The sequence below is a fragment of the Pseudophryne corroboree genome, chromosome 2, assembly GCF_028390025.1.
Source record: "Pseudophryne corroboree isolate aPseCor3 chromosome 2, aPseCor3.hap2, whole genome shotgun sequence".
Classification (NCBI taxonomy): domain Eukaryota; kingdom Metazoa; phylum Chordata; class Amphibia; order Anura; family Myobatrachidae; genus Pseudophryne; species Pseudophryne corroboree.
In genome coordinates, this window is record NC_086445.1 from 238,018,184 (window position 1) to 238,090,272 (window position 72,089).

The window sequence follows — 72,089 nt, forward strand, 5'->3', positions numbered from 1 at the left end:
TGAAAGTGCATGCGTTTCAATACCATTTCTTATATTTCGTAAATGTTCTGCAAATCTTGTCTTCAGGTTCCTACTGGTTCTACCAATATAAAATAGACCACAACTGCACCCCAGAAAATAGATCACATTTCTTGAGGTGCAGGTTATAAATTCACTGATCTTACTATTTCGTCCATTTATTTCTATCTCCGTGCATTTGGTTACCCCTTTTACTTCCTTGCACATACAACAAATCCCACACCTGAAAAAACCTTTCGATAGAGTACGAACATTAGCTCTCGGAGGTGACAAAGCACTCCTGACTAATTTGTCCTTAATATTTTTGGCTTTTCGATATACAAAGTGTGGTTTGTCCGGCAAAAGTTTTTCTAATATTGGGTCACCCTTTAAAATAGTCCAGTGATTCCTGAATATTTTTTCTATTTGTTTGTACTGGGAATTATATCCCGTAATAAATGCCAGGGAATGGTTCTTATCCTCACTTTCCAACATTTGTGTCCTCATAGATGGGATCAATAAATCGTTTCTATCTAAACTCTCACATCTATTGACAGCTTTCTTGATATTTTTATCCTTATAGCCACTCTCCTTGAATTTTTTAATCATGCTATCGGCTTGTTCTTTATAAACTTCATTGTCTGTACAGTTTCTTTTCAATCTCTGTAACTGACTAGTCGGGATAGATTCTAGCCAGTTGGCATGGTGACAGTTAGTAGTATGGATATATGTTCCCGAATCCGTCAATTTTGTGTAGTTTCGGGTTTTTAGTTGTCCATTCTCTACATAAATACTTATATCCAAAAAGTTGACACTAATATTGCTAATCTCAAATGTTAATGAAATATTATAGTCATTTTCATTTAGATGAGCACAAAAAGTGGACAAGGTGTCTCTGTCCCCCCTCCAAAAGAAAATTATGTCGTCTATATACCTTGACCAGGATACCAGGTTCGCCCCAAACTGATGGCCCTGCCACACATGTTGGGTCTCCCACATCCCCATAAACATGTTGGCATAGCTCGGGGCGAACCTGGTACCCATGGCCGTGCCTACCCTCTGTAGGTAGAAACTGTCCTTAAAGTGAAAGTAGTTATTGCGCAAAATGTAGTCAACACCTTTTACCAGAAAGTCACATAATTCCGATTCATAATCACTATCTGCTAGGTGTGTGACCACGGCCTCTATTCCTAAGTCATGATTTATGATTGTATATAGCGAACTCACGTCCGCTGTAACAATGTAGCAGTTCTCATCCCATTGTATATTTCTAATCACATTCAATGCATCCCTTGTGTCCTTCAGGTGGGAGCGATTTTTCAGCACTAAGGGTTGTAAGTATGAATCTATGTACTCTGACATATTTGCAGTCACTGAATTAATTCCAGATACTATGGGTCTCCCGGGAGGGTTCTGCGCGTCCTTGTGGACCTTTGGAAGGATGTAAATGACAGGTATACTTGGTTCTGTTGGTATTAAGAATTGGCCCTCTGTTATATTAATTGTACCATTATCCACATAGGTTTTGACCAGTGTTGTAAGGCCGGCCAAAATTCTTTTAGTGGGGTCTCCTCTTAATTTCTTATAAGTGTGCCCGTCATTAAGTTGTCTTAACACCTCATTCTCATATTTGTCAATATCCATTATTACAACCCCCCCACCCTTATCTGTGGGTTTTATTATAATGTCCTTGTTAGCTTTCAGTTCTTTTAGGGCCTCATTCTCCTTTCGTGTTAAATTATACAGAATTTTTGATGGTGTGAGGGCTTCAATGTCCTTATTCACTAATGAGAGGAAGGTCTCCACATAGTTTCCCCTCATATAGGTGGGATTAAAAATAGACTTCGGTCTAAATACTCTTTTAGGTGGATTGACTTCCGTCATTTCCTCCTCTGACTGTTGTTTACCAGCAAAGAACCTCTTTAGGGATAATTTTCTTGCATATTTTTGGAGGTCTACATAAACCTCAAATTTATTGAGCTTTGCTACCGGGGCAAATTTTAAACCCTTTTCAAGTAGTGAGATTTCTGGTTCCCTTAGTAAGTGTTTGCTCAAATTGAAAATTTTTACTTTATTTCCTGTTTTAGAGGATTCTTCCTTTTGGGGTGTCCCATTAGTAACCTCAATATCCTTTCTCTTTCTTCTCCTCCTTTTTTCATTCCTTATTTTTGTCCTCTTTCCTTTCTTTCCCCCCCTTTTACCTCTCTGTTTCCTTCTTCCTATGTGTATCGACGTGTCTTCATCCCATCTCCTAAAAAAGTATCATTGTTTTGGAACCGACTATACCTATTTTGTTGATATGGGGAATTATTTGGATTTTTCCATTCCCTGCTCCAGTGAGGCAAAGCTTCTTCCCTCCTCCAGTTTTCCTTGAAAACCTTAATTCCAGATGGCCTAAACAAGGATTTTGAGGTCAAATGGTTCCTGACTTAGAACAAATAGATATGCATTGAAGGATTTATTCTGTGTGTTCATAAAGCATTTTCTAATTTGAACTGAAAACAGTAACATTTATTTAGAAGAAATAACAGTAATCTTTTCTTTCCAGGATACAATATGGCAATGTTTACACTTCCGCCCTTCCTTAGTAGATAAGATCTGTGCAGTTGAATTTATTATGGATACTCTAAGATATGGCCGCCGACGAACTTCCGCCCATATTGCATCACGTGATCGGATGTATTATGGGACACAGTGCGGGCAACACAGACGCGGTTGGCGATGACCACACTTCCGCCCACAAGTGCACCATGTGACCGGAAGATTTATCGGACTAAATGAAAACCGCATCATTGCAGATAAACATGTGACCGGATGATCACATGACCGGAAGTGACGACTTGGTGGACGGAACTTTGTTTTCTCCTCTCTATTATGTGGAACTATTTGAGGGAGAAATACGGGGACTATTCCTGGTTGCACTATGTACTTCCGGTCCACGTTAATTTAAGTTTTTAACAGTTTTAACTGTCTTCTAATCATCTATTTCTAGGCGCATTTGAGAAGATAATATTGGATGGCATTATAGAATTATTTACAGATGGAAGATTAGGATTTAAGAATGTATTATATGTAAAATGAGTGTTAATTGTAAGTGAGAGTGGCTCCTCCCAGCAATTAGGAATACCAATTTATAGGGGTATAAAGAGCTGGAAGAGGAGGTCACAACACCATGCCTTGACAAAGATCAACGATTTTGATCGAAACGCGTTGGCTGACGGTGAGGATTCGTGGCGGACATACCAGACGAGGAGAGGACGGGGTGCTGACCATTGGAGCTGGTTTTCCCGGGATCGCTGAAACATCTACACAGCTTACTTTTTAAGCGCCTCAAAATTTCCCAAATCTGGTAGGAAGCCACCCTCACAAATGATTGGATGTAGAAGTGGATATATGCTATATCCGTATATGTCTGAATGATATTCCGCGATTGGAACAACTTTTAGCATTAAAGAAATTGTTTTTATATATGTGTGAATGACACTCATTGGAAATTAAGATCAATGAATCTATCATTTTTAATTGAGATATTTGTATAATGGTAATACACTAGATTGTGTTTTATATATCTTTTTTACATGGTTTTGACACTGGACTGTTGGATGTTCACTGCTCAGTACTATTCATATTGAAAAACTATTGAGAAGGAAGTAAGACGTGAGAAAAATCTCCTGCCTTGATAAGATAAGTAGAGGTTTACTCCTTCTTTATATAGGAAACTGAACTAGAATAGCGCAGGAGATAAGATATCCAAAACATTTTTTAAATAACATTAGAGCTTTATTGGGGTGAAGGTAACACCCCTCTTTGGATATCTATTCCCCCGCCACTTGTGAGCGCATTTTCATGCAGGTGTAACCTTCCTATTATTTGTGTTTTGTTTTTACCTATAACATCTGTAGATTTTGCTGCCGATATTATGTTCTCAGTAAGAGAGAATAGACATAATCTATACACTAAGATATTTGAGGAGGATGAGGATATTGTCTCCATGGAGGATGATGACCTAGAAAGCAGTATGAAAAAAATGGAGAAATTGTTGTTGAAAGAAGGGAAACTATGGTGGGAGATCACCTCCCTAGAAAAATACATATCAAATAAATTGATCCCTAAAGGTTTAAAAATAACTAAAATCTCTAGTTTTTCTGACTCCACTGAGGAGTTTAAGAAAAAATGGGACCAGATAATCGAAGGTTGCTCATTTCGCCTTATGGAATTGATAATACAGGAGAGAAAAGGGGACCTAAGGGCGGTAGAAGAAGAGATTGGATTATTAAAAACACTTATCGCACCTTTCTCAAAACAGCCTGAGTATAAGGAATTAGAAAGAAATATTACATATAGATTACAGAAGAGTGAGAAAGAGCTGATGACAAAAAAATCGAAGAAATTTAATAGGGATAAAAAGGGAGAGGAGGATGTTCATAAGGAACCTATTCCATCAGTTCCCCCTGTAAGAGAAAGAAGTGAATATAGGGGAGAACAGAGAAACCACCGTAATCATTTTGAAGATAGAAAGAGACCCTACAACAGACAAGACATACCACAAAGAAGAAGGCAGAGTAGAGGAAGAGTCCCTCCTATGAACACACACAATGACACCCTATGGGATCAACGGTATAGTTATCCCAATAGAAGGGAACACAGTAGATATAGACCAAAAAACTGGAGGAGGGAAGAAGCTTTGCCTCACTGGAGCAGGGAATGGAAAAATCCAAATAATTCCCCATATCAACAAAATAGGTATAGTCGGTTCCAAAACAGTGATACTTTTTTAGGAGATGGGATGAAGACACGTCGATACACATAGGAAGAAGGAAACAGAGAGGTAAATGGGGGGGAAAGAAAGGAAAGAGGACAAAAATAAGGAATGAAGAAAGGAGGAGAAGAAAGAGAAAGGATATTGAGGTTACTAATGGGACACCCCAAAAGGAAGAATCCTCTAAAACAGGAAATAAAGTAAAAATTTTCAATTTGAGCAAACACTTACTAAGGGAACCAGAAATCTCACTACTTGAAAAGGGTTTAAAATTTGCCCTGGTAGCAAAGCTCAATAAATTTGAGGTTTATGTAGACCTCCAAAAATATGCAAGAAAATTATCCCTAAAGAGGTTCTTTGCTGGTAAACAACAGTCAGAGGAGGAAATGACGGAAGTCAATCCACCTAAAAGAGTATTTAGACCGAAGTCTATTTTTAATCCCACCTATATGAGGGGAAACTATGTGGAGACCTTCCTCTCATTAGTGAATAAGGACATTGAAGCCCTCACACCATCAAAAATTCGGTATAATTTAACACGAAAGGAGAATGAGGCTCTAAAAGAACTGAAAGCTAACAAGGACATTATAATAAAACCCACAGATAAGGGTGGGGGGGTTGTAATAATGGATATCGACAAATATGAGAATGAGGTGTTAAGACAACTTAATGACGGGCACACTTATAAGAAATTAAGAGGAGACCCCACTAAAAGAATTTTGGCCGGCCTTACAACACTGGTCAAAACCTATGTGGATAATGGTACAATTAATATAACAGAGGGCCAATTCTTAATACCAACAGAACCAAGTATACCTGTCATTTACATCCTTCCAAAGGTCCACAAGGACGCGCAGAACCCTCCCGGGAGACCCATAGTATCTGGAATTAATTCAGTGACTACAAATATGTCAGAGTACATAGATTCATACTTACAACCCTTAGTGCTGAAAAATCGCTCCCACCTGAAGGACACAAGGGATGCATTGAATGTGATTAGAAATATACAATGGGATGAGAACTGCTACATTGTTACAGCGGACGTGAGTTCGCTATATACAATCATAAATCATGACTTAGGAATAGAGGCCGTGGTCACACACCTAGCAGATAGTGATTATGAATCGGAATTATGTGACTTTCTGGTAAAAGGTGTTGACTACATTTTGCGCAATAACTACTTTCACTTTAAGGACAGTTTCTACCTACAGAGCCATGGGTACCAGGTTCGCCCCGAGCTATGCCAACATGTTTATGGGGATGTGGGAGACCCAACATGTGTGGCAGGGCCATCAGTTTGGGGCGAACCTGGTATCCTGGTCAAGGTATATAGACGACATAATTTTCTTTTGGAGGGGGGACAGAGACACCTTGTCCACTTTTTGTGCTCATCTAAATGAAAATGACTATAATATTTCATTAACATTTGAGATTAGCAATATTAGTGTCAACTTTTTGGATATAAGTATTTATGTAGAGAATGGACAACTAAAAACCCGAAACTACACAAAATTGACGGATTCGGGAACATATATCCATACTACTAGCTGTCACCATGCCAACTGGCTAGAATCTATCCCGACTAGTCAGTTACAGAGATTGAAAAGAAACTGTACAGACAATGAAGTTTATAAAGAACAAGCCGATAGCATGATTAAAAAATTCAAGGAGAGTGGCTATAAGGATAAAAATATCGAGAAAGCTGTCAATAGATGTGAGAGTTTAGATAGAAACGATTTATTGATCCCATCTATGAGGACACAAATGTTGGAAAGTGAGGATAAGAACCATTCCCTGGCATTTATTACGGGATATAATTCCCAGTACAAACAAATAGAAAAAATATTCAGGAATCACTGGACTATTTTAAAGGGTGACCCAATATTAGAAAAACTTTTGCCGGACAAACCACACTTTGTATATCGAAAAGCCAAAAATATTAAGGACAAATTAGTCAGGAGTGCTTTGTCACCTCCGAGAGCTAATGTTCGTACTCTATCGAAAGGTTTTTTCAGGTGTGGGATTTGTTGTATGTGCAAGGAAGTAAAAGGGGTAACCAAATGCACGGAGATAGAAATAAATGGACGAAATAGTAAGATCAGTGAATTTATAACCTGCACCTCAAGAAATGTGATCTATTTTCTGGGGTGCAGTTGTGGTCTATTTTATATTGGTAGAACCAGTAGGAACCTGAAGACAAGATTTGCAGAACATTTACGAAATATAAGAAATGGTATTGAAACGCATGCACTTTCATCCCATTTCAAAAACATCCATAATAAAGACACTAAACAGTTAAAAACTTTTGGAGCATTGAAACAAGTGAAAGGAGGCTGGAGATGCAATAATACCGCTGCAACCCTAGCTAAAACAGAAATGCAGTATATATATTCCTTGAAAACCTTAATTCCAGATGGCCTAAACAAGGATTTTGAGGTCAAATGGTTCCTGACTTAGAACAAATAGATATGCATTGAAGGATTTATTCTGTGTGTTCATAAAGCATTTTCTAATTTGAACTGAAAACAGTAACATTTATTTAGAAGAAATAACAGTAATCTTTTCTTTCCAGGATACAATATGGCAATGTTTACACTTCCGCCCTTCCTTAGTAGATAAGATCTGTGCAGTTGAATTTATTATGGATACTCTAAGATATGGCCGCCGACGAACTTCCGCCCATATTGCATCACGTGATCGGATGTATTATGGGACGCAGTGCGGGCAACACAGACGCGGTTGGCGATGACCACACTTCCGCCCACAAGTGCACCATGTGACCGGAAGATTTATCGGACTAAATGAAAACCGCATCATTGCAGATAAACATGTGACCGGATGATCACATGACCGGAAGTGACGACTTGGTGGACGGAACTTTGTTTTCTCCTCTCTATTATGTGGAACTATTTGAGGGAGAAATACGGGGACTATTCCTGGTTGCACTATGTACTTCCGGTCCACGTTAATTTAAGTTTTTAACAGTTTTAACTGTCTTCTAATCATCTATTTCTAGGCGCATTTGAGAAGATAATATTGGATGGCATTATAGAATTATTTACAGATGGAAGATTAGGATTTAAGAATGTATTATATGTAAAATGAGTGTTAATTGTAAGTGAGAGTGGCTCCTCCCAGCAATTAGGAATACCAATTTATAGGGGTATAAAGAGCTGGAAGAGGAGGTCACAACACCATGCCTTGACAAAGATCAACGATTTTGATCGAAACGCGTTGGCTGACGGTGAGGATTCGTGGCGGACATACCAGACGAGGAGAGGACGGGGTGCTGACCATTGGAGCTGGTTTTCCCGGGATCGCTGAAACATCTACACAGCTTACTTTTTAAGCGCCTCAAAATTTCCCAAATCTGGTAGGAAGCCACCCTCACAAATGATTGGATGTAGAAGTGGATATATGCTATATCCGTATATGTCTGAATGATATTCCGCGATTGGAACAACTTTTAGCATTAAAGAAATTGTTTTTATATATGTGTGGATGACACTCATTGGAAATTAAGATCAATGAATCTATCATTTTTAATTGAGATATTTGTATAATGGTAATACACTAGATTGTGTTTTATATATCTTTTTTACATGGTTTTGACACTGGACTGTTGGATGTTCACTGCTCAGTACTATTCATATTGAAAAACTATTGAGAAGGAAGTAAGACGTGAGAAAAATCTCCTGCCTTGATAAGACAAGTAGAGGTTTACTCCTTCTTTATATAGGAAACTGAACTAGAATAGCGCAGGAGATAAGATATCCAAAAAATTTTTTAAATAACATTAGAGCTTTATTGGGGTGAAGGTAACACCCCTCTTTGGATATCTATTCCCCCGCCGCTTGTGAGCGCATTTTCATGCAGGTGTAACCTTCCTATTATTTGTGTTTTGTTTTTACCTATAACATCTGTAGATTTTGCTGCCGATATTATGTTCTCAGTAAGAGAGAATAGACATAATCTATACACTAAGATATTTGAGGAGGATGAGGATATTGTCTCCATGGAGGATGATGACCTAGAAAGCAGTATGAAAAAAATGGAGAAATTGTTGTTGAAAGAAGGGAAACTATGGTGGGAGATCACCTCCCTAGAAAAATACATATCAAATAAATTGATCCCTAAAGGTTTAAAAATAACTAAAATCTCTAGTTTTTCTGACTCCACTGAGGAGTTTAAGAAAAAATGGGACCAGATAATCGAAGGTTGCTCATTTCGCCTTATGGAATTGATAATACAGGAGAGAAAAGGGGACCTAAGGGCGGTAGAAGAAGAGATTGGATTATTAAAAACACTTATCGCACCTTTCTCAAAACAGCCTGAGTATAAGGAATTAGAAAGAAATATTACATATAGATTACAGAAGAGTGAGAAAGAGCTGATGACAAAAAAATCGAAGAAATTTAATAGGGATAAAAAGGGAGAGGAGGATGTTCATAAGGAACCTATTCCATCAGTTCCCCCTGTAAGAGAAAGAAGTGAATATAGGGGAGAACAGAGAAACCACCGTAATCATTTTGAAGATAGAAAGAGACCCTACAACAGACAAGACATACCACAAAGAAGAAGGCAGAGTAGAGGAAGAGTCCCTCCTATGAACACACACAATGACACCCTATGGGATCAACGGTATAGTTATCCCAATAGAAGGGAACACAGTAGATATAGACCAAAAAACTGGAGGAGGGAAGAAGCTTTGCCTCACTGGAGCAGGGAATGGAAAAATCCAAATAATTCCCCATATCAACAAAATAGGTATAGTCGGTTCCAAAACAATGATACTTTTTTAGGAGATGGGATGAAGACATGTCGATACACATAGGAAGAAGGAAACAGAGAGGTAAAAGGGGGGGAAAGAAAGGAAAGAGGACAAAAATAAGGAATGAAAAAAGGAGGAGAAGAAAGAGAAAGGATATTGAGGTTACTAATGGGACACCCCAAAAGGAAGAATCCTCTAAAACAGGAAATAAAGTAAAAATTTTCAATTTGAGCAAAAACTTACTAAGGGAACCAGAAATCTCACTACTTGAAAAGGGTTTAAAATTTGCCCCGGTAGCAAAGCTCAATAAATTTGAGGTTTATGTAGACCTCCAAAAATATGCAAGAAAATTATCCCTAAAGAGGTTCTTTGCTGGTAAACAACAGTCAGAGGAGGAAATGACGGAAGTCAATCCACCTAAAAGAGTATTTAGACCAAAGTCTATTTTTAATCCCACCTATATGAGGGGAAACTATGTGGAGACCTTCCTCTCATTAGTGAATAAGGACATTGAAGCCCTCACACCATCAAAAATTCGGTATAATTTAACACGAAAGGAGAATGAGGCCCTAAAAGAACTGAAAGCTAACAAGGACATTATAATAAAACCCACAGATAAGGGTGGGGGGGTTGTAATAATGGATATCGACAAATATGAGAATGAGGTGTTAAGACAACTTAATGACGGGCACACTTATAAGAAATTAAGAGGAGACCCCACTAAAAGAATTTTGGCCGGCCTTACAACACTGGTCAAAACCTATGTGGATAATGGTACAATTAATATAACAGAGGGCCAATTCTTAATACCAACAGAACCAAGTATACCTGTCATTTACATCCTTCCAAAGGTCCACAAGGACGCGCAGAACCCTCCCGGGAGACCCATAGTATCTGGAATTAATTCAGTGACTGCAAATATGTCAGAGTACATAGATTCATACTTACAACCCTTAGTGCTGAAAAATCGCTCCCACCTGAAGGACACAAGGGATGCATTGAATGTGATTAGAAATATACAATGGGATGAGAACTGCTACATTGTTACAGCGGACGTGAGTTCGCTATATACAATCATAAATCATGACTTAGGAATAGAGGCCGTGGTCACACACCTAGCAGATAGTGATTATGAATCGGAATTATGTGACTTTCTGGTAAAAGGTGTTGACTACATTTTGCGCAATAACTACTTTCACTTTAAGGACAGTTTCTACCTACAGAGGGTAGGCACGGCCATGGGTACCAGGTTCGCCCCGAGCTATGCCAACATGTTTATGGGGATGTGGGAGACCCAACATGTGTGGCAGGGCCATCAGTTTGGGGCGAACCTGGTATCCTGGTCAAGGTATATAGACGACATAATTTTCTTTTGGAGGGGGGACAGAGACACCTTGTCCACTTTTTGTGCTCATCTAAATGAAAATGACTATAATATTTCATTAACATTTGAGATTAGCAATATTAGTGTCAACTTTTTGGATATAAGTATTTATGTAGAGAATGGACAACTAAAAACCCGAAACTACACAAAATTGACGGATTCGGGAACATATATCCATACTACTAGCTGTCACCATGCCAACTGGCTAGAATCTATCCCGACTAGTCAGTTATAGAGATTGAAAAGAAACTGTACAGACAATGAAGTTTATAAAGAACAAGCCGATAGCATGATTAAAAAATTCAAGGAGAGTGGCTATAAGGATAAAAATATCGAGAAAGCTGTCAATAGATGTGAGAGTTTAGATAGAAACGATTTATTGATCCCATCTATGAGGACACAAATGTTGGAAAGTGAGGATAAGAACCATTCCCTGGCATTTATTACGGGATATAATTCCCAGTACAAACAAATAGAAAAAATATTCAGGAATCACTGGACTATTTTAAAGGGTGACCCAATATTAGAAAAACTTTTGCCGGACAAACCACACTTTGTATATCGAAAAGCCAAAAATATTAAGGACAAATTAGTCAGGAGTGCTTTGTCACCTCCGAGAGCTAATGTTCGTACTCTATCGAAAGGTTTTTTCAGGTGTGGGATTTGTTGTATGTGCAAGGAAGTAAAAGGGGTAACCAAATGCACGGAGATAGAAATAAATGGACGAAATAGTAAGATCAGTGAATTTATAACCTGCACCTCAAGAAATGTGATCTATTTTCTGGGGTGCAGTTGTGGTCTATTTTATATTGGTAGAACCAGTAGGAACCTGAAGACAAGATTTGCAGAACATTTACGAAATATAAGAAATGGTATTGAAACGCATGCACTTTCATCCCATTTCAAAAACATCCATAATAAAGACACTAAACAGTTAAAAACTTTTGGAGCATTGAAACAAGTGAAAGGAGGCTGGAGATGCAATAATACCGCTGCAACCCTAGCTAAAACAGAAATGCAGTATATATATTCCTTGAAAACCTTAATTCCAGATGGCCTAAACAAGGATTTTGAGGTCAAATGGTTCCTGACTTAGAACAAATAGATATGCATTGAAGGATTTATTCTGTGTGTTCATAAAGCATTTTCTAATTTGAACTGAAAACAGTAACATTTATTTAGAAGAAATAACAGTAATCTTTTCTTTCCAGGATACAATATGGCAATGTTTACACTTCCGCCCTTCCTTAGTAGATAAGATCTGTGCAGTTGAATTTATTATGGATACTCTAAGATATGGCCGCCGACGAACTTCCGCCCATATTGCATCACGTGATCGGATGTATTATGGGACGCAGTGCGGGCAACACAGACGCGGTTGGCGATGACCACACTTCCGCCCACAAGTGCACCATGTGACCGGAAGATTTATCGGACTAAATGAAAACCGCATCATTGCAGATAAACATGTGACCGGATGATCACATGACCGGAAGTGACGACTTGGTGGACGGAACTTTGTTTTCTCCTCTCTATTATGTGGAACTATTTGAGGGAGAAATACGGGGACTATTCCTGGTTGCACTATGTACTTCCGGTCCACGTTAATTTAAGTTTTTAACAGTTTTAACTGTCTTCTAATCATCTATTTCTAGGCGCATTTGAGAAGATAATATTGGATGGCATTATAGAATTATTTACAGATGGAAGATTAGGATTTAAGAATGTATTATATGTAAAATGAGTGTTAATTGTAAGTGAGAGTGGCTCCTCCCAGCAATTAGGAATACCAATTTATAGGGGTATAAAGAGCTGGAAGAGGAGGTCACAACACCATGCCTTGACAAAGATCAACGATTTTGATCGAAACGCGTTGGCTGACGGTGAGGATTCGTGGCGGACATACCAGACGAGGAGAGGACGGGGTGCTGACCATTGGAGCTGGTTTTCCCGGGATCGCTGAAACATCTACACAGCTTACTTTTTAAGCGCCTCAAAATTTCCCAAATCTGGTAGGAAGCCACCCTCACAAATGATTGGATGTAGAAGTGGATATATGCTATATCCGTATATGTCTGAATGATATTTCGCGATTGGAACAACTTTTAGCATTAAAGAAATTGTTTTTATATATGTGTGGATGACACTCATTGGAAATTAAGATCAATGAATCTATCATTTTTAATTGAGATATTTGTATAATGGTAATACACTAGATTGTGTTTTATATATCTTTTTTACATGGTTTTGACACTGGACTGTTGGATGTTCACTGCTCAGTACTATTCATATTGAAAAACTATTGAGAAGGAAGTAAGACGTGAGAAAAATCTCCTGCCTTGATAAGATAAGTAGAGGTTTACTCCTTCTTTATATAGGAAACTGAACTAGAATAGCGCAGGAGATAAGATATCCAAAAAAAATTTTAAATAACATTAGAACCATCATCTCCGCCATCACCTTGGTGAATACCCTCGGCGCCGTGGAGAGACCGAAAGGTAACGTCTGGAATTGGTAATAGCAATCCTGAACCGCGAATCTCAGATAAGCCTGGTGAGGAGGATAAATGGGAACATGCAGGTAAGCATCTTTTATGTCTACAGACACCATGTAGTCCCCCTCCTCCAGACTGGAAATCACTGCCCTCAGTGATTCCATTTTGAACTTGAATCGTTTCAAGTAGAGATTCAGATTTTTCAGGTTTAGGATCGGTCTGACCGAGCCGTCCGGCTTCGGAACTACAAAAAGGCTTGAATAAAACCCCTCCCCTTGTTGTGACAAAGGTACCAGGACTATGACCTGATCCTGACATAATTTTTGGATTGCCGCTGTTACTGCTTCCCTTTCTGGAAGAGAAGCTGGCATGGTCGATTTGAAAAATCGGCATGGGGGAACGTCTTGAAAGTCCAGCTTGTATCCCTGGGACACTATTTGCAACACCCAGGGATCCAGGCCAGACAGAATCCAACCTTGGCTGAACAGTTTGAGACGTGCCCCCACCCGAGCAGCCTCCCGCAAAGGAGCCCCAGCGTCACGCTGAAGATTTGGCAGAAGTAGGGGTAGACTTCTGCTCCTGGGAACCTGAAGCTGCTGTGGACTTCTTTCCCTTTCCCCTACCCGCAAAGAAGGGGGAACCTCTCGCTTTTTTGTATTTATTGGGCCGAAAGGACTGCATGTGCGGGTGATATGTCTTTTTTGCCGGTGCAGGCGCAAAGGGCAAAAATGTTGACTTACCTGCGGTAGCCGCCGAGACTAACACATCCAGTCCATCGCCAAATAAGGCCTCACCTTTATATGGGAGAGCCTCCATATTTCTTTTGGAATCTGCATCCGCGTTCCACTGGCGAATCCACAACGCCCGCTGAGCCGATACTGCCATGGTAGCGGCTTCTGAACTCAAGAGTCCAATATCTTTCATCGCTTCTAGCATGTATGCGGCAGTGTCTTTGATATTCCCTAACTTAAGGAGTATCTCATCTTTATCAATCGTGTCAATTTCTGATGACACGCTTTCTGACCATTTTTCAATAGCGCGACTCACCCACGCGCAACCAATTGTGGGCTTGAGCAGCGTACCATTGGCAACATAAATGGATTTCAATGTAGTTTCCATCTTTCGGTCTGCCGGCTCTTTTAGTGAAGCCGTGCCAGGTGCAGGGAGAATTACCTTCTTTGTCAACCTGGACAGTGCACTAACACAGGGGGTGACTCCCATTTTTTCCTGTCCTCCACCGGGAAAGGATAAGCTATCTGAATTCTCTTGGGAATACGAAAAAAAATTTTGGGATTCACCCACATCCCTTCAAAGAGTGTATTACGCTCGTGGGAAGGAGGGAAAGTGACCTTAGATTTATTTTCTTTATAGAAATAAGCCTTCTCCTGAGGTACAGGAGTGGCTTCCGTGACTTCCAGAACTTCCCTTATAGTCACAATCATATATTGTATATTTTTTGCCAATTTATGATCTATTTCTCTGGAGTCACTATCGTCGACACAAGAATCAGTGTCCGTGTCGGTATTAGTATTCACAATGGTGGTCATTCCGAGTTGTTCGCTCGCAAGCTGCTTTAGCAGCTTTGCACACGCTAAGCCGCCGCCTACTGGGAGTGAATCTTAGCATATCAAAATTGCGAACGAAAGATTAGCAGAATTGCGAATAGACACTTCTTAGCAGTTTCTGAGTAGCTTCAAACTTACTCGGCATCTGCGATCAGTTCAGTGCTTGTCGTTCCTGGTTTGACGTCACAAACACACCCAGCGTTCGCCCAGACACTCCCCCGTTTCTCCAGACACTCCCGCGTTTTTCCCGGAAACGGTAGCGTTTTTTCGCACACTCCCATAAAACGGCCTGTTTCCGCCCAGAAACACCCACTTCCTGTCAATCACACTCCGATCACCAGAACGAAGAAAAAACCTCGTAATGCCGTGAGTAAAATTCCTAACTGCATAGCAAATTTACTTGGCGCAGTCGCACTGCGGACATTGCGCATGCGCATTAGCGACTAATCGCTCCGTTGCGAGAAAAAAATACAGAGCGAACAACTCGGAATGACCCCCAATATTCGCAAATGGTCTCTTATGTGACCCAGAGGGGTCGCCTGCGGATGGAAGAACAGAGCCCTGAAAAATCACATCCTCCACAGATTTTCTCCAGCACTCAGCATGAGATTCAGACTTATCTAATCTCCTATTGATATGATGCATACTATCACGTATTTCTTTCACCCATGCAGGCTCTTGGTGTGCTGTCAGCGTCACAACATTACACTTCTGTGTCCCTAAAATGGTTTCCTCCGGGGAGGAACTCCCTGCCTCTGACATGTCTTACACACGTGTACAACACACACACAAACACACTGGGATTTATAGGGGACAGACCCACAGTAAAATCTGTCAGAGGGACACAGTTTAGGAGCAGCCAGTTCACAACCTGAGCGCCAGTATCTAATGCCTGTGAACACAGAATGCCCACTGACATGCAGCGCCTTTTACACAGTAAAACACACTTGTAAAGCACCAAATTCGCTTGTGCCCCCTCCTATTTTGCACCCTGATACTTGTAGTCAGAAGGGAAGGAGGACCAGCGATGTCTCTGCAGCCTGAGGAGAAAATGGCACTGAGCAGTGTGCTGGCTGCCTGAGGAAGAAGCTCCGCCCTTTTTACCTCAGAAACTTTTCATAATATTTATACTGGCAGGGGTAGGGCTATGCCTGGGCATCTTATGCCCCCTTTTTGCCAGTTTATAGAGGTGTTTTTGCCCCCCTCCCCGCGCCCTGCAGTGCCTGTGTGTGTGGGCAGCAATGGCGCGCTGCGCACCCGCCAGCCGCGCTGTACCTCAGCCGTCACTTTTCTTGATAGAAGATCTGTCTTTTTCTACTCACCTGTCTTCTGGCTCTGTGAGGGGGGTGACAGTGTGCTGTGGGAGTGAGCATCTAGACACGGCTAGCATTCAGTTCCCTTCAGGAGCTAATGGTGTCCTCTCAGCCAGAAGCAGAGCCATGAAACTCTTCAGGAAGTTGGTTCCTACTTCTGCCCCCTCAGTCCCACGAAGCAGGGAGACTGTTGCCAGCAGTTCTCCCTGAAAACAAAAAACCTAACATAAGTGGACCCCAGCATCCTCTAGGACGTATGAGAGAAATATATATATATATATATATATATATATATATATATATATATATCGTATATACTCGAGTATAAGTTGACCCGAATATAAGCCGAGGCACCTAATTTTACCACAAAAACCCGGGAAAACGTATTGACTCGAGTATAAGCCTAGGGTGGGAAATGCAGCTCTAGCCGTACACAGACCTCATAGTGCCAGGTATGCCCCACAGTGCCAGATATGCCCCACAGTGCCAGATGTGCCAGATATGCCCCACAGTGCCAGATATGCCCCACAGTGCCAGATGTGCCAGATATGCCCCAAAGTGCCAGATATGCCCCACAGTGCCAGATGTGCCCCACAGTGCCAGATATGCCCCACAGTGCCAGATGCGCCCCACAGTGCCAGATATGTCAGATATGCCCCACAGTGCCAGATGCGCCCCACAGTGCCAGATATGTCAGATATGCCCCACAGTGCTAGATACTTACCCTCCGTCGCTCCCGCGCTGTCTTCTGAAGGAGGGACACGGAGAGCGCAGCGCGCGGCTCTCCTGTGTCCCTCCTGCGTCTCCGGCGGCAGCGGCGTGTGTTAAAGGAAGTGCCGGTTCGTGCACTTCCTTTAACACACACACGCCGCTGCCGCCGGAGATGCAGGAGGGACACAGGAGAGCCGCGCGCTGTGCTCTCCGTGTCCCTCCTAACGCTGACTCGAGTATAAGCCGAGGTGGCTTTTTCAGCACAAAAAAAAGTGCTGAAAAAGTCGGCTTATACTCAAGTATATAGCCATGGTGTAAGGAGCTGTGACTATTTGCATTCAGTGATTGCTCCATTAATTCCATTAGGAATTAAAGGAGTGACTGCTAGCTACAAATAGTCGCAGCCCGGCATGTCATACAGCAAGCCGTGTTGCAGAATGCAGCACCACAGTAAAGATGAGCATGGTTACATCTATATTTATTAATTAAAAAAATATAATTTAAGGAACAGAAAATAAGATTTTAAACCTACCGGTAAATCTTTTTCTCCTAGTCCGTAGAGGATGCTGGGGACTCCGTAAGGTCCACGGGGTATAGACAGGCTCCGCAGGAGACATGGGCACTCTAAAGACTTTAGATGGGTGTGCACTGGCTCCTCCCTCTATGCCCCTCCTCCAGACCTCAGTTAGAGAACTGTGCCCAGAGGAGACGGACAGTACGAGGAAAGGATTTTTGTTAATCTAAGGGCAAGATACACACCAGCCCACACTATCCACACCGTATAACCTGGAATATACGAACCAGTTAACAGTATGAATAAAACAGCATCAGCCAGAGACTGATCAAACTGTAACACAACCCTTATGTAAGCAATAACTATATACAAGTCTTGCAGAATGTAGTCCGCACTGGGACGGGCGCCCAGCATCCTCTACGGACTAGGAGAAAAAGATTTACCGGTAGGTTTAAAATCTTATTTTCTCTTACGTCCTAGAGGATGCTGGGGACTCCGTAAGGACCATGGGGATTATACCAAAGCTCCAGACCGGGCGGGAGAGTGCGGATGACTCTGCAGCACCGATTGAGCAAACATGAGGTCCTCCTCAGCCAAACTTGTAAAATTTAGCAAAAGTGTTTGAACCCGACCAAGTCGCCGCTCGGCAAAGCTGTAATGCCGAGACGCCTCGGGCAGCCGCCTAAGAAGAGCCCACCTTCCTAGTGGAATGGGCCTTTACCGAATTTGGTAACGGCAATCCAGCCGTAGAATGAGCCTGCTGAATCGTGTTACAGATCCAGCGAGCAATAGTCTGTTTAGAAGCAGGAGCGCCAACCTTGTTGGCTGCATACAGGACAAACAGTGCCTCTGTTTTCCTAACCCGAGCCGTCCTGGCTACATAAATCTTTAAGGCCCTGACTACATCAAGGGACTTGGAATCCTCCAAGTCACCCGTAGCCACAGGCACCACAATAGGTTGGTTCATATGAAAAGATGACCTTAGGCAAAAATTGAGGGTGAGTCCTCAATTCTGCTCTATCCACATGGAAAATCAGATAGGGGCTCTTGTGAGACAAAGCCGCCAATTCGGACACCCGCCTTGCAGATGCCAAGGCCAACAACATGACCACCTTCCAAGTGAGAAATTTTAAGTCAACTGTTTGAAGAGGCTCAAACCAGTGAGATTTTAGGAACTGTAACACCACGTTAAGGTCTCATGGTGCCACTGGGGGCACAAAAGGAGGCTGGATATGCAGAACTCCCTTTACAAAAGTCTGGACTTCTGGGAGAGAAGCCCATTCCTTCTGAAAGAAAATTGATAGGGTCGAAATCTGTACCTTAGTGGAGCGTAACTTTAGGCCCATATCCACTCCTGTCTGTAGAAAGTGGAGAAAACGGCCCAGATGGAAATCTTCCGTAGGAGCATTCTTGGCTTCACACCAAGATACATACTTCCTCCAGAAACGGTGATAATGTTTTGCCGTCACCTCCTTCCTAGCCTTTATCAGAGTAGGGTTGACTTCCTCCGGAATACCTTTCCCCGCTAGGATTTTGTGTTCAACCGCCATGCCGTCAAACGTAACCGCGGTAAGTCTTGGAACACGCAGGGCCCCTGCTACAACAGGTCTTCCCTGAGAGGAAGAGGCTACGGATCTTCTGTGAGCATTTCCCGAAGATCTGAATACCAGGCCCTTCGAGGCCAATCTGGAACAATGAGTATTGTCTGCACTCTTTTTCGTCTTATGATCCTCAGTATTTTTGAGATGAGGGGAAGAGGAGGAAACACATAGACCGACTGAAACACCCATGGTGCCACCAGGGCGTCCACTGCTACTGCCTGAGGGTCCCTTGACCTGGCACAATACCTCCGAAGCTTCTTGTTGAGGCGTGACGCCATCATGTCTATTTGCGGAAGTCCCCAATGACTTGTTATCTCTGCAAAAACTTCCTGATGAAGTCCCCACTCTCCTGGATGGAGATCGTGTCTGCTGAGGAAGTCTGCTTCCCAGTTGTCCACTCCCGGAATGAAGATTGCTGACAGAGCGCTTATGTGATTTTCCGCCCAGCGAAGAATCCTGGTGGCTTCCTCCATTGCCACTCTGCTCCTTGTCCCGTCTTGGCGGTTTACATGAGCCACGGCTGTGACGTTGTCTGATTGAATCAGAACCGGTAGGTCGCGAAGAAGATTCTCCGCTTGTCGTAGGCCATTGTATATGGCCCTCAATTCCAGAACGTTGATATGTAGACAAGTCTCTGACCATGTTCTGGAGTTCCTGGGCTTTTTCCATTGGGAGAAAAACCCTCTTCTGTTCCGTGTCCAGAATCATGCCTAAGAAAGGTAGCCGAGTCATTGGAATCAACTGTGACTTTGGTAGATTTAGAATCCAGCCATGCTGCTGCAGCACTCTCAGGGAGAGCGACACGCTTTTCAGCAATTGATCTCTCGATCTCACTTTTATCAGGAGATCGTTCAAGTACGGGATAATTGTGACTCCCTGGCTGCGCAGGAGCACCATCATTTCCGCCATTACCTTGGTGAAAATCCTCGGGGCCGTGGAAAGCCCAAATGGCAACGTCTGAAACTGGTAATGACAATCCTGTACAGCGAATCTCAGGTACGCCTGATGAGGGGGATATATGGGGACATGAAGGTATGCATCCTTTATGTCTAGTGACACCATAAAATCCCCCCCTTCCAGGCTAGGGATAACTGCCCGGAGCGATTCCATCTAGAATTTGAACTTTTTTAAGTACAGGTTTAGGGATTTTAGATTCAGAATGGGTCTGACCGAGCCATCCGGTTTCGGGACCACAACCAGGGTTGAATAGTACCCCTTCCCCTGTTCGACTAGGGGAACCTTAATAATCACTTGCTGTTGACACAGTTTTTGAATTGCAGCTAAAACTATTTCCCTCTCTGGGTGAGAAGCTGGTAAAGCCGACTTGAAAAATCGGCGAGGAGGCACCTCTTCGAATTCCAGTTTGTAGCCTTGGGATACAATTTCCATCGCCCAAGGATCCACGTCTGACAGAACCCAGACCTGGCTGAAGAGTCGAAGACGTGCCCCCACCGGCGCGGACTCCCTCAGTGGAGCCCCAGCATCATGCGGTGGATTTAGTAGAAGCCGGGGAGGACTTCTGCTCCTGGGAACTAGCCGTAGCAGGCATTCTTTTCCCTCTACCCTTACCTCTGGTGAGGAAGGAAGAGCCCAGACCACTTCGGGACTTATGCGACCGAAAGGACTACATCTGATATTGTGGTGTTTTCTTTTGCTGTGGGGGAACATAAGGTAAAAAAGAAGATTTACCGGCGGTAGCTGTGGAAACCAGGTCCGCGAGACCCTCCCCAAATAAAACCTCACCTTTGTAAGGCAAAATTTCCATATGTCTCTTTGAGTCGGCATCACCCGTCCATTGGCGGGTCCACAGGGCTCGCCTAGCAGAAATTGCCATGGCGTTGGCTCTTGAACCTAACAGCCCAACGTCTCTCGCAGCGTCTCTCATATATAAGGCTGCGTCTTTAATGTGACCCAAGGTCAATAAAATGCTATCCCTATCTAGGGTATCAATGTCAGATGACAAGTTATCTGCGCATGCTGCTACTGCGCTACATACCCAAGCCGACGCTACTGCCGGTCTGAGCAAGGCACCCGTATGTGCAGAAATTGATTTTAAGGTAGTTTCCTGTCTGCGATCAGCAGGATCTTTGAGGGCTGCCGTGTCTGGAGACGGTAGCGCCACCTTTTTGGACAAGCGTGTCAAAACCTTGTCCACCCTGGGCGAGGATTCCCACCGTAACCTGTCATGTGCGGGGAAAGGATACGCCATAAGAATTCTCTTGGGAATCTGCAGTTTCCTGTCCGGAGTTTCCCAAGCCTTTTCAAATAAAGCGTTCAGCTCATGAGATGGGGGAAAGGTTACCTCAGGCTTCTTTTCCTTAAACATGCATACCCTCGTGTCAGGGACAGAGGGGTCATCTGTGATATGCAAAACATCTTTTATTGCAATAATCATATAATGAATATTTTTGGCCACCCTTGGGTGTAACCTCGCATCATCGTAGTCGACACTGGAGTCAGAATCCGTGTCGGTATCAGTGTCTGCTACTTGGGACAAGGGACGTTTCCGAGACCCTGAAGGGCCCTGTGATACAGCCAAAGCCATGGATTGACCCCCTGTTTTTTCCCTGGATTCTGCTTTGTCCATTCTCTTATGTAATAAAGACACATTTGCATTTAAAACATTCCACATATCCAACCAATCAGGTGTCGGCGTCACCGACGGAGACACCACAATCATCTGCTCTACCTCCTCCTTAGATGAGCCTTCCGCTTCAAACATGCCGAACAGACACGTACCGACACCCCCACACACTCAGGGATATATATCTATATGGAGATAGTCCCCCAATAAGGCCCTTTGGGGAGACAGAGAGAGAGTATGCCAGCACACCCCCAGCGCCATCGGACACTGGAATAAAATCCCAGTCAGTACAGCGCTTTTATATATATATATACTCACTGCGCCAAATAAATGTGCCCCCCCCTCTTTTTTTGCCCCCTGTACTGGTGTTCAGCAGGGGAGAGTCCGGGGAGCCAGCTTCTCTGCAGCGTGCTGTGGAGAAAATGGCGCTGGTTAGTGCTGTGGGATCAAGCTCCGCCCCCTCAACTGCGGGCTTCGGTCCCGCTCAAATCTTTATACTGGCGGGGGTTTCTGTAATATACTGCCTCCGCAGTATATATATATATATATATATATATATATAGATAAAAGGCAAGATGGCCCGGCACTCCCTTGTACCTTGTAGAAGTAACGGCTGCGGTGCCCTCCCTGTGACCGTGGTCACTGTATGCATAAGTAGGAAGAAGGCGGCACTCAGACAGGCTATCATCAGAAAAAATAGGTCATTTATTAAGACCAAACGGCCGACATGTTTCGGGGTGAAACCCCGTCCTCAGGGCCAAATACAGCAAAAGAACAGTGCACGTGAAAGTGACATACATATATACCAACACCCATCAAACCTAAGCATACTCACCTGTTCGTCGCCGCCGCCGCCAGCCTCCTCGCCACGCTGGCTTCCGCATCATGAAGTGACGTCGTACAGCGTCGCGAAGCGGTGACGCGACGGGGGAGCCAAACGAACAGGAGAGCAACCATGGCAACAGCCCAGCGCGTCCCGAAGGCGCCGCTGCAGCAAAACATCCTGTGAAAAAAACCAATAAGTAAAACACATACATTTAAAAAAACACATGTAAGATAATTTGGCCCTGAGGACGGGGTTTCACCCCGAAACATGTCGGCCGTTTGGTCTTAATAAATGACCTATTTTTTCTGATGATAGCCTGTCTGAGTGCCGCCTTCTTCCTACTTATGCATACAGTGACCACGGTCACAGGGAGGGCACCGCAGCCGTTACTTCTACAAGGTACAAGGGAGTGCCGGGCCATCTTGCCTTTTATCCATGTATGGACTACACACTCGGTACAGCCATATACCAGTGTAGTAGCCTTGCTTCCAAGGCACCCACCTACCGGTTTCAACAGACTACCCAGGACCTACACGATCCACAGCTCATATCTGTTTTTAACAGCTAATTTTGGAGTTTAACATTATACAAGTGGATATTATAACACTTTGGAGGATCATTGTGGCTCAGTGAACACCCTCTATAACGGCACTATGGCTGAACTGAACCCACATTTGGAGTCTGCTCTGGAATTGGTGTATAAGGATGCCAGCGACCGCCTCAGCTTCTCGGATATAGAGGCACAAGCAATCCTGGTTAAACGCAGCATGACTGATGAACCTGCCAAGGACACAAATGAGGATCTCTTTAAAGCCTGGCTAAAGCTCAAACAGAAAGAATGCGATTTTACCTACCATGGGATATCATTGTCCGACTATTACCGCAATAATCTCATTCCAAGAGGTTTCCGGGTACGCAACACACCTACAATAGGCAGATATAATGTACAGTTCTGCCGTAGGTGGGTTGCGATACTCAATAAATGCTCCATGGACTTAATCTTGCTGGTGGTGGAGGAGTCCACGAGGGAGCTGGGTCTTATTACCGAGCAACTAACTGCATTTGAAAAGCGATATAAAACAACACTCGGACAAGATATACAGAATGATTGGATAAATAAATTATCCACACAGATGGAGCAATATCGCCAGGACCTTCTGAAGTTCAAGAGTGACAAACTCATAAAAGTCAAGAGGGATTATGAACAAAGACTAGTCTACCCATGGCTGGGGAGTACTAGATCCAACCAGGAACAACAGGCTACCAACAGGCGGTTCCAGTCAAGACGTAGAAGGGAACAACAAATATACACGAGTACGTCAGCCAGCGATACTGATATATCAACACCGCTGGCATCTACTAGCACTGAGGGGGCGGCCCCTTTAGGGCAACCACCCACCGGCACTACGACACGATCCAACCAGATCCCAAGCCCCGCTCGCGGAAGAGGACGCGGCGGGCGCACCAAAACGAAAGGATCCTACGCGCCAAGACGGCAGCGTCCATGAAAGAGCTGGTATTTAATTTATCATCGGTCCCGTTGACGGACCCTGAACACCGCCTTCTAGCAAAGGGTTTATCATTTGTACCCACCTATCCCCTAGACAGCCTCGAATGGAAAATTGATGTGTATCGCCTTAACAGGACACTTAGACGCAAGGAATTCTTTAATGGTAAACCCTCCAACAGGGAGCTAAAAGACATCCCGAGCCAGCTACAACGTATAGCCCCTAAGTCTCAATTTGATCCACCTACTTTAAACCCTTCAATACGGACTTTCACCAGGATGTTGGAGCTAGAAGGATCCAAAACATCCGAGGATGCTATACATCATAATCTCACTAAGTCTGAACAAAGGACTCTTCAAGAGTTATCCCAAAGATCCGACATAGTAATCCGCAAGGCGGATAAAGGAGGAGCGGTAGTGGTTCAGGACTTGAATAAATATATGGACGAATGTAATCGTCAACTGAATGACATTACTACCTACAAACAATTATCCAAGGACCCTACACGCGAGTACAAGGAGGATCTTGACCGCTTACTAGTTGAGGCTTGTGAGGCAAAGGCCATACAAACTGCCACGCGGGACGCTCTCATAGTAGAATTCCCAAGGGCCCCTTTGTTTTATGTGGTACCCAAGGTTCATAAAACCTTGGTTGACCCCCCGGGGCGCCCTATAGTCTCTGCCCGGGGGTCCCTCTTCCACCCCATATCGGTTTACCTGGACTCTTTCCTTAATCCTTGTATTCAAGCGTTACCCTCCTATTTAAAGGATACGAATACATTACTCGTACAGCTGGAGCATTTAAACCCAGTACCTGAAGATCTGTTACTCTGTGGAGCGGATGTCACCAGCCTCTACACCTGCATCCCACATGATGCAGGTGTGGAGGCTGTACAACTTTTGTTGGGGAATAATGATAGATATACAGGCCCAGACCTTAGTTTTTTCTTGCAATTATTGAGTAGAGTCTTACATAGAAATTATTTCCTGTTTAATGGCATTTTTTACCTGCAAGTGGCTGGCTGTGCGATGGGGTCGGCAGTGGCCCCATCGTACGCCAATGCGTTCATGTACATAGTGGAGAAATCCATGTTCTATGTGGATCCTGTGGTGACCACTAAACTTTGGTACTACAGGCGCTACATAGACGATCTCCTGATCTTGTGGCAGGGGTCCCGTGAACAACTAGTGGCACTTTTTGAGCAAGTTAATTCTAGTAACCATCCTGTTAAGTTTACATTTGAGATTAACTTAGATCATATTAATTTCTTAGATGTAACCATTAAACATACGGGGGCTAAGCTATCTACTTCAATCTATGTTAAGCCGACCGATAGAAACAGCTTACTCAACTATCATAGCTTTCACCCCCCCCTTACTCCGTAGGGGCCTCCCATACTCCCAATTCTTAAGGGTCAGGCGGATTACCTCTGACCCGGGAGAGACGATAATCGCATTGAACAGCATGATGGAGAAATTCATCCAGCGAGGGTACCCTCTGGGACAATTGGAGTTAGCCAGGAACAAAGTTCTCAAATTAACTAGGGCACAGACACTGGCCCCCAAGGGCAAGACACGAGAAGACAAATGCTTACCCTGGGTAAGCAAGTATACCACAGCCTCCACTAGAGTTATTAAAAAGGCTAAACAGCTGTGGCCTATCATCCAAACAGATAAAGCTTTATCTGATCTAGCTGATACACGCCTTTTACCGAGTTTCACCCGCAGTAGTAATATTGGAGACAGGGTAATGAAGCTAGATATTTCTGATAATACCAAAAAACAGACTAAACACTTTTTGCGAGCCAAGAACGGCTGTTATAGGTGCCTGGGCTGTGCTACATGTAACACCTTAGTTTCAGGCATGACCTTCAATCATCCGCATTCAGGCAAGAAATTGAAGATACGACATAGGCTCACCTGCACCTCTACACATGTTGTTTATATCTTAACTTGTCCGTGTGGACTTGCCTATGTCGGCAAGACCATACGGCAATTCAGAGAAAGGATGGCACTACATCGAAGGCCAAGCATGGGGTAGCTAGCATACGTGCCACCTTGATTGATCATGTTCCTATCAATATCAGAGGTGGGGATAGAGGCAGACGTTTACTGCAAAAGGAGACACGTTGGATTTTCTCTCTGGGTACACTAGCACCCAGGGGGTTAAATGAAAACATGAGCCTCCAATGCTTTCTTTAAACAGGTCGCCCCATCTGGGCTGTTTCGAGTGATAATTTACCGCTCTGTATTTATATGCTTAAACAATGATACCCGAAGTGTCTAATGCCACTTGTTATTATCTTACATGTGTTTTTTTAAATGTATGTGTTTTACTTATTGGTTTTTTTCACAGGATGTTTTGCTGCAGCGGCGCCTTCGGGACGCGCTGGGCTGTTGCCATGGTTGCTCTCCTGTTCGTTTGGCTCCCCCGTCGCGTCACCGCTTCGCGACGCTGTACGACGTCACTTCATGATGCGGAAGCCAGCGTGGCGAGGAGGCTGGCGGCGGCGCCGACGAACAGGTGAGTATGCTTAGGTTTGATGGGTGTTGGTATATATGTATGTCACTTTCACGTGCACTGTTCTTTTGCTGTATTTGGCCCTGAGGACGGGGTTTCACCCCGAAACATGTCGGCCGTTTGGTCTTAATAAATGACCTATTTTTTCTGATGATAGCCTGTCTGAGTGCCACCTTCTTCCTACTTATATATATATATATATCTATGCCAGTGTCCCTAGAGGTTTATAATTGCTGCCCAGGGCGCCCCCCCCCCCCCCCCCCCCTACGCCCTGCACCCATACAGTGCCGCCAGTGTGTGTGTGAATGTGGGAGCAATGGCGCGTAGCGTTACCGCTGCGCGGTACCTCATTGAAGATCTGAAGTCTTCTGCCGCCTTTGAAGTCTTCTTTCTTCTCATACTCACCCAGCTTCTATCTTCCGGCTCTGTGAGGAGGACAACGGCGCGGCTCCGGGACGAACGGCGAGGGTGATACCTGCGTCCCGACCCTCTGGAGCTAATGGTGTCCAGTAGCCTAAGAAGCAGAGCCTATCATTTAAGTAGGTCTGCTTCTCTCCCCTCAGTCCCACGATGCAGGGAGCCTGTTGCCAGCAGTGCTCCCTGAAAATAAAAAACCTAACAAAAGTCTTTTTCAGAGAAACTCAGTAGAGCTCCCCTGCAGTGCATCCAGTCTCCTCTGGGCACAGGATCTAACTGAGGTCTGGAGGAGGGGCATAGAGGGAGGAGCCAGTGCACACCCATCTAAAGTCTTTAGAGTGCCCCTGTCTCCTGCGGAGTCCGTCTATACCCCATGGTCCTTACGGAGTCCCCAGCATCCTCTAGGACGTAAGAGAAATATACACAAAGACTAATGAGTTACAGTAAAGATAAGCTTATAAAGACTAATTATAGTGGGCCATACAAACAGGCATACTTACTGTATCATTTATTTTTTGTAGTTCAGAAGTGAATAACCTTGCATTTATCTGTGACAAAACTCATGTTACATAGTCATTCAGACCTTCAATTTGTTCAGTAAATAATAAATGAAAGCATTTCACACGGGAAAATATAAGATAGTGATTATATAGTTACTGAGATTTTACAAAAAATTCTTAATAAATAAAAGTAGTATATGTACACCTACACATAACAAAAGCCAGCATCAGGAAAATGTGTAATTATTATATGTAAGATTATAGGCTATATCTAGATTATATTATACCAGTTCTAATATTTACACAGCTAACTAGACTCTAAATTGAAAGCTTCAATTTTATTGTACACATATGTACAAATTCATATTACTTATGTATAGCATAATGCAATAACTCCCACGCTTCTGTAACCATCGATAGTTACAAAGATGGAGGCTGAGTTAGTGATGGCCATCGAAAATTCAAAATCATGTAAGGTGAATATCCGATGTAGAATATCGTTGCCATCGATGGGGGAGACCCAGATGGTTTCCCTCTATTGATGGGAAGTCATATAAAAAAAAAAATTCAATTTTTTCTCTTACGTCCTAGAGCAGTGATTTTCAACCTTTTTTTTTACTCGCGGCACACCAAACAATGGGGTTAATTCCAAGTTGATCGCAGCAGGAAATTTTTTAGCAGTTGGGCAAAACCATGTGTACTGCAGGGGGAGCAGATATAACATTTGCAGAGAGAGTTAGATTTGGGTGGGTTATTTTGTTTCTGTGCAGGGTAAATACTGGCTGCTTTATTTTTACACTGCAAATTAGATTGCAGATTGAACACACCACACCCAAATCTAACTCTCTCTGCACATGTTATATCTGCCACTCCCCTTCAACAAAATCTACACTGGCTCCCATTCCCCTACAGAATCCTCTTCAAACTCCTCACCCTCACATACAAGGCCATCTCTAATTCCACTGCTCCCTACATCTCCAACCTCCTCTCCCTTCATACTCCCTCCCGCCCACTACGGTCGGCTGATGACCGTCGCCTCTCCTCTGCCTTGGTCACTGCTTCCCATGCACGAGTTCAGGATTTTGCCCGTGCTGCACCCCTTCAGTGGAATGCGCTCCCCCGCTCCATTAGACTCTCCCCGACCTTGCAAAGCTTCAAACGGGCATTGAAAACCCACCTATTTATCAAAGCGTACCCCTCCAATGCATAACCTAGTCCTTAGGCTGCTCATCCATCCCCCTGCCCCATGCCTTGGACATCTCTGCTTTGCTCGCATACCACCATCAGGCTTCTACCTGCTTGCTTGCACCTCATGTCATCTGTCTGTTGCCCCTCCCCACTAGATTGTTAGCTCTTCAGAGCAGGGCCCTCTTTCCTCTTGTCTAAGCCCTCTTCTTGACACATTTCACTCAGCGACCATCTTTACCTGCTTTTTCTCCTGCTGGTAAAGGCTCATCTCTATCTATGGCTGCCAGCTCCAAGTAGTACAATGATTACTCCTTCGCTACTTACATCTAAGCTGTATTATGTTTTGAGAATTGTGTTGCTCTTTGTTACCTGCACTCCATTTTTGTTATTTATTTACTGTTATGCTAAGTTTTGTCTCCCGGTACTGTCCTTTGTATGGCGCTGCGAAACACTTGTGGCGCCCTATAAATAAAATGTAATAATAATAATAATAATCTGCCTCCCCTGCAGTGCACATGGTTTTGCCCAATTGCTAACAGAATTCCCGCTGCGATCAACTTGGAATTACCCCCAATATTTTAAAATTCCCAAGGCACACCATCAGTTCCCCACAGAAAAAAAAAACAAAAAAAAAACACACACATTGGCCCTCACAGTAAAAAAAATTCCACACATACATTGGCCTACACAGAAAAAACAATCACATTGCTCCCCACATAAATCATGTTGCTCCCTAGATAAATCCTATTGCTTCCCACATAAATTAATCACATTGCTCCCTACATAAATCCTATTGCTTCCCACATGAATTATTCACATTGTTCCCCCAAAAAATCCACAAATCCTTATTCTCCCCACATAAATTCTATTGAAATCCTATTGTTCCCCACAGGAGAAATAAAATAACAAATATTAGCCCATACCAGTCAGCTGACCTCCTCCCTGTTCCTCAGTGGTGGGTAGGGAGGCCAATCCCGGGCCGTTTTTTCAATCCCGGGATTCGGGATTGAAAAACGGTCAATCCCGGGATTCCCGGGATTGCAGTAGGGACCAGTGAAAGATGTAGGGAGCAGCGCTGGAGGGAGGGTGTAGGTAGCGGTGCGGGAGGTAGGGATGGGGTAGGCATAGGCGTGCGCAGACACTGACAGGCGGGTGCCGCTCCGGACTTCCCCCCCCCACCCTCCACGGCATTATAGTGTTCTCTCACCTCCCCTGTCCTGGATATAGACTGCTCACCTGGGCGGCCCTGGGAGTGTGGGGGGGGGGGAAAGTCCGGAGCGGCACCCACCTGTCAGTGTCTGCGCACACCTATGGGGGTAGGTAGCGGTGCGGGAGGGTGGGTGTAGGTAGTGGTGCGGGAGGGAGGGTGTAGGTAGCGGCGCAGGAGGGAGGGTGGGTGTAAGTAATAACATTTACTATTAGGCGGGCGGCCGCGGCAGCCATGGACACACTGAACACGGCGGCATTTCAAATGAAGCGCCGGCCGCCAGCCAACCAGAGCTGGTGGACCGCCAGCCAATCAGGGAAGCTGACGCAGCAGTCGCTCCTGATTGGCTGCCGCTGCTGCGGCAGCTTCCCTGATTGGCTGCCGGTCCGCCAGCTCTGATTGGCTGGCGGCCGGCGCTTCATTTGAAATGCCGCCGCGTTCAGCGTGTCCATGGCTGTCACGCCCGCCTGATAGTAAGTGTTATTACTTACACCCACCCGCCCTTCCGCGCCGCTTCCAACCCTCCCGCACATGCGCACTCTAATCCCTTGAATCCCGGGATTGGAGGCTCCAATCCCGGGATTCAAATCCCGGCATTTTTGGGCCCAAATCCCGGGATCCCGCCGATCCCGATCCCGGGATTGGCCTCCCTAGTGGTGGGGGTTGTTCATAGTGGAGTGCTGCGAATACTGAGCAGCGGGCAGTGGGCAGGTGTGGATGTGGGTGGGCAAGGAAAGCTGTGTATGCAGGCGGGAACTGGAAGATGTGTATGCAGGCGGGTGGGCTGGCTGGTGATATGCAGCGGCCGTGACCTATGATATCACACCGCCGTGTCTTCAAGGCATAGGTCACGGCCAGAGCACGACTGATCCTCTAAGAAGAGCCTGGGTCAACAGTTCACTCTGAAGGTGCAGGAAGCTGCTCTGGCTCCGTGTCACACCTTGCAACTGGTCGCGGTGTGTGCCACGGCACACAGGTTGAAAAAGCCTGTCCTAGAGGATGCTGGGGTCCACATTAGTAACATGGGGTATAGACGGGTCCACTAGGAGCCATGGGCACTTTAAGACTTTGATAGTGTAGGCTGGCTCCACCCTCTATGGCCCTCCTACCAGACTCTAGGGCCTTTTCTAGTTTTATTATTTTATTAAGATCTTATGCACAGGGAGGCCGCTGGCAACATCCTCCCTGCTTCGTGGGACTTAGGGGGGAGTAGTGTCCAACCCTCTGAGGATAATGGCCACTATCTCCGCTGACAGGACATTAAGCTGCTGAGGGTGATGATCGTTAGCCCCCGAGGCGACCGCTCACTCCCGCAGCATGCCGCCACCCCCTAACAGAGCCAGAAGATTGCGGTGGCGAGTGTGTCACCGGTGACCTGACAAGCGGGAAACCAGTGTAAATGGCGGCATTAGGGTGGGAGCACAGTTCTGACACATCTGGAAGGCTCAGCGGTACACATGGTGCGGCGCTGTGAGGGGCGCCCTGAGCCAGCGCAGGTACCCTTGAAAACTGGTCACACTTGCTATCAGGGAAGGTAGTTCTGCTGTTAGACACTTTACCTCAGGACAGTATAAGTCTACAAAGTGCGGGAAGACCCGTCATGTTTGGGGGCGGAGCTTCCCAGAGCGGACCCAGCAGCTCACCAGCGCCATTTCCCTCCCTGCAGATCATCACTGAGAGACGCTGACAGGGAATGCTGACCCTCCACACGACTCCAGCTATCCTGTGCGGTACCAGGGGGTTGTAGAAGGGGGGGGGGGGGAGAGTGTTCAGTCACAACTGTGTAATCTATTAAGGTTACACAGTCAGCGCCAGGCATAGATTCTGTTTCTGCCTTCTGGGGCGCTGTGTGGGTGCTGGCTCCATTACTCTGCGTCTCTCTGAAGGTACTTGGGGAAACTGTGTCTGACGTGTGTGTGTGTGTGTGTGTGTGTGTGTGTGTGTGTGTGTGTGTGTGTGTGTGTGTGTGTGTGTGTGTGTGTGTGTATAAATTCTCACATTACCATGTCCAGGGACTCTGTGTCTTGTGCAGCAGAATATGTATCTTCTCCAGAGGAATCTATTCCATGTACACAGGAATGTAATATTTTGTCTCAGCCTTCCAAATCTGAGCCCCAGTGGGTGGCTTCAATTAAGGTAATGATATCCCAGAATTCTACTAGGATTGCGCATTATGAGACTGAATCACAGATTTTAAAACAATCTGTGGAGGTTTTGTCTGGTTCTGTTCCCCCTACCTCAAAATCCCCTTGTATATACCCAAAGAAACGTGCTCAGATTATGCAAGTCGACACAGACACCGACTTTGACACGGCAGACGGTGATGCAGATATGCGGGGGGGGGGGGTTTCCCTGCAAGAGGGGAGCAACTCATGATCGAGGCTATTAGGGATGTGTTGCACATTAGTGACATACCACCTGAGCAGGTAGAGGAGGCTTACTTTACAGACAATAAGAAAGCCTCCTTGACCTTCCCTGCGTCTAAGTAATTAAACGCATTATTTGAAAAATACTGGGAAAATCCAGAGAAAAAATTCCAGATCCCAAAAAGGGTTCTTGTGGCTTTATCTGAAGGAATTCAAGTTCAAAATGGAATCTCTGAGAGCAGTGATCTCAGGTCTGGAGGAGGGAGAGTCTCTGGTATCCCTGGATATTAAGGATGTGTACCTCCACATTCCGATTTGGCTGCCCCACCAGGCTTATCTCAGATTTGCGCTGTTGGACTATCACTATCAGTTCCAGGCACTGCAATTCGGCCTCTCCATGGTACCGAGGGTGTTCACCAAGGTTATGGCAGAGATGATGGTTCTCCTCCGCAGGCAGAGAGTGAATATAATTCCATACCTGGACGATCTGTTGATAAAAGCGTCCTCCAGGGTAGGGAGGCCAATCTCGGGATCGGGATCGGCGGGATCCCGGGATTTGGGCCCAAAAATGCCGGGATTTGAATCCCGGGATTGGAGCCTCCAATCCCGGGATTCACGGGATTACAGTGCGCATGCGCAGTTTTGCCGGACAGCGCTGAGCACTATAGCTCAGCGCTGCCCGGCTGTCAGCTAAGGTAGTGATAGTACTTACTACTTGCGGGCACCAGCTAAGGACACACGTACTGACCGCGCTGGCGGCATTTCAAACGTAGCGCCGGCCGCCAGCCAATCAGAGCTGGCAGACACCGGCAGCCAATCAGGGAAGCGGCAGCAGCCGCGGCCCCTGATTGGCTGCCGGACTGCCAGTTCTGACTGGCTGGCGGCCGGCGCTACGTTTGAAATGCTGCCAGCGCGGTCATTAGTAGTACGTGTGTCCTTAGCTGGTGCCCGCAAGTAGTAAGTACTATCACTACCTACACCCACACTCTCTGCTCCTGACATCCTCCCTCTGCTCGCTACACCCACCCTCCCGCTGCTCCCATACTCGCACTCTCCCGCTGCTCCATACTCCCACTCTCCCGCTGCTCCCTACTCTCACTCTCCCGCTGCTCCCTACACCCACCCTCCCTTCCAGTTCCTTATATGCTCCCTACACCCACCCTCCTTTGCTCCCTACATCCACCCTGCCTTGCTGCCCTCCACATATACTTTCCCTGCTCCTTACACTGCTCCCTACACTGATCCCTACTGCAATCCCGGGATTGAGCATTTTTCAATCCCGAATCCCGGGATTGAAAAAATGCCCCGGGATTGGCCTCCCTACTCCAGGGAGAAATTGTTGCAAAGCATTGCTCTCACGACTCGACTGCTCAGGGATCACGGATGGATCCTGAATCTTCCAAAGTCACATTTGGAGCCAAGGAGATTGTCTTTCCTAGGGATGATCCTCGACACGCAGGTGCAGAGGGTATTTCTACCGGTGGAAAAAGCGTTGGTGATACAATCGATGGTCCGGATGTCTTGAAGCCTGCCCAGGCATCGGTCCATCAGTGCATTCACCTTCTGGGGAAGATGGATGCCTCCTACGAGGCGCTACAGAACGGAAGATTTCATGCACGGTCCTTCCAACTGGACCTCCTAGACAAGTGGTCAGGTTCTCACCTACACATGCACCAGAGGATACGTCTGTCGCCGAAAGCCAGGATCTCACTCCTATGGTGGCTACAACTGCCTCACCTTCTAGAGGGCCGCAGGTTCGGGGTTCAGAACTGGATCCTTCTAACCACGGATGCAAGTCTCAGAGATTGGGGCGCGGTCACCCAAGGGGAAACCTTCCAAGGAGGGTGGTCAAGTCTGGAATCCATTCTTCCAATAAACATCCTGGAACTAAGAGCCGTGTACAACGGTCTTCTACAGGCGGCACACCTTCTGCAAGATCAGACCATTCAGGTGCAATCGGACACTGTAACGACGGTGGCCTACGTAAACCGACAGGGTGGAATGAAGAGCAGAGCTGCGATGTCAGAGGTGTCAAGAATCCTCCTCTTGGCAGAAAGGCACGCTGTGGCGCTGTCAGCAATCTTCATTCTGGGAGTGGACAACTGGGAAGCGGACTTCCTCAGCAGGCACGATCTCCGTCCAGGAGAGTGGGGCCTCCATCCGGAGGTGTTCACGGAGGTGACAAGTCTTTGGGGTGTACCTCAAATAGACATGATGGCTTCTCGTCTCAACAAGAAGCTTCTGAGGTACTGTCCCAGGTCACGAGACCCACGAGCAGCGGCGATGGACGCCATGGTAACTCCGTGGGTGTTCAAGTCAGTGTACATGTTCCCTCCGCTTCCACTCATCCCAAGGATTCTAAAACTCATAAAGAGAACAAGAGTCCAGGCAATCCTCATTGCTCCAGACTGGCCAAGACGGGCTTGGTACGCGGATCTTCTGGAGTTACTGCTGGAAGATCCGAGGCCTCTTCCTCTTCAAGAGGACCTTCTGCAACAGGGTCCATTCGCTTATCAAGACTTACCACGGCAACATTTGATGGCATGGAGGTTGAACGCCAGATCTTAGCTCGGAAGGGCATTCTGAACAAGGTTATTCCTACCCTGATACAGGCTAGGAATGGAGTAACGTCTAAACATTACCATCGCATTTAGAAAAAGTATGTGTCTTGGTGTGAATCCAAGACGTTTCCTACAGTGGAGTTTCAACTTGGATGGTTTCTCCTCTTCCTCCAAGCAGGTGTGGATATGGGCCTGCGTTTGGGATCCCTGAATGTCCAGATTTCGGCCTTATCCATTTTCTTCCAGAAACACCTGGCTTCCCTCCCTGAGGTTCAGACTTTCTTGAAAGGGGTTCTGCACATACAGCCTCCCTTTGTGCCTCCTACGGCACCCTGGGATCTTAACGTGGTATTGCAGTTCCTGCAATCGGATTGGTTCGAGCCTCTACAGGAGGCTGAGGTCAAGTTTCTCACGTGGAAAACTGTCACGTTGTTGGCCTTGGCTTCTGCTAGACGTGTATTGGAATTGGGGGCTTTGTCTTGTAAAAGCCCCTACTTAATCTTCCATGCGGATAGAGCGGAACTCCAGACGCGTTAGCAGTTCCTTCCGAAGGTTGTGTCGGCTTTTCATGTCAACCAACCTATTATGGTGCCAGTGGCTACTGACACCTCAATTCCATCAAAGTCCTTGGATGTTGGGAGGGCTCTGAAGATCTATGTAGCGAGGACTGCCCATCACAGAAAATCAGATTCTCTGTTTGTCCTGTATGATCCCAAGAAACTTGGGTCTCCTGCTTCTAAGCAGACGATTTCTCGCTGGATCAGGTTCACTATCCAGCATGCGTATTCTACGGCAGGATTGCCGTGTCCAAGATCGGTTAAGGCCCACGCTACTCGTCAGGTGGGTTCTTCCTGGGCGGCTGCCCGGGTGTCTCGGCTTTACAACTTTGTCGAGCGGCTACTTGGTCGGGGTCGGACACATTTGCAAAGTTCTACAAGTTCGATACTTTTGCCCCTGAGGACCTAAAGTTTGGTCAATCAGTTCTGCAGGAGCCTCCGCGCTCTCCCTCCCGTTCTGGGAGCTTTGGCACATCCCCATGGTACTAATGTGGACCCCAGCATCTTCTAGGATATAAGAGAAAATAGGATTTTAATTACCTACCGGTAAATCTTTTTTCTTTGACGAGGTGCCGGGATACAGAGCATAGCTTGGCCCCCTTACAGCCTCAAAGCCCCGCCCTGTGTTCTGATTGGCCCATGGGCCAGTCATTGAAAAAAACAGGGATGACTATGGGTTGTGTAACTTCAACGGTCATCCACTGCATAGCTGGCAGCCAGTGATGGTTACTTGTCATATCACCAGATGGCAACCACACCAATGGCCATCCGTAGGCTGAGTGGACTTATACTGGTCACAGTAGCCCAAGGTGTCTACTTATCTTATATAATAAAAAGCTAATGCTACTCCTCACCTCTATGGGGGGAATTCAAGTGCTGACATTACCATTACGTTGGTCCATCATTTCGTAGGGCTGGTAACTAGTATTCTTAATTATTTCTAATTAAGGGCCCGTTATTCATTACAATATACATATTTTTATATTGAAGAGACAGGGCTACACAAACCACTTGAATAACAGACATGTACAATAATGTAAACACTAATACCTCTTTTCCACTGCCGCAATAATGCGGGTTATTGCTGGGTCAACCCAGGTCGCGGCTCAGGGGAAAAGTACATGAGGTTGAGTGTTTGAATCATGAGCGTGGCATGCTGAGTATTGTGTTTTAAATACAGGGGGATTTGTATTTTAAGTATAGGGGGATTTAACTAAAAGTGATTACTGACAACTTACAGATATGATATCACTTATAGCTCAAAAGTTAAATGTCTGAATGTGGTATAGGTTTGGTGTTCAAATCCCTAGTTTGGAGTGTTCTGTATTTAAATACAGGTGGAACAAGTCCGTGAAGGTCATTATTAACATGGTGTAAATAGACACTACATAATTATGGATAGTTCGCCAGTTAACTATCTGACAATGGCAAATGTGGTCTGGGGCTGTGCTGTGATGTGTGTATTCTAATACAGTGGCATGATGTACACTTGTATATTATATAATATTTGTATTGTAATAGTAAATACAAAAAGTGGGAGGATTATATATTGTTGATCCACAACTTAGAAGAAAAGTTCAAGATCCACCTCTGCAAGGCCAAAGATAGGACGCATGCTTACTCTCCAAGACTTCCGTCCTTTGGTTCTCTGTAGTCTGAGCTAAGCTTGCATACAAAGACGCAATCAATGGCCGCACATCGGTCACATACTGAGTTTCTGAGTTACGGCTTTCAGGTTGACCCTGAAGTAATTGTAACTGCGGGGGTCATTCCGAGTTGTTCGCTCGTTATTTTTTTTCCGCAACGGAGCGATTAGTCGCGAATGCGCATGCGCAATGTCCGCAGTGCGACTGCGCCAAGTAAATTTGCTATGCAGTTAGGTATTTTACTACGGCATTACGAGGTTTTTTCTTCGTTCTGGTGATCGTAATGTGATTGACAGGAAGTGGGTGTTTCTGGGCGGAAACTGGCCGTTTTATGGGAGTGTGTGAAAAAACGCTACCGTTTCTGGGAAAAACGCGGGAGTGGCTGGAGAAACGGAGGAGTGTCTGGGCGAACGCTGGGTGCGTTTGTGACGTCAAACCAGGAACGACAAGCACTGAACTGATCGCAGATGCCGAGTAAGTTTGAAGCTACTCAGAAACTGCTAAGAGGTGTGTAATCGCAATTTTGAGAATCTTTCGTTCGCAATTTTAAGAAGCTAAGATTCACTCCCAGCAGGCGGCGGCTTAGCGTGTGTAAAGCTGCTAAAAGCAGCTTGCGAGCGAACTACTCGGAATGAGGGCCTGCATACAGGATCACAGCCGCAAGCTGAGTCACCCCCCCACCCAGCAGACACGGCCACAGCACGCCTGCATTTGAGTCCCCGTTACCGCCCATAAACGCTCCCAGTCAATCACTTTGAGAATAAATCGTTACAGAGACCGGTGCGCATGTGTATATATTGCGCTAATCTATACGCATGCGCACTGGTCTCAAACCATTTATTCTCAAAGTGATTGACTGGGACCATTTATGGGCGGTAATGGGGAGTGGTGTGACAAAAAATCGCTCCACCGCGCACCTTGACATTGCTTTTGGCCCAAAGGACATAATTCTATAGACATGATCATAGCGTTACATATAGACATAACAGCAGTGCTGCTACACAGAATGCAGGCCTTGCAGGGGAGAGCGTATATTGGGATGGGAGAACGACGTATCTCAGTAACAGGCAAGTCAGCTGGTGCACGGCCTGTAACCGCACTTCCTGTCTCCATCATGTCTCTATCTCTGATAGTCTGAAAGACGGCGAAGGGCACGACCGAGCAGCAGGTCACGCCGCCACGTAGGCCACGCCCACCGATAGAGCGACACACCCCTAGCGCCGGGTCCCGCCCACCGCTGTCGGTGACGCTATTATATGACTCTATCACCCAATAGGGTTATAAAACACAGTAGAGTGGCAGCAGCTCTGTCAAATCGCACCCCGAGCCCTCCCCGTGACGTCAGGCGCCTATTGCAGCTTCCCCCTTTAGTATCCGCCCCCCGGAGATAGTGCTTCTGAGAGCTTCCTTCGCCGTGCTGCTCTCTCCTTGCACCGCCGCCATGTTAGGAGCTGTAGGTCGCTGCTCCGCCGGGGCTCTTAAGGCCTTCAAGCCGGCCGCCAGTTCCCTTCAGCTCGGACAGAGCCTGCTCAGGAGCTCCCCTGCGGCGCTGCATTCCCGTAAGTAGCCGAGCGTGCCGCAGCAGGTGGTGACCTAGCGGTGTCATTGGCTGGTGTGTAGGCCTCGGTGCGGCCCGGGGCTCTCTGCATGCCCTGATAGCCGCCGACAGGGTGTATAGACGGGGCAGAGCGCTCGCCCAGGGCGCAGTCACCCGCTCCGTGCCCTGGGTGGTCAGCCGTCTCCCTGACCTTGTGTCTGACACCCACATTCGCGTGCCGCCTGGTGTGTCGAAAGTCCCGGACTCGCCATGACCCGGCCGTCCTTACCACACCGTGTACCTATATAACGCTCCACCCCATATACTGGGTCAGCGGAGTCTCTCTTACCTCCCTTCTGGGACTTGTAGTTCCTCGGCAGTTTGCTTAGTGCGTCCCTGGCCACACACTGGCGGTGATCTCCGGCGCTCCGTGTATGCACAGGCCTATTGCTGCTGCATTGTTTCTTATCGTTGGTTTACTAGGCTGCCATGTAACTGGCTATAGCTCTTCTAATGAGTGGCCCTGAGAGCGCTAATCCTTAGTTTGTGTATACTGTGTGACCTCTACCCTGTGTGAGTGCATGTCATTACTTCTGTATCTACTAGGGAGAGACTATGCAGCACAAGCCTCAACAGCAGCCAAGCCTGGCACAGCCACAGGCCGTATCGTGGCAGTAATCGGTGCTGTGGTCGATGTCCAGTTTGATGAAGATCTGCCACCTATCTTAAATGCTCTGGAGGTCCAGGGCAGGGAGACCAGGCTGGTTCTGGAAGTCGCTCAGCACTTAGGTAAAGTGTACTTACTCTCATTTGTGTGTTTTTTTTTTTTTTCTTTTTTATTTCTCAAGCCCCCCTCCTAGTACCTGAAGTATTTTTGCAATTCAGTTTAAGACTGCTTATAGCTGCCTGATTAAAGCTGTGACCGTCTTAGTTCCTTCCTTGATGATCCTTCAAGACTTTCGTTCATCTGAGTCTCCTGAAGCAATTTGTGTCTCTGAGAAGGAAATGTGTTCAGCATAATTTATTCCTTACATTTCTTTTGGGGTCCAGGCTCTAACACAAAGATTTCCTTTTCACCATAGGGGAAAACACTGTCCGTACCATTGCTATGGATGGTACTGAAGGTTTGGTCAGAGGGCAGAAGGTTCTCGATGCTGGCACACCAATCAGGATTCCTGTTGGCCCCGAGACTCTTGGGAGGATCATGAATGTAATTGGAGAACCCATTGATGAAAGAGGCCCTATTACAACAAAACAGTGAGTGGGTTACTCTGGACATAAGGGGACACTTACTAAGCGGTGATAAGAGCGGAGAAGTGAGCCAGTGGACATGTTGCCCCATAAACCAATCAGCAGCTCTGTATAATTTTATAGTATGCAAATTATAGATGTTAGTTCAGTGCTAATTGGTTGCCGTGGGCACCTTCTCCACTGGATCACTTCTCTGCTCTTATCATTGCTTAGTAAATGTCCCACTAAATTTCCTAACTATGCATTTGTATGTAACTGGGTTGTATTTAAAATGCCACCGAACATGATCCTGGTTACCGAAATACTGATGGTGGAACTGAGGCATTATGCTGGCATCAAAATCCAGATGGTGCTCTGGATCCTGGTGTCTCGATACAGATACCAAGCATTCTTTTAGTGTCGGGGGGGGGGGGGTTTAGGGTTGGCCACCACCAGCAAAGTGTTGGGGTACTCTCTGTGGGGATTTTGATGGGCGGGATGCCGCTGTCTGTATTCTGACCTCTGGCATCCCGTCCATCGGTATATTATACTGAATCCATGTAATTTAGGAGTTAAAGTAATAAATACAGTGTAATAAACTTCCCTAGTTCCCTTGATGGCTGTGTATGATTTGTCTGTACTTGTAATTTATAGGTATGCTGCTATTCATGCTGAGGCTCCAGAGTTTGTCGAAATGAGTGTTGAGCAGGAGATTCTAGTTACTGGAATCAAGGTGGTGGATCTTCTGGCTCCATATGCTAAGGGAGGAAAAATTGGTAAGTTCTCAAATGTCAGTTACTGTAAAACTTTTTTTGCTTTTTAGGGTGGAATTAAATTTTCTCCCTGTGGCCAGCACTAGATGGTGCCCAGTGGAGCAATTCAATTGTTGCTCTGTTTGGGAGTGATGAGCTGTAGGAGAAATTTTCAACTTGCAGCCCCCCATGCTGGGGAGCTGAAATATGTGATGTTACCTGTTTTGGGCACCCAGCACCTTGGTTTACACGGCCTGTCTAGGCATGAAAAAAAACCACTATTGCTCCCCAATTTCCCATAACTTTACACGGGATATCTGGCACAATAACCAATTGATTTCAGCTCTTAAAGTCCTGTGAAACATTTTCACTTTTAAAACTGCTGATACAACCACCCAAAGTTGGGCAGATTTAACGAGTGATACTTGTTACTAATTTTAAGCGGTGCTCTAACCAATCCGCTTCTAACTCATTTTTCAAATGCATGACGAGCGGATTGGTTGGAGCACCATTTAAGATAAGTAACGAATGATCAGAATATTTCTCATTAGATCTGCCTTCTAATCTGTTAATTACTTTCTAATTTATAGATTAACAAAATAGCATACATAATTAATGAGGCTTCTTAGTTTCCTTTCATGATTTAAATTTGACTTTCGTTCTTCTGAGATATCTGAAGCAACTGTCTCTATCTGATGAGGAAACGGATAGAAAGCAAATACATTGACCTGTGTTTGGACTCTGCGATTGTTCATGACTTCTTGTTGCAGGTCTGTTTGGTGGTGCTGGTGTGGGCAAAACTGTACTTATCATGGAGCTGATCAACAATGTAGCTAAAGCCCATGGTGGATACTCTGTGTTTGCTGGAGTGGGAGAACGTACCCGTGAAGGAAATGACTTGTACCATGAAATGATTGAGTCTGGGGTCATCAACCTGAAAGACACAACCTCAAAGGTGGTCTAGCTAATTTTTTCTTATGTACTGAGCAGCTAACTTGTGGCTACATAATAAAACTGTGGAGGGTTAAAGTGTACAAAGTTCTAGCCCCCCCCCCCCCCCCCCCCCCCCTCCTATTTAGTATGAGCACTGATGCTGTACAGTAGTAACGTGTCTTTCTGGTTTTTATTTTAAATATGGCACTATGTTATGGAAGCGGTAAAAATAAGTAGCTATTAAACTTTGAAAACACTTTCTCAAAATGGACTCATGGGTTTAGTTCACTTGAACCCTCCAAATACTTTTACTTCCGAGTCTCTGCAAGACTTAATGAGCAGTGTAAAAAAACATTGCTTATTTCTATCAATATATGTAGGGCTTGAACTAGAATGGGCAGTGTTTTACTACCCAACATCACAAATGACACTATGTAGCTAATTGAATGTTTAAGTCGTATTGTGTTTTTTCTTGAGGTCTTTATAGTCTAAGACAGGTGTTGCCAAAACTAGTCAACATGAGCTGCAAGGGAATGAGACCTTACTGCATGAAGAGGCTTAAACCTTTATGTGTATGTACGTCTCTAAACTGGATGTACATGTATCTTTATGAAACTACTTCATCTTTGTGTTAGGTAGCACTGGTGTACGGACAGATGAATGAACCACCTGGTGCCAGAGCTCGTGTAGCTTTGACTGGTTTGACTGTTGCGGAGTATTTCAGAGATCAAGAGGGTCAAGATGTGCTGCTGTTCATTGATAATATCTTCAGGTTTACTCAGGCTGGCTCAGAGGTGAGTGCAAACAAATATCAATAGATTATGGGGTTTCTTGTGATGGTTTTATTTTTGTTTTTCCCGCGCTCAACTGTAGTAAAAAAAAAAAAAAATGACTACTTCTAGGTGTCTGCCTTGCTGGGTCGTATTCCCTCTGCTGTAGGCTACCAACCAACCCTGGCCACTGATATGGGTACCATGCAAGAGAGAATCACAACCACAAAGAAGGGATCTATCACATCTGTGCAGGTTTGTTAATTTCTGTTTGGTTGCTCTTCTGGGAAGCAACCAGTTGTATTTGGTTAGAAAGAATCTTGTGAATTTGCATTCCTAAAGGTTTAGACATTGGCGACCACTAAACTGGTCTCAATCAAATTTCTGAGTTGATCTCCAGAAACTACTGTAATCTTTACCTGAGTGGGGTTCCTCTTTTTGCTACTATTGCCTTACATATTTGCAGAATTCCTCCTTTGCTCGGAGTAATGGCGCTTACATTTGACCGAAGTACCTGAAGGCAAATTTGGATTCCTCAATTGCACTAAACCTATTTACTTTTAATAAAACTGCGAACAAGACATTGCACTTTGCGTGGTTGAAACAAATTTTATATGAAATTTGTGTTTAGTTGAGTACTAACTATTCTAATCTGCCATGTTGGGAACTATCTTTAACTCCAGTGAGCGCCTGAAATATTCACGAGGGGGCATTATGGCATACATTTTGGTTTTATCGGGCAAGAGCTGTGAAAAGTTTGTGAATCCATGTGGTTTTTCGTTGTGACCTCGCTTATCAGGGATTTAGTTTCAGCTGTCTCTGGGCCGATAGTGCCTATCTGGGATAACTAAATATCTGCCAGGAGGTCAATTGGCTGCAGTAATTTCCTTTGTCTGATTGAATTGCCCGCAGTGTGTGGTTTTGGTATTTGGTGTAGTGGCTTTTTAAGGCAAGTGGCAGATTTACTGAACTTCCAAAGGAAAAATGGAGGGGTTGCTCATAGCAACCAATCATTCATGCTATCATTTTTGTTGAGTGTACTACATAAATGATGGGTAGAATCTGGTATGGGAAACAACCTTCTACTTTGCCTGCAATGATGAATAACTTCAGACTTTCGTTCTTCTGAGTTTGCTGAAGCAATTTCTTATATCTGAGAAGGCAGTTAAGTTTTTCTATAGGTGATAATGGTCTGTTTCCAGTAACACTAACTGTTCTCCCTCCCCTTCTTTATTGTACCAAAGGCTATATATGTGCCTGCTGATGACTTGACTGATCCTGCTCCTGCTACCACATTTGCTCACTTGGATGCCACAACGGTGTTATCTCGTGCCATTGCTGAGTTGGGAATTTACCCTGCTGTGGATCCCCTGGATTCCACATCCCGTATCATGGACCCCAACATTGTGGGACATGAGCATTATGATGTCGCCCGTGGTGTGCAGAAGATCTTGCAGGTAAACCTCTTTATTATACAACATCCCCCTGCAACTTTGCTTTTCTCTGCTGAAGAATAAACTTGTATTCTGCTTTCTAAAATGTTTGTTACACAGGACTACAAATCTCTGCAAGATATCATTGCCATCTTGGGTATGGATGAATTGTCGGAAGAGGACAAACTGACTGTGGCTAGAGCTCGTAAGATCCAGCGTTTCCTGTCTCAACCTTTCCAGGTTGCTGAAGTCTTTACTGGACATCTGGGTAAATTGGTCCCATTAAAGGATACAATCAAGGGATTCCAGCAGATCCTTCAAGGTAAAACCACTCAATACCTATTTGTTAGGAATCCTGGTACATTGACAAGTCTTTATAAATTGGTGCCTTAATTTATCCTGTCTTCCCCTTGCACCACAGGTCTGTCTCTTTAAGTCTTAAGGCCATTAGCTGTGTGTGGGGTTTTTTTTTTTTTTTTTGTTTAATTTTTTTTCTTCTCTCTTTAACTAATGCAAACTTTTTACTTCCTCTCTCAGGAGAGTATGACAGGCTCCCTGAACAGGCTTTCTACATGGTAGGACCCATTGAAGAAGCTGTAGCCAAGGCTGACAAACTTGCAGAAGAACACTCTTAAAGACTTACTAAAAAGTTCCCATTGAAGCACTCATCCACAGCACCCATTGTCCTGAGTAATTCTTTATGCCCGTATTGGATACGGATCACATGGGCAAAGTGTATTTAAGTTTCCAATAAAACATCTCTGTAAAAAGCACGTGTCCTGGTGTGACGCTTTTACAGTGGATGAGCACTTGTCTGTACCACTGTGAAATGTAGCCTCTGATGCCCATCTTGTGTTAAGCATCCAAAAGTTTGGTGCTTAGCTTGCCTTCAGTGCTTGTACATAGACCCTTTTTGTTTTTAGCACTTTTCATGTGGCTATCGGAATACCTTCAATAAAGATGTTCTGCCCTTTATCTGAATATCTAGTTTCCTAATTGCAGCTGTGAATCTTAAACCGTTGGATTTTATTTAGGTCAGTTGACTTCTGTGGCTCCAAGCTTGATGTTAAAGTGGAAGTAACCATTGTAATGAAGAAACAAGGGTGTGTACACACGGTGAGATCCTTGCTATGCCCGATTTTCACTTGCGATTTCTCTTGAACTCCCCGAAGCCCAGATCTTGACTAACTTTTCTTGAGATATGCTAGGGTATTCAATTATCTGCAAATTCGCGGCAATTTTTCGCCCGAAAATTGCTGCGGAAACGCTCCGTTTTTCGACCTATTTAATTACAAACTGATTTCACGTGAAAATTCTTGCAGTGAAAATGGGGAAATCAGCCTGTACCCCAAAAAATGCTAAACTAACATAGGAAAACAGAAGAGAAGTGTGATAGAGATCACATTAGAGTTTTTGGGGACTTAAATTGTGTGAAATGGCTGTTATATGCATTTTTAAAAAAATGCAAAAAAATGATAAAGTAAGTTTGTGTTTGAGCAAAATGCTCATTAAATTTGGGGTACATGAAAATGGGTAGAAGTATATATTTTGGTCATTTTAGGGTACTTTGAAAAAAAGTGGAAATAGACCGATTACTCCCATCTGCAAGCCTAAAAACTTCTGTCCCACTCATAAAGCACCCCAATATACCTGTCCCATACCTTGAATCCCAATTTCCATCACTTTGTACTTTTTCACCCCAAAAATGACATGTTGTTGTTGGCCAATTAAAAATAATTAAACTTCAACGTGCCTAATAAGTCATTAAGGGGGGTGTCCCAGGAGTTCTGTACCATATCCAAACATTTTTACCTTAAAATAGTGACTTTTTCCATCTTTTCACCTGCTTCAGCGTAGGTGAAGTGAAATTAGTGAAAAAATGATCACCGATAAATTTTCCTGGAAAATTGAATAGGCTGTAATTGCGTTTCGCGGGAAAAGTTAGTTATCGCTGCTAATTGAATATACCCCATGGTCTGTGTGTGCTTACGATTTTGGTATGTGAGATGTCATTGACGTGTACACCGATCTAGCTAGGATTGACTTGCCTGCAGAGTCTCTCTTCTTGCGATGCTGACCTGGTGGGATCGCAAGGTGACTTTCACCTTGCGATCTGCACTAACTTTTCTTGAGATTTTGACTATATAGTCAAAATCGAAAGAAAATATCTGTGTGTACACACCCTAAGTCTTATTTTCCCTGATGCAGTTGAGGATGCCATATCCCTAGTTATGAAAATTATCTGGATGGAGACTTTATAGGAGAGTATTCTATGAAAGTTGGCATCCAACATGCTGAGCAGTTTTATTTTCTGATGGACTGCTCCATCACTGTATTTAGGTACACAACACTTTATTCCCAGTGAAATGCAATCTGTAGCTTTACTTGCTAAATCTGTAACTGACGTGGGGGCATCGCTGCAGTGGAGTGGCTGTCAAATGAAGGTACAAAAACTCCCTGAGCCTGCCTCACTTTGCCATAACTACAAACCCCCTCACTACTTTGCGAAATTGCTTAACAACTCTGGAGTTAATCAAAAGGCACAAGTGGGCTTCTCTTGCTAGAAAGTATAAACTTTAAATTTCATTAAAACTCTTCTATTGGCTGGAGATAGAGAAGCTGTACCTAGTGATGCATCCTAGAATGGCAGGCTTTCATTGCACATTATGCTGAATATCTGTTTACTATTTGTTTTTTTGACTGTTGTGAATAGATACAATTTTACTTACTTTAACGTGGTGTACTTGGGCAATTAGTTTAATTGTCTTAGTAAATCTTCCCAGCTTGGCCCTGCATAAGATCTGCTTCTTGAATGCATGTATGCACATTCACACTTTTATTATTTAAGGTTGTTTTTTTTTTTTTTTTCTTTCCCTCAAGCATTCCTTAAAATCATTGTTTCACAAAATCTAACCTGGTGGTTCCCAAATGTGGTCCTCAAGGCACTTTAATTGTCCAGGTTTTAAGTAAATCCATGCTTGGCCACAGGTGACTTAATTAGTACCTCAGTCAATTGTATTTAACCATCTGCTGAGCCATGGATGGCTTTAAAACCTGGACTGTTGGTGTGCCTTCAGGACTGCATTTGGGAACCCCTGCTGTAGACTAATATATTGGATTTCACCATAACCTAGTCTACACCGTCCATTAATGAGTGAATATATTATCTTAATTCTAAAAGACTCTTTACCAGTATCTGTAGCTCTACTAAGCACATGGGGGGTCATTCCGAGTTGTTCGCTTGGTATTTTTCTTCGCATCGCAGTGATTTTCCGCTAACTGCGCATGCGCAATGTTCGCACTGCGACTGCACCAAGTAAACTTGCTATGCAGTTGGGTATTTTACTCACGGCATTACAAGGTTTTTTTCTTTGTTCTGGTGATCGTAGTGTGATTGACAGGAAGTGGGTGTTTCTGGGTGGAAACAGGCCGTTTTATGGGAGTGTGTGAAAAAACGCTACCGTTTCTCGGAAAAACACGGGAGTGGCTGGAGAAACGGAGGAGTGTCTGGGCGAACGCTGGGTGTGTTTATGACGTCAAACCAGGAACGACGACCACTGAACTGATTGCAGATGCCGAGTAAGTTTGAAGCTACTCAAACTGCTAAGTGTCTTTTCGCAATTTTGCTAATCTTTCGCAATTTTGATATGCTAAGATTCACTCCCAGTAGGCGGCGGCTTAGCGTGTGCAAAGCTGCTAAAAGCAGCTTGCGAGCGAACAACTCGGAATGACCACCATGGTCTTCTTGCAATCCTAGTACACACCATGTGGCAATTTTGCCTCCTGTCAAATGCTCATTACCCTATATTGTAAGCTTGCATGCATGGCTCTCTTCTTTGTGTAGTTATGGTACTAATTTTGATGTGCTAAATGTTATGCATCTAATTTTAGTTCTCCCAAAGTTTGACACACTGATGCTATATAGCAGGCAATCCTAACCTATGTCCGCAAGGCACACTAATACCCCCTTTTAAACTAAAATGCTTGGTCGCACCTGGGATTTTGTATATGGCTGATACCCCTGTCAGACTGGTGGCTGGTTGAACAGAAATGGTTTTAAACAAAAGCTCTATGCGCAGTGTACTGCTGCCGGCTTGCATAAACTCTCACGAGGTCCCTTCACCCCTCACCAAAAGTGATACAAGAATAAAAACTGGAGAAAATGACTTAGCCGGCGCTGTCAGAATGTGGTTCTCATCAGATTGTAGCGTCAAACTTCCATTTGCATAGTATTTGGTTTCACCATAGGGAAATGAAACAGAGTTGCAATAGTGAAGCTTGTTTAATAAACACAGAGAACAATGACAATACAAAACAATGGATAAAAACACATGCTTTTATCAAACACTACACCAACAGCTCCTGGTGATAAAGAATGCAGGCTAATTACCGGAAGCCAATGGAACCGTGGCCAAACAGTTCCAAATTGCGCTTGAATAGGTGATGAAAGCTGGAACAAGTTGCATCAGGGTAACATGGCCAAACGTCACCGGAAGTGACGATATGACGGGAACTATGGGAATTAGTTTCCATGGTGAATAGGATTATGTTTATGGACACAGCCAATAGGGATGGGCACAGCAGAGGCCAAAGGACATAGTAGGAAGTTGATGTATAGGGTCCACCTGTGCTCCTTGGCATGTGATTGGACAATTCTCACATAAATATGTTCATGTGATAGGAAACCAACACACACCAGGAACCTTGATAAAGACTCCAGTTTAGGAGTGGAAACGCGTTGGGAGCATCTGGGACTATAAGGAGTACAAGGTCGCTTGCCGGTGACCAGCGTGGATATTGATGCAACTTGTTCCAGCTTTCATAACCTATTCAAGCGCAATTTGGAACTGTTTGGCCACGGTTCCATTGGCTTCCGGTAATTAGCCTGCATTCTTTATCACCAGGAGCTGTTGGTGTAGTGTTTGATAAAAGCATGTGTTTTTATCCATTGTTTTGTATTGTCATTGTTCTCTGTGTTTATTAAACAAGCTTCACTATTGCAACTCTGTTTCATTTCCCTATGGTGAAACCGAATACTATGCAAATGGAAGTTTGACGCTACAATCTGATGAGAACCACATTCTGACAGCGCCGGCTAAGTCATTTTCTCCAGTTTTTATTCTTGTATCACAGACTGGTGGTTGGCTCTGGCTTATTGCTGTGTCAATTACATCACTGGATACATGAGCAGCCCCAGTGCTTGGAGATGAGATCATCTTCTAGCAATGGCTCTCCCTATGCTGTAAATGGGTACTGGGTTGCATTGATCCTGTTTACACTGCACTGCAACCCAGGTTCTTACTGGAACTAACTGCAAACTAGCCATGTTGGGTTCCTGGGTCACTGGCCCTGGGTTAATCCTTCTCAACTGAGCCAATTCTGTGTTATCTCTGCAATAACCAGGTTTCTCATACGTCCTAGAGGATGCTGGGAATGCTTAAAGAACCATGGGGTATAGACTGGATCTGCAGGAGACATGGGCACACAATAAGACTTTGAATGGGTGTGAACTGGCTCCTCCCTCTATGCCCCTCCTCCAGTTAGATTCTGTGCCCAGTGAGACTGGATGCACACTGAGGAGCTCTCCAGAGTTTCTCAGAAAAATACTTTGTTAGGTTTATTATTTTCGGGGAGACCTGCTGGCAACAGGCTCCCTGCATCGTGAGACTGAGGGGGGAGAGAAGCAGACCTACTTCTGTGAGTTCAAAGGGTCTGCTTCTTAGGCTACTGGACACCATTAGCTCCAGAGGGTCTGATCACTTGGTGCGCCTAGCTGCTTGTTCCCGGATCCGCGCCGTCACCCCCCTTGCAGAGACAGAAGAAAGAAGCCGGGTGAGTAAAAGAGAAGACTTCAGTGTTGAGGTACCGCGCAGCGCGCCATGCTCCCACACACAGTGGCACTAGCAGGGCGCAGGGGGGGCGCCCTGGGCAGCATGAATACTGAAGGTTTCTCTAACGTCCTAGTGGATGCTGGGGACTCTGTAAGGACCATGGGGAAGAGACGGGCTCCACAGGAGACTGGGCACTCTAAAGAAAGATTAGGTACTATCTGGTGTGCACTGGCTCCTCCCTCTATGCCCCTCCTCCAGACCTCAGTTAGAATCTGTGCCCGGCCAGAGCTGGGTGCTCCTAGTGGGCTCTCCTGAGCCTGCTAGTAAAAGAAAGTATTTGTTAGGTTTTTTATTTTCAGTGAGCTTCTGCTGGCAACAGACTCACTGCTACGAGGGACTGAGGAGTGAGAAGCAAACCTACCTGTCTACAGCTAGGTTGCGCTTCTTAGGCTACTGGACACCATTAGCTCCAGAGGGTTCGAACACAGGCATCTGTCCTCGATCGTCCGTTCCCGGAGCCGCGCCGCCGTCCCCCTCGCAGAGCCAGAAGAACAAGCTTGAAGACGGCGAAAACGGAGGCTGAAGACTCCTGTCTTCATTTAAGGTAGCGCACCGCACCGCAGCTGTGCGCCATTGCTCCCAGCACACTTTCACACTCCGGTCACTGTAGGGTGCTGGGGGGGCGCCCTGGGTAGCAATTGAAGTACCTTTTTGGCATAACATACATATATACAGTCAGGCACTGTATATATGTAAAAACCCCCGCCATTTTTTTCACACAGAAGCGGGACAGTAGCCCGCCGCTGAGGGGGCGGGGCCTTCTTCCTCAGCACACCAGCGCCATTTTCTCTTCACAGCTCCGCTGGAAGGACGCTCCCCAGGCTCTCCCCTGCAGTATCCAGGTACAAGAAGGGTAAAAAAAGAGAGGGGGGGCACATAAATTTAGGCGCAAAAGACATAAAGTCGGCAGCTATTGGGTAATCACTTTTCTCTGACGTCCTAGTGGATGCTGGGGACTCCGTCAGGACCATGGGGAATAGCGGCTCCGCAGGAGACAGGGCACAATTTAAAAGTTTGACCACTAGGTGGTGTGTACTGGCTCCTCCCCCTATGACCCTCCTCCAAGCCTCAGTTAGGTTTTTGTGCCCGTCCGAGCAGGGTGCAATCTAGGTGGCTCTCATAAAGAGCTGCTTAGAGTAAAGGTTTTGATAGTTTTATTATTTTCAGTGAGTCCTGCTGGCAACAGGCTCACTGCAACGAGGACCTAGGGGAGAAGAAGTGAACTCACCTGCGTGCAGGATGGATTTGCTTCTTAGGCTACTGGACACTAGCTCCAGAGGGACGATCACAGGTACAGCCTGGATGGGTCACCGGAGCCGCGCCGCCGACCCCCTTGCAGATGCCGAAGTAAGAAGAGGTCCAGAAACCGGCGGCTGAAGGCTTTTCAGTCTTCATGAGGTAGCGCACAGCACTGCAGCTGTGCGCCATTGCGCTCAGGCACACTTCACACCGGCGGTCACTGAGGGTGCAGGGCGCTGGGGGGGGCGCCCTGGGCAGCAATGTTAATACCTTTCTGGCTAAAAAGAATACATCACATATAGTCCATGAGGCTATATGGATGTATTTCACCCCTGCCAGGTCTCAGAAAAACCGGGAGAAGAGCCCGCCGGAATAGGGGGCGGGGCCTATCTCCTCAGCACACAGCGCCATTTTCCTACACAGCTCCGCTGCTAGGAAGGCTCCCAGGCTCTCCCCTGCACTGCACTACAGAAACAGGGTAAAAAACAGAGAGGGGGGGCATTTTTTGGCGATATTATATATATTTAAGCAGCTATAAGGAAACAACACATATAAGGTTGTTCCTATATAATTATAGCGCTTTGGTGTGTGCTGGCAAACTCTCCCTCTGTCTCCCCAAAGGGCTAGTGGGGTCCTGTCTTCTATCCGAGCATTCCCTGTGTCTGCTGTGTGTCGGTACGTGTGTGTCGACATGTATGAGGACGATGTTGGTGTGGAGGCGGAGCAATTGCCGGTAATGGTGATGTCACCCCCTAGGGAGTCGACACCGGAATGGATGGCTTTGTTTATGGAATTACGTGATAATGTCAGCACGCTGCAAAAGTCGGTTGACGACATGAGACGACCGGCAAACCAGTTAGTACCTGTACAGGCGTCTCAAACACGGTCAGGGGCTGTAAAACGCCCTTTGCCTCAGTCGGTCGACACAGACCCAGACACCGAATCTAGTGTCGACGGTGAAGAAACGAACGTATTTTCCAGTAGGGCCACACGTTATATGATCACGGCAATGAAGGAGGCTTTGCATATCTCTGATACTGCAAGTACCACAAAAAGGGGTATTATGTGGGGTCTGAAAAAACTACCTGTAGTTTTTCCTGAATCAGAGGAATTGAATGACGTGTGTGATGAAGCGTGGGTTACCCCTGATAAAAAACTGCTAATTTCAAAGAAGTTATTGGCGTTATACCCTTTCCCGCCAGAGGTTAGGGCGCGCTGGGAAACACCCCCTAGGGTGGACAAGGCGCTCACGTTTATCCAAACAAGTGGCGTTACCGTCTCCTGATACGGCCGCCCTCAAGGATCCAGTTGATAGGAGGCTGGAAAATACACTAAAAAGTATATACACACATACTGGTGTTATACTACGACCAGCAATCGCCTCAGCTTGGATGTGCAGTGCTGGGGTGGCTTGGTCGGATTCCCTGACTGAAAATATTGATACCCTGGATAGGGACAGTATTTTATTGACTATAGAGCAATTAAAGGATGCATTCCTTTATATGCGAGATGCACAGAGGGATATCTGCACTCTGGCATCAAGAGTAAGTGCGATGTCCATATCTGCCAGAAGAAGTCTATGGGGTAAATTTACTAAGATTCGTATTTTCCCGTTTCAGGTCAAAGTTCAATCACGAATGACATCGAAAGTGTAAAACTGCAACTTTTTGAATTTGTTACGATGGATTTACTAAGCTGTCGTATTCGGGTTTTTCTTTTCTTCCGATGTCGATGTCATTCGTGTTTTTTTTGTGTTTTTTACGGCAGTGATTAGCAAAACAGTGCCGACTTTTTTACAATTAATCTCGGCCGGATCTGTGTGATCCGTGCTGGGGTTCTATTTTTTTTTTTTTTTTTTAATTAAACACTGTAAAATTTTAAAAAAAAATTGCGTGGGGTCCCCCCTCCTAAGCATAACCAGCCTCGGGCTCTTTGAGCCGATCCTGGTTGCCGAAATATGGGAAAAAAAATGACAGGGGTTCCCCCATATTTAAGCAACCAGCATCGGGCTCTGCGCCTGGTCCTGGTTCCAAAAATACGGGGGACAAAAAGAGTAGGGGTCCCCCGTATTTTTAAAACCAGCACCGGGCTCCACTAGCTGGACAGATAATGCCACAGCCGGGGGTCACTTTTATATAGTGCCCTGCGGCCGTGGCATCAAAAATCCATCTAGTCACCCCTGGCCGGGGTACCCTGGGGGAGTGGGGACCCCTTCAATCAAGGGGTCCCGTCCCCCCCCCCCCCAGCCACCCAAGGGCCAGGGGTGAAGCCCGAGGCTGTCCCCCCCATCCAATGGGCTGCGGATGGGGAGGCTGATAGCCTTTGTTGTAAAAGAAAAGATATTGTTTTTAGTAGCAGTACAACAAGGCCCAGCAAGCCTCCCCCGCATGCTGGTACTTGGAGAACCACAAGTACCAGCATGCGACGGAAAAACGGGCCCGCTGGTACCTGTAGTACTACCACTAAAAAAATACCCAAAAAAAGACAAGACACACACACCGTGAAAGTATAATTTTATTACATACATACACACATACATACATACTTACCTTAAGTTCCCACGCAGGTCGGTCCTCTTCTCCAGTAGAATCCAAGGGGTACCTGTTGAAGAAATTATACTCACGAGATCCAGGGGTCCAGGCTCCTCGGGAAATCCAGGGATAATCCACGTACTTGAAAAAAATAACAAAACGGTGTCCCGACCACGAACTGAAAGGGGACCCATGTTTGCACATGGGTCACCTTTCCACGAATGCCAGAAACCCACTTTGACTTCTGTCTAAGTGGGTTTCTTCAGCCAATCAGGGAGCGCCACGTTGTAGCACTCTCCTGATCAGCTGTGTGCTCCTGTCCTCACTGACAGGCAGCACACGGCAGTGTTACAATGTAGCGCCTATGCGCTACATTGTAACCAATGATGGGAACTTTCTGCCCTGCGGTTGACCTAAAGTGACGTCACCGCTGAGCAGAAAGTTCCCAGCATTGGTTACAATGTAGCGCATAGGCGCTACATTGTAACACTGCCGTGTGCTGCCTGTCAGTGAGGACAGGAGCACACAGCTGATCAGGAGAGTGCTACAACGTGGCGCTCCCTGATTGGCTGAAGAAACCCACTTAGACAGAAGTCAAAGTGGGTTTCTGGCATTCGTGGAAAGGTGACCCATGTGCAAACATGGGTCCCCTTTCAGTTCGTGGTCGGGACACCGTTTTGTTATTTTTTTCAAGTACGTGGATTACCCCTGGATTTCCCGAGGAGCCTGGACCCCTGGATCTCGTGAGTATAATTTCTTCAACAGGTACCCCTTGGATTCTACTGGAGAAGAGGACCGACCTGCGTGGGAACTTAAGGTAAGTATGTATGTATGTATGTATGTGTGTATGTATGTAATAAAATTATACTTTCACGGTGTGTGTGTCTTGTCTTTTTTTGGGTATTTTTTTAGTAGTAGTAGTACTACAGGTACCAGCGGGCCCGTTTTTCCGTCGCATGCTGGTACTTGTGGTTCTCCAAGTACCAGCATGCGGGGGAGGCTTGCTGGGCCTTGTAGTACTGCTACTAAAAACAATATCTTTTCTTTTACAACAAAGGCTATCAGCCTCCCCATCCGCAGCCCATTGGATGGGGGGGGGACAGCCTCGGGCTTCACCCCTGGCCCTTGGGTGGCTGGGGGGGGGACCCCTTGATTGAAGGGGTCCCCACTCCCCCAGGGTACCCCGGCCAGGGGTGACTAGATGGATTTTTGATGCCACGGCCGCAGGGCACTGTATAAAAGTGACCCCCGGCTGTGGCATTATCTGTCCAGCTAGTGGAGCCCGGTGCTGGTTTTAAAAATACGGGGGACCCCTACTCTTTTTGTCCCCCGTATTTTTGGAACCAGGACCAGGCGCAGAGCCCGATGCTGGTTGCTTAAATATGGGGGAACCCCTGTCATTTTTTTTCCCATATTTCGGCAACCAGGATCGGCTCAAAGAGCCCGAGGCTGGTTATGCTTAGGAGGGGGGACCCCACGCAATTTTTTTTTTGAAAAAAATAAGCACTTTCCCACCCCTTCCCACTGATATACATGCACGGATCTCATGGATCCGTGCATGCCTATCCAATCACGAATAAAATAAAAAGGTCTGGTTTTTTTTAGCACTTTTTTACGAGTTGTAATTTTTCACGGCAGTGTTTGTTTTTTTTTTGCTTTGCACTTCTTAGTAAATGACCGAGATTCATACTTAAACAGCCGCGTTTTGACCGATGGTGTATTCATTCGTGATTTTTTTCTTGGACTTGCAAAAAATTACGAATGCCCTCATCACTGCCGTGATTATTGCTTAGTAAATTACCGAGATGACACTTTGATGAAAAAACGGCATCTCGGTCAAAATCGGGAGCTTAGTAAATTTCCCCCTATGTGTCACAACTGAGGGCCTGAGCTGACGGGAGGCAGCCTCAGTTGTAGGGGCTGAGATGTAACGGAACCTGGGAGGTTGTATCAGACCCCTAGACATGTAAGTAACATGTAGAATAACTGCCTGAAGGCGTGACCACGACAACCAGGATAAAAGTCAATGATGTTTATTATGACAAACTCCGTAACACAGCAGCAGTAAAGGAAACATAAAAGTCAACAAAGGATAAATACAATTCCTGGGTACTACAGGGTGGCAAGGGCCACAGGCACTGGTAGAGTGAGACAGTTCTTATAATCTTCTAGTTGGAAAGTCCTTACCAGACCTGACTGTAGCAATGGAGAGAACCCAGGATCGTACCAGCTGGTGTTCCAGGAAAGGCTGGGTTGCTGAAGATAAAACGGCTGCTGTGGATACTGGCTGGAACCAGACTGTTGTTGGTACGGAGTGGATACTGGCTGGAACCAGTTAAATAATAAACGAACTTGAGAGCGGTGAAATAATAATGAAGTTTGGAGTTTAAGAGCGGTGAAATAATAATACCGGTGGAGAGTGGTAAACTGCAGAAAGGACACCGGCCCTTTAAGAGAAGCTGTACACTGCTGGAAGCTGGGCTGGAAGCAGGTGATTGATGAAGTTTGGAGTTTGAGAGCGGTGAAATAATAATACCGGTGGAGAGTGGTAAACTGCAGAAAGGACACCGGCCCTTTAAGAGAAGCTGTACACTGCTGGAAGCTGGGCTGGAAGCAGGTGATTGTTGTAACTGGAAACAGGTGAGTCCAGAATGGATCGGAGAGTCAGGCTACACCGCAGATGGAATGCTGGTGCGGGTCTCTATAGCAGAAGTCTGGAGACAGGAGCTGGAACCTGGAAGACAACCACAGGAGAGAGACAAACTGGAACTAGGTTAGACAACCAAAGCACTGACGCCTTCCTTGCTCAGGCACAGCTTACTTATACCTGCAGCAAGGAAGGGGTTGGCTAGGCAATTATGCAAATCAACAATACAGACAGCAGATTGGTGGAAATGCTCAGATGACAAAATCCAAGATGGCTGCGCCCATGCAGACACTTGGAGGGAAGTTTGGTTTGTAATCCATGTGAGAATTGAAACAGTAATGGCGACGCCGGCCACAGGAGACGCCAGACTGACAAGCGCACATTTAACCACGCGGGCACAGCGGAGGCCGCGGCTGATGAAATCACCACTCTGACATTCTGCATGTGGAAACTCAGGAACAGCGGGATCCGGTCCTGGAACGCTGAGCCAGCCTTAGGAGGCATCTGAAGGGTAAGTAATGGCGTCCAGATACCCGGATCGTGACAGCACCCCCCCCTTTAGGAGTGGCCCCAGGACACTTCTTAGGCTTTAAAGGAAACTTTGCGTGGAAATTTCGGACCAAGGCAGGAGCATGGACGTCTGAGGCATTGGTCCAAGAGCGTTCTTCAGGACCATAGCCCTTCCAGTCAATGAGGTATTGTAACTGACCGTAACGGAAACGTGAGTCCAAAATCTTGGCCACCTCGTACTCGACTCCCCGTTGAGTCTGAACTTTGGGAGCTGGAGGAAGTGCGGAATGAAACCGATTCAGGATCAGCGGTTTCAACAAAGAAACATGAAATGTCCTGGGTATTTTCAAGAAGGATGGTAACTGTAACCTGTAGGCAACAGGATTGATGACTTGTTCAATCTTGAAGGGTCCGATGTAGCGAGGTGCAAATTTCATGCTGGGAACTCTCAACCTCAAATTCTTCGTGGACAGCCACACACGATCACCCACCTTGAGAGCAGGAACCGCTCTACGCTTTCTATCGGCAAACTTCTTATACCTGAATGAGGCTTTAAGCAGGGCTGCGCGGACGTTCCTCCAGTTATTTGAAAACTGACGCAAGGTGACATCCACTGCTGGAACAGAAGTTGCGGGAAGCGGTTGGAATTCTGGGACTTTAGGGTGGAATCCATAATTAATGAAGAATGGTGTAGAAGAAGATGAGGAATGGTATTGATTGTTGTGGCTGAACTCGGCCCAAGGAAGGAGTTGAACCCAGTCATCTTGAGAGGAAGACACATATATACGGAGGAAGGCCTCCAAGTCCTGATTCACCCTCTCGGTTTGACCATTGGTCTGAGGATGGTAAGCCGTGGAAAACTTTAACTTGACTTGGAGGGCTTGACACAAACTTCGCCAAAATTTGGCTACAAATTGTACTCCACGATCCGAGATGATCTCTTCAGGAAGACCGTGAAGTCGGAAGATCTCTTGTATAAACACTTGAGCCAACTTGGAAGCTGACGGAAGACCGGTGAGAGGGATGAAATGTGCCATCTTGGTGAACCGGTCAACTACCACCCAGATGGTATTAAACTTGTTGCAGATAGGTAGTTCGGAAACAAAGTCCATCGACAAATGGGTCCAAGGTCGACGGGGAACAGATAATGGAACCAGTTGCCCCGCAGGCGACTGGCGGGAGACTTTGTGTTGGGCACACTTTGGGCAGGAGGCAATAAATTCCATAACGTCCTTCAGAGTTGGCCACCAGTAGGACCTAGAAATAAATTCAAGGGTTTTCTGAATGCCTGTATGTCCAGCAAAACGGGAAGCATGGGCCCAATGCATGAGCTTCTTCCTTAGAACTGGCTTAACAAAACTTTTCCCTGGTGGAGGCGTAGAGTCCATCCCTACCGTGGAGAATGCCAACGGATTAATAATAGGATGCTTGTCTGCAGACTCGGACTCATTTTCTTGCTCCCATGAGCGGGAAAGGGCATCGGCCTTACGATTCTGAGAACCCGGACAGAACTGGAGTTTAAAGTCAAACCTAGAGAAGAAAAGTGCCCATCTGGCCTGACGAGGATTCAGACATTGTGCGCCTTTGAGATATAAAAGATTTTTGTGGTCGGTAAGAATGGTGATTGAGTGGGAAGCTCCCTCCAACAGGTATCTCCACTCCTCCAGAGCGAGCTTGATGGCTAGCAACTCCTGATCGCCAATGGCATAGTTGCGCTCAGCTGGGGAGAACTTCCGGGAGAAGAAACTGCAAGGATGTAGATGTCCATCTTTGGCCCTCTGGGATAACACTGCTCCTACTCCAACGGAGGAGGCATCTACCTCTAAGATAAAAGGAGTCGGTGTCGGGCTGTTTCAGAACTGGTGCAGAGATGAACCGTTGCTTCAGAAGGTGAAAGGCCTGTGTAGCTTCCTCGGACCACTTGGACGGATTAGCACCTTTCTTGGTTAATGCAGTGATAGGCGCCACAATGGTGGAAAAGTCTTGTATAAATTTTCTATAATAATTGGCGAACCCTAAGAACCTCTGGACCCCTTTGAGGCTTAAGGGTATAGGCCAATTCTGGATTGCTTGGAGTTTCTCAGGATCCATCTCTAGTCCGGAACCGGACACAATGTAACCTAGAAACGGAATGGTTTTAACTTCAAACACACACTTCTCCAATTTACAATAGAGGTGATTGACACGGAGACGGGAAAGAACCTCTTTTACCCAGAAACGATGATCTTCGAGATTATTAGCAAAGATGAGGATGTCGTCTAGATAAACCACGACATGGCGGTACAAGATGTCCCTGAAAATCTCATTCACGAAGTGCTGGAAGACTGCTGGAGCATTGCTCAATCCGAAGGGCATGACGAGGTACTCATGTCCGTCACGGGTGTTAAAGGCGGTCTTCCACTCGTCACCCTCACGGATTCGGATGAGATTGTAGGCACCCCTCAAGTCCAGCTTTGTGAAAATAGTTGCACCACTAACTCTATCAAAGAGCTCGGTAATCAGGGGTAAAGGGTATCTGTTCTTGACGGTAATGTCGTTCAGACCTCTGTAGTCGATGCACGGACGCAGACCACCGTCTTTCTTCTTAACGAAGAAGAAGCCTGCGCCGGCTGGAGAAGAAGATGGTCGGATGAAACCCTTCGCCAGGTTCTCTTTGATGTACTCTTCCATGGAGTGTGTCTCAGGCAGAGACGACGGATAAGTTCGGCCTCGCGGTGGAACCTTCCCTGGAATGAGGTCGATTGGGCAGTCCCATTCTCTATGAGGAGGAAGGATATCAGCAGAGGCTTTACTGAACACGTCCGTGAAGTCTTGATATGGAGGAGGCGGAACATCAGATGACCTGGGGAAGGAAGAACAAACAGGAAGAACTTTGGCTAAACAAGTCTCAGCACAGGAGGGACCCCATGCCAGTATTTGCGTAGTCGTCCAGTCAATTGATGGGTTGTGGAGACGGAGCCATGGAAGGCCTAAAACCACTGGATGTGTGGCTCTTGGAATCACTAAAAAAGAAATATACTCAGAATGATGAACTCCCACTCTCAGACGAACTGGAAGAGTCCTTAAGGAAATGACTGCGTCAAAAATCTTGCTGCCATCCACGGCAGTCAAAGAGATGGACGAGGACAGTCTCTCGGTGGGTAGGGACCACCGTTTAACATAAGCTTCGGTTATGAAATTCCCAGCTGCTCCGGAATCAAGGAGGGCAATGACGTTCCTGTAACGTTGAGCAATTTGGAGCGACACTGGGAGGTTACAGTCATGAGGAGATCATTACTCCTAGCCGGCCCTCTCCTTGGCGAGCTAGGATCTGGAGTTTCCCGGACGTTTGGGACAGGCATTGATAGTGTGCGACGGAGCTGCACAGTAGAGACAGAGAGACTCAGAGAGACGTCTTCGGCGCTCAGCGGGAGATAGACGAGAACGACTAATTTGCATAGGCTCATCCTTGGATGGAGATGGTTGACGAGGAGGAGGAGCAGAAGATTTAGGAGTAGATGATCTTCCTCGCTCAGTTGCTCTCTCTCTGAAACGTAGATCAACCTTCGTGCAAAGAGAAATTAGCTCATCCAACTTAGAGGGCAAGTCTCTGGTAGCTAACTCATCCTTGATGCGTTCTGATAAGCCATGCCAGAATGCAGCATACAGGGCCTCGTCGTTCCATGCCAGTTCGGATGCCAGGATTTTAAACTGTATAAGATACTGTCCCACAGTACGTGTTCCCTGGCGTAAACGGAGAATCTCAGATGAAGCAGATGTTATCCGGCCTGGCTCGTCGAAGATGTGCCTGAATGTAGCTACAAAGTCAGTATAGGAGGATAGCAGGGGATCAGACTTCTCCCATAAAGGTGATGCCCAGTCAAGGGCTGAGCCACTGAGAAGGGAGATGATATAGGCAATTTTGGTACGGTCACTGAAGAAATTGCCAGGTAGAAGCTCAAAGTGTATTTCACATTGATTGAGAAATCCCCTGCAGAACCTTGGAGATCCATCAAATTTTGCTGGCGTTGGAAGATGAAGATGTGGACTGGAAATGGGTAAGGTGGGTGGGGTTACAGCTGGTGTCACTGTAGTGGACGCACCGGACGTGCCAGGTCCACGGAGGGTCGTTTGAATCCCATCCAGCCGTGTAGAGAGATCCTGGAGACAGCGGATGATGTGGCCCTGTGCAGCCTCCTGATGTTCAAGTCGGGCTGCCAGTTCTTGCATTGGCCTGGCCGCTTGATCCTGGTCTCCGGCTGGATTCATTAGGTCAGTGCTTACTGTCACAACTGAGGGCCTGAGCTGACGGGAGGCAGCCTCAGTTGTAGGGGCTGAGATGTAACGGAACCTGGGAGGTTGTATCAGACCCCTAGACATGTAAGTAACATGTAGAATAACTGCCCGAAGGCGTGACCACGACAACCAGGATAAAAGTCAATGATGTTTATTATGACAAACTCCGTAACACAGCAGCAGTAAAGGAAACATAAAAGTCAACAGAGGATAAATACAATTCCTGGGTACTACAGGGTGGCAAGGGCCACAGGCACTGGTAGAGTGAGACAGTTCTTATAATCTTCTAGTTGGAAAGTCCTTACCAGACCTGACTGTAGCAATGGAGAGAACCCAGGATCGTACCAGCTGGTGTTCCAGGAAAGGCTGGGTTGCTGAAGATAAAACGGCTGCTGTGGATACTGGCTGGAACCAGACTGTTGTTGGTACGGAGTGGATACTGGCTGGAACCAGTTAAATAATAAACGAACTTGAGAGCGGTGAAATAATAATGAAGTTTGGAGTTTAGGAGCGGTGAAATAATAATACCGGTGGAGAGTGGTAAACTGCAGAAAGGACACCGGCCCTTTAAGAGAAGCTGTACACTGCTGGAAGCTGGGCTGGAAGCAGGTGATTGTTGTAACTGGAAACAGGTAAGTCCAGAATGGATCGGAGAGTCAGGCTACACCGCAGATGGAATGCTGGTGCGGGTCTCTATAGCAGAAGTCTGGAGACAGGAGCTGGAACCTGGAAGACAACCACAGGAGAGAGACAAACTGGAACTAGGTTAGACAACCAAAGCACTGATGCCTTCCTTGCTCAGGCACAGCTTACTTATACCTGCAGCAAGGAAGGGGTTGGCTAGGCAATTATGCAAATCAACAATACAGACAGCAGATTGGTGGAAATGCTCAGATGACAAAATCCAAGATGGCTGCGCCCATGCAGACACTTGGAGGGAAGTTTGGTTTGTAATCCATGTGAGAATTGAAACAGTAATGGCGACGCCGGCCACAGGAGACAGGAGACGCCAGACTGACAAGCGCACATTTAACCACGCGGGCACAGCGGAGGCCGCGGCTGATGAAATCACCACTCTGACATTCTGCATGTGGAAACTCAGGAACAGCGGGATCCGGTCCTGGAACGCTGAGCCAGCCTTAGGAGGCATCTGAAGGGTAAGTAATGGCGTCCAGATACCCGGATCGTGACACTATGGACACGACAGTGGTCAGGCGATGCGGATTCCAAACGGCATATGGATGTATTGCCGTATAAAGGGGAGGAATTATTTGGGGTCGGTCTATCGGATTTGGTAGCCACGGCAACAGCCGGGAAGTCCACCTTTTTACCTCAAGTCCCCTCCCAGCAGAAAAAGACGCAGTCTTTTCAGCCGCAGTCCTTTCGTTCCTATAAGAACAAGCGAGCAAAAGGACATTCATATTTGCCCCGAGGCAAAGGAAAGGGTAAGAGACTGCAGCAAGCAGCCCCTTCCCAGGAGCAGAAGTCCTCCCCGGCTTCTGCAAAGGCCTCAGCATGACGCTGGGACCTTACAAGCGGACTCAGGGGCGGTGGGGGGTCGCCTCAAGAATTTCAGCGCACAGTGGGCTCACTCGCAGGTGGACCCCTGGATCCTGCAGGTAGTATCTCAGGGTTACAGGTTGGAATTCGAGAAGTCTCCCCCTCGCCGGTTCCTAAAATCTGCTTTGCCAACGTCTCCCTCAGACAGGGCGACGGTATTGGAAGCCATTCACAAGCTGTATTCTCAGCAGGTGATAATCAAGGTACCCCTTCTACAACAGGGAAAGGGGTATTACTCCACGCTATTTGTGGTACCGAAGCCGGACGGCTCGGTAAGACCTATCCTAAATCTGAAATCTCTGAACCTGTACATACAAAAATTCAAGTTCAAGATGGAGTCACTCAGAGCAGTGATAGCGAATCTGGAAGAAGGGGATTTTATGGTGTCCTTGGACATCAAGGATGCTTACCTTCATGTCCCAATTTGCCCTTCACACCAAGGGTACCTCAGGTTCGTGGTACAAAACTGTCATTATCAGTTTAAGACGCTGTCGTTTGGATTGTCCACGGCACCCAGGGTCTTTACCAAGGTAATGGCCGAAATGATGATCCTTCTTCGAAGAGAAGGCGTATTAATTATCCCTTACTTGGACGATCTCCTGATAAGGGCAAGATCCAGAGAACAGCTGGAGGTCGGAGTAGCACTAACTCAAGTAGTGCTCCAACAGCACGGGTGGATTCTGAATTTTCCAAAATCCCAACTAATCCCGACGACACGTCTGCTGTTCCTAGGGATGATTCTGGACACTGTTCAGAAAAAGGTATTTCTTCCGGAGGAGAAAGCCAGGGAGTTATCCGAACTCGTCAGGAACCTACTAAAACCAGGGACAGTGTCTGTGCATCAATGCACAAGAGTCCTGGGAAAAATGGGGGCCTCTCTGCTATGGTGGTTGCAGAGTGCTCATCTGTTAGAGGGCCGCAGATTCGGCATACAGAACTGGGTCCTAGTGACCACGGATGCCAGCCTGAGAGGCTGGGGAGCGGTCACACAAGGAAGAAACTTCCAGGGCGTGTGGTCAAGCCTGGAAACGTCTCTTCACATAAATATACTGGAACTAAGAGCAATCTACAATGCTCTAAGCCTGGCAAAACCTCTGCTTCAGGGTCAGCCGGTGTTGATCCAGTCGGACAACATCACGGCAGTCGCCCACGTAAACAGACAGGGCGGCACAAGAAGCAGGAGGGCAATGGCAGAAGCTGCAAGGATTCTTCGCTGGGCGGAAAATCATGTGATAGCACTGTCAGCAGTGTTCATCCCGGGAGTGGACAACTGGGAAGCAGACTTCCTCAGCAGACACGATCTTCACCCGGGAGAGTGGGGACTTCATCCAGAAGTCTTCCACATGATTGTAGTCCATTGGGAAAGACCAATGGTGGACATGATGGCGTCCCGCCTCAACAAAAAACTGGACAGGTATTGCGCCAGGTCAAGAGACCCTCAGGCAATAGCTGTGGACGCTCTGGTAACACCATGGGTGTACCAGTCAGTGTATGTGTTCCCTCCTCTGCCTCTCATACCCAAGGTACTGAGAATTATACGGCAAAGGGGAGTAAGAACGATACTAGTGGCTCCGGACTGGCCAAGAAGGACTTGGTACCCGGAACTTCAGGAGATGCTCACGGAAGATCCGTGGCCTCTACCTCTAAGAAGGGATCTGCTTCAGCAGGGACCGTGTCTATTCCAAGACTTACCGCGGCTGCGTTTGACGGCATGGCGGTTGAACGCCGGATCCTAAGGGAAAAAGGCATTCCGGAAGAGGTCATCCCTACCCTGGTCAAAGCCAGGAAGGAGGTGACTGCACAACATTATCACCGCATTTGGAGAAAATATGTTGCATGGTGTGAGGCCAGGAAGGCCCCGACAGAGGAATTTCAACTGGGTCGATTCCTACATTTCCTGCAAACAGGATTATCTATGGGCCTCAAATTAGGGTCCATTAAGGTTCAAATTTCGGCCCTGTCGATTTTCTTCCAGAAAGAATTGGCTTCAGTTCCTGAAGTCCAGACTTTTGTAAAAGGAGTACTACATATACAACCCCTGGTTGTGCCCCCAGTGGCACCGTGGGATCTCAATGTAGTTTTGGATTTTCTCAAATCCCATTGGTTTGAGCCACTCAAATCGGTAGATTTGAAATATCATACATGGAAAGTAACCATGCTACTGGCCCTGGCTTCAGCCAAGAGAGTGTCGGAATTGGCGGCTTTATCGTATAAAAGCCCATATCTGATTTTCCATTCGGACAGGGCAGAATTGAGGACGCGTCCTCATTTTCTGCCTAAGGTGGTATCAGCGTTTCACCTGAACCAGCCTATTGTGGTGCCTGCGGCTACTAGCGATTTGGAGGATTCCAAGTTGCTGGACGTTGTCAGAGCATTGAAAATATATATTTCAAGGACGGCTGGAGTCAGAAAATCTGACTCGCTGTTTATACTGTATGCACCCAACAAGCTGGGTGCTCCTGCTTCTAAGCAGACGATTGCTCGTTGGATTTGTAGCACAATTCAACTGGCACATTCTGTGGCAGGCCTGCCACAGCCTAAATCTGTCAATGCCCACTCCACAAGGAAGGTGGGCTCATCTTGGGCGGCTGCCCGAGGGGTCTCGGCATTACAACTCTGCCGAGCAGCTACGTGGTCAGGGGAGAACACGTTTGTAAAATTCTACAAATTTGATACCCTGGCTAAGGAGGACCTGGAGTTCTCTCATTCGGTGCTGCAGAGTCATCCGCACTCTCCCGCCCGTTTGGGAGCTTTGGTATAATCCCCATGGTCCTGACGGAGTCCCCAGCATCCACTAGGACGTCAGAGAAAATAAGAATTTACTCACCGGTAATTCTATTTCTCGTAGTCCGTAGTGGATGCTGGGCGCCCATCCCAAGTGCGGATTATCTGCAATACTTGTACATAGTTATTGTTACAAAAAAATCGGGTTGTTTATTGTTGTGAGCCATCTTTTCAGAGGCTCCTACGTTATCATACTGTTAACTGGGTTCAGATCACAAGTTGTACGGTGTGATTGGTGTGGCTGGTATGAGTCTTACCCGGGATTCAAAATCCTTCCTTATTGTGTACGCTCGTCCGGGCACAGTATCCTAACTGAGGCTTGGAGGAGGGTCATAGGGGGAGGAGCCAGTACACACCACCTAGTGGTCAAACTTTTAAATTTTGTGCCCTGTCTCCTGCGGAGCCGCTATTCCCCATGGTCCTGACGGAGTCCCCAGCATCCACTACGGACTACGAGAAATAGAATTACCGGTGAGTAAATTCTTATTATTATAGTGAATATCCCTGGGTTATATAGCGCTGTGGTGTGTGCTGGCATACTCTCTCTCTGTCTCCCCAAAGGCCTTTGTGGGGTCCTGTCCTCACTCAGAGCATTCCCTGTGTGTCGGTACGGCTGTGTCGACATGTTTGATGAGGAGGGTTACGTGGAGGCGGAGCAAGTGCGGATAAATGTGGTGTCGGGGCCGACACCTGATTGGATGGATATGTGGAAGGTCTTAAATGATAATGTAAGCTCCTTGCATAAAAGGTTTGATGACGCTGCAGCCTTGGGACAGCCGGGGTCTCAACCCGGGCCTGCCCAGGCGACCCAGAGGCCGTCAGGGTCTCATAAACGCCCACTATCTCAGATGCCGACACGGAGTCCGACTCCAGTGTCGACGATGATGAGGCACAATTACAGCCTAAGATGACCAAGGCCATCCGCTACATGATTATTGCAATGAAAGATGTATTGCACATTTCAGAGGTTAACCCTGTCCCTGACAAGAGGGTGTATATGTTTGGGGAGAAAAAGCAGGCACTGACTTTTCCCCCGTCACATGAATTAAATGAGTTGTGTGAAGAAGCGTGGAGTTCCCCTGATAAGAAAGTGGTGATTTCCAAAAAATTACTGCTGGCGTACCCTTTCCCGCCAACGGACAGGTTACGTTGGGAATCCTCCCCTAGGGTAGACAAGGCGCTGACACGCTTATCTAAGAAGGTGGCCCTGCCGTCTCAGGATACGGCCGCCCTAAAGGATCCTGCGGATAGGAAGCAGGAAGCTATCTTGAAGTCAGTGTATACACACTCTGGTACTCTACTGAGACCAGCTATTGCTTCAGCCTGGATGTGTAGCGCTGTAGCAGCATGGACAGATACTCTGTCAGAGGACATAGATGCCCTGGACAGGGATACTGTCTTGCTAACCCTGGGCCATATAAAAGACGCCGTCTTATATATGCGGGATGCTCAGAGGGACATTTGCCTGCTGGGCTCTAGAATTAATGCAATGTCCATTTCTGCCAGGAGGGTCTTATAGACTCGGCAATGGACAGGGGATGCCGATTCTAAAAAACACATGGAGGTTTTGCCTTATAAGGGCGAGGAATTGTTTGGGGACGGCCTCTCGGACCTTGTGTCCACAGTGACAGCTGGAAAGTCGACTTTCTTGCCTCAGGTTTCCTCACAGCCTAAGAAAGCACCGTATTATCAAATGCAGTCCTTTCGTTCTCAGAGAAGCAAGAAGGTCAGAGGTGCATCCTTTCTTGCCAGAGGCAGGGGTAGAGGAAAGAAGCTGCACCATGCAGCTAGTTCCCAGGAACAAAAGTCCTCCACGGCTTCCACTAAGTCCACCGCATGACGCTGGGGCTCCACAGGCGGAGCCAGGAGCGGTGGGGGCGCGTCTCCGAAAATTCAGCAACCAGTGGGTTTGCTCACAGGTGGATCCTTGGGCTATACAAATTGTATCTCAGGGATACAAGCTGGAGTTCGAAGTGACTCCCCCTCACCGTTACCTAAAATCAGCCTTTCCAGCTTCCCCCACGGAAAGGGAGGTAGTCCTGGCGGCAATTCACAAGCTGTACCTCCAGCAAGTGATAATAATGGTCCCCCTCCTTCAACAGGGAAGGGGTTACTATTCCACACTGTTTGTGGTACCGAAACTGGACGGTTCGGTAAGACCCATTCTGAATTTAAAATCCTTGAACATTTATATGAAAAAATTCAAGTTCAAAATGGAATCGCTCAGAGCGGTCATTGCAAGCCTGGAAGAGGGGGATTTTATGGTATCTCTGGACATCAAGGATGCTTACTTGCATGTCCCCATTTATCCACCTCACCAGGAGTGCCTCAGGTTTGTGGTACAGGACTGTCATTACCAATTCCAGACGTTGCCGTTTGGTCTGTCCACGGCACTGAGAGTATTTACCAAGGTAATGGCCGAAATGATGGTACTCCTTCGGAAGCAAGGAGTTACGGTTATCCCGTACTTGGACGATCTCCTCATAAGGGCGAGGTCCAGGGAGCAGTTGTTGATCAACGTAGCACACTCTCAGGAAGTGTTGCAACAGCACGGCTGGATTCTGAATATTCCAAAGTCGCAGCTGATTCCTACGACGCGTCTGCCCTTCCTGGGTATGATTCTGGACACAGAACAGAAGAAGGTGTTTCTCCCGGAGGAGAAGGCCCAGGAGTTAGTGACTCTGGTCAGGGACCTCCTAAAACCAAAACAGGTGTCGGTGCATCACTGCACGTGAGTCCTGGGAAAGATGGTGGCCTCATACGAAGCCATTCCCTTCGGCAGGTTCCATGCGAGGATCTTTCAGTGGGATTTGTTGGACAAGTGGTCCGGATCGCATCTTCAGATGCATCGGCTGATCACCCTGTCCCCGAGGGCCAGGGTGTCTCTTCTGTGGTGGCTGCAGAGTGCTCATCTTCTCAAGGGCCGCAGGTTCGGCATACAGGACTGGGTTCTGGTGACCACGGATGCAAGCCTCCGCGGATGGGGGGCAGTCACTCAGGGAAGAAACTTCCAAGGGCTGTGGTCAAGTCAGGAGACTTGTCTGCACATAAATATACTGGAACTAAGGGCCATATACAACGCCCTGAGTCAAGCGGAGCCCCTGCTTCGAGACCAACCAGTGCTGATTCAGTCAGACAACATCGCGGCGGTTGCCCTTGTGGACCGCCAGGGCGGCACGAGGAGCAGGGTGGCGATGGCGGAGGCCACAAAGATTCTTCGTTGGGCGGAGATTCACGTACAAGCACTGTCAGCAGTGTTCATTCCGGGAGTGGACAACTGGGAAGCAGACTTCCTCAGCAGACACGACCTCCACCCGGGAGAGTGGGGACTTCATCAAGAAGTCTTCGCACAGATTGCAAATCGATGGGAGCTGCCACAGGTGGACATGATGGCGTCCCGCCTCAACAAAAGGCTGAAAAGATATTGCGCCAGGTCAAGGGACCCTCAGGCGATAGCTGTGGACGCGCTAGTGACACCCTGGGTGTTCCAGTCGGTATATGTGTTCCCTCCTCTTCCTCTCATACCCAAGGTACTGAGAATAGTAAGAAAAAGAGGAGTGAGAACAATGCTCATCGTTCCGGATTGGCCAAGAAGGACTTGGTACCCAGAACTACAAGAGATGATCACAGAGGACCAATGGCCTCTGCCTCTCAGACAGGACCTGTTGCAACAGAGGCCCTGTCTGTTCCAAGACTTACCGCGGCTGCGTTTGACGGCATGGCAGTTGAACGCCGGATACTAACGGAAAAGGGCATCCCGGATGAAGTGATTCCTACGCTGATAAAAGCTAGGAAGGATGTAACAGCTAAGCATTATCACCGTATATGGCGAAGATATGTTGCTTGGTGTGATGCCAGGATGGCCCCTACAGAGGAATTCCAGCTGGGTCGATTTCTGAACTTCCTACAGTCAGGTGTGACTATGGGCCTGAAATTAGGGTCCATAAAGGTCCAGATTTCGGCCCTATCCATTTTCTTTCAAAAAGAACTGGCTTCACTGCCTGAGGTTCAGACGTTTGTAAAGGGAGTGCTGCATATTCAGCCCCCTTTTGTGCCACCAGTGGCACCTTGGGATCTTAACGTGGTGTTGGATTTCCTGAAATCCCACTGGTTTGAACCACTTAAGACCGTGGAACTAAAGTATCTCACGTGGAAAGTGGTCATGCTGTTGGCCTTAGCATCGGCGAGGCGTGTATCAGAATTGGCGGCTTTGTCATGTAAAAGCCCTTATTTGATCTTCCATATGGACAGGGCAGAATTGCGGACTCGTCCCCAATTTCTCCCAAAGGTGGTATCATCGTTTCATTTGAACCAACCTATTGTGGTCCCTGCGGCTACTCGGGACTTGGAGGACTCCTAGTTGCTGGACGTAGTCCGGGCTTTGAAAATATGTTTCCAGAACGGTTGGAATCGGGAAGACTGGCTCGCTGTTTATTCTGTATGCACCCAATAAGCTGGGTGCTCCTGCTTCAAAGCAAACTATTGCTCGCTGGATCTGTAGCACGATTCAGCTGGCTCATTCTGCGGCTGGATTGCCGCATCCAAAATCAGTGAAAGCCCATTCCACAAGGAAGGTGGGCTCTTCTTGGGCGGCTGCCCGAGGGGTCTCGGCTTTACAGCTTTGCCGAGCGGCTACTTGGTCGGGTTCAAACACTTTTGCGAAGTTCTACAAGTTTGATACCCTGGCTGAGGAGGACCTTGTGTTTGCTCATTCGGTGCTGCAGAGTCATCCGCACTCTCCCACCCGTTTGGGAGCTTTGGTATAATCCCCATGGTCCTTACGGAGTCCCCAGCATCCACTAGGACGTTAGAGAAAATAAGAATATACTCACCGGTAATTCTATTTCTCGTAGTACGTAGTGGATGCTGGGCGCCCGTCCCAAGTGCGGACTTTCTGCAATACGTGTATATAGTTATTGCTTAATAAAGGGTTATTGTTATGAGCCATCCGTTGAGTGATGCTCAGTTGTTGTTCATACTGTTAACTGGGTAAGGTTATCACGAGTTGTACGGTGTGATTGGTGTGGCTGGTATGAGTCTTACCTTGGATTCCAAAATCCTTTCCTTGTAATGTCAGCTTTACCGGGCACAGTTTCCCTAACTGAGGTCTGGAGGAGGGGCATAGAGGGAGGAGCCAGTGCACACCAGATAGTACCTAATCTTTCTTTAGAGTGCCCAGTCTCCTGCGGAGCCCGTCTATTTCCCATGGTCCTTACGGAGTCCCCAGCATCCACTACTGACTACGAGAAATAGAATTACCGGTGAGTAAATTCTTATTTTAACTGGCAAATAAGTATATTAAAAGTGCCTAGGCACTAAATATACTGGCGGGGGTCTATAATTATGTAGAATTGAGGGGGCGTGGCTTAGCCCTCACAGCGCCTTTTTCTCTTCACAGAAGCTGCAGAGACGCTGGCCCTGACCTCCACATTGCTGTACAAGTAACAGTGCAAAACGGGGGGGGGGGGGGGGGGGGGGCACAGTAGATTTGGTGCTATTATCTTGTGTTATAAAAGTGCTAGCAGGTCTGAGACATTGTATGTAAGGTCTCAGTACCGGGTTGGGTGCTGGGTTGTGAGCTGGCAAACTCCCTCTGTGTCTAACAGGCTTTGCTGTGGGTCTGTCCCCTATAGCCCAGTGTGATTGTAGGTGTCGGTACATGTGTCGACATGTCTGAGGCTGAGTGCTCTTCCCAGGAGGAAGCCGGAGTGGGGGCAGAAAAGGAGGTGGGAGTGACCCTGTCGGCACCGCCGACTGCTGAGTGGGTAAATATGTTGAGTGTTTTGAATGCAAATGTGGCTCGGTTGACTAAAAGATTAGATAAATCAGAGTCTAAGAACCAGACATGGAGGAAATCCATGGAAGATGCATTGTCACAAGCTCACACCCCCTTCGGGGTCACAGAAACGTGCATTTACCCAGATAGCAGATACCGACACGGACTCTGATTCCAGTGTCGACTATAGTGATGCCAGATTAAATCCTAAACTGGCTAAGAGCATTCAGTACATGATTGTGGCGATAAAAGACGTATCACATATCACGGAGGACCCTGCTGTTCCTGATACTAGGGTCTGTATGTTTGAAGGAAAGAAACCTAAGGTAACGTTTCCTCCCTCTCATAAACTAAACGCTCTTTTTGAAAAGGCTTGGGAAAATCCTGACAAGAAGGTACAGGTTCCCAAAAGAATTCCAGTGGCATATCCGTTCCCCTCGGGGGACAGGGAAAAGTGGGAGTTAACCCCCACAATGGACAAAGCTCTATCGCATCTGTCCAAGAAGGTGTCGCTTCCGTCTCCGGACACGGCAGCCCTAAAGGATCCTGCGGATCGTAAGCAGGAACATACACTAAAATCCATTTATGTCACTACAGGTTCGCTACTTAGGCCTGCCGTTGCTTCGGCATGGGTGAGTAGCGCTATTGAAAAATGGGCAGATAACTTGTCATCTGAGATGGATACCCTGGACAGGGATAACGTGCTTTTGACTCTGGGTCATATCAGGGACGCTGCAGCATATTTAAAAGAAATTGCAAGGGATATTGGCCTTTTGGGATCAAGGGCCAATGCCATGGCTGTCTCGGCTAGAAGGGCATTGTGGATTCATCGATGGAATGCTGATGCTGACTCGAAGGAGGCTATGGAATCTCTACCATTTAACGGTAGTGTCTTGTTTGGTGACGGCCTCACTGACCTGGTATCTACGGCTACCGCGGGTAAGTCGTAATTTTTACCTTATGTTCCTGCGCAACAAAAGAAAACGCCCCACTATCAGATGCAGTCCTTTCGGCCCAATAAATACAGAAAAGGACGAGGATCCTCCTTCCTCGCTGCAAGAGGAAAGGGAAAAGGTCACAGGCTGTGGCAAGTTCCCAAGAACAGAAGTCCTCTCCGGCTTCTACCAAATCCACCGCATGACGCTGGGCCTCCTTTCCGGGAGTCCGCACTGGTGGGGGCACGTCTGAAACTCCTCTGTCAGGTCTGGGTGCACTCGGACCTGGATCCTTGG

The 72,089-nt window shown here is 46.4% G+C and overlaps 1 protein-coding gene and 3 non-coding genes across 4 annotated transcripts; all 4 read left to right on the forward strand.

Moving 5' to 3' along the window:
• Positions 1-38,386: 38,386 nt before the first annotated feature.
• Positions 38,387-44,619, forward strand: ATP5F1B (ATP synthase F1 subunit beta). The gene is made up of 10 exons (XM_063952542.1): positions 38,387-38,548; positions 39,133-39,315; positions 39,609-39,783; positions 40,411-40,532; positions 41,279-41,463; positions 42,077-42,235; positions 42,344-42,466; positions 43,456-43,668; positions 43,765-43,966; positions 44,182-44,619. The coding sequence occupies exons 1-10, from the start codon at positions 38,431-38,433 to the stop codon at positions 44,277-44,279; spliced, it is 1,578 nt and encodes a 525-aa protein (XP_063808612.1). The 5' UTR covers positions 38,387-38,430; the 3' UTR covers positions 44,280-44,619.
• Positions 39,460-39,529, forward strand: LOC135054266 (small nucleolar RNA SNORD59). Its single transcript, XR_010243465.1, has one exon. It is a non-coding gene; the product is annotated as a small nucleolar RNA SNORD59 (small nucleolar RNA).
• LOC135054267 (small nucleolar RNA SNORD59) lies at positions 41,141-41,209 on the forward strand. Its single transcript, XR_010243466.1, has one exon. It is a non-coding gene; the product is annotated as a small nucleolar RNA SNORD59 (small nucleolar RNA).
• On the forward strand, positions 43,302-43,373 carry LOC135054265 (small nucleolar RNA SNORD59). Its single transcript, XR_010243464.1, has one exon. It is a non-coding gene; the product is annotated as a small nucleolar RNA SNORD59 (small nucleolar RNA).
• Positions 44,620-72,089: the final 27,470 nt, after the last annotated feature.

What these genes read in the sequence shown, in the direction of transcription:
- ATP5F1B (XM_063952542.1), top strand. Translation starts at nt 38,431, where the DNA reads ATGTTAGGAGCTGTAGGTCGCTGCTCCGCCGGGGCTCTTAAGGCCTTC. An exon ending in TGAAAGACACAACCTCAAAG is followed by an intron (nt 41,464 to 42,076) that starts GTGGTCTAGCTA and finishes TCTTTGTGTTAG; the next exon opens with GTAGCACTGGTGTACGGACA. An exon ending in GTGTGCAGAAGATCTTGCAG is followed by an intron (nt 43,669 to 43,764) that starts GTAAACCTCTTT and finishes TTTGTTACACAG; the next exon opens with GACTACAAATCTCTGCAAGA.